At 43.2% G+C, this 72089-nt stretch overlaps 1 protein-coding gene across 4 annotated transcripts; it reads left to right on the forward strand.

The window, feature by feature from the left end:
• Positions 1 to 5917: 5917 nt before the first annotated feature.
• On the forward strand, positions 5918 to 28458 carry trappc3 (trafficking protein particle complex subunit 3). Of its 4 annotated transcripts, XM_070899072.1 has the most exons (6): positions 5918 to 6032; positions 9185 to 9265; positions 16482 to 16579; positions 20871 to 20970; positions 24080 to 24262; positions 25743 to 28458. In XM_070899072.1, the coding sequence occupies exons 2-6, from the start codon at positions 9224 to 9226 to the stop codon at positions 25860 to 25862; spliced, it is 543 nt and encodes a 180-aa protein (XP_070755173.1). In that variant the 5' UTR covers positions 5918 to 6032; positions 9185 to 9223; the 3' UTR covers positions 25863 to 28458. The 4 variants fall into 4 exon arrangements, with proteins under 4 accessions (XP_070755173.1, XP_070755175.1, XP_070755176.1 ...); XM_070899074.1 differs by lacking the exon at positions 9185 to 9265; XM_070899075.1 differs by lacking the exon at positions 5918 to 6032 and having other exon boundaries at positions 9189 to 9245.
• Positions 28459 to 72089: the final 43631 nt, after the last annotated feature.

A 72089-nucleotide genomic window follows, 5' to 3' on the forward strand; every position in this document is an offset into this window, starting at 1 on the left:
TCTCAGACTTTAGCGGCCAAAGAGAAGTGGTTAGCGCTTGAGTTAGCGTTCCACTTCCCTCTTGGAGCGCTAAAACTGAATATCGCTGGAGGAGAGAATGATTAGTGCCTTGCACTACTTTTTCAACTTTTCAAAGTTTAACACTCCAATTGGGGCGCTACCAAATTTCGAGCCTTTGCTGCTGGACTTCACGGAGGTAAAATTCGCCTTGGGCTATAGTACAAAACCCGTGGTAGTGAATCAGCAGTCCGCTTTCACTTCCGCACCATTTTCTTTTGATCAATGGAAAAGAAAATAGAGTGTAAAATGCCATGCCGATTTGCAATCGCCCATTTTGTGCTATCGTCAAGACGAATTTCACACCCCAACTTTCTAATCATTACCCGTGAGATATCAACTGCATTGTAAGCAAATCTCTCTGGCTCTCTTGGATATCAGAGGCCGTGCAAGTATTAAAACTGATTTAGTTAAAAACAAATTTTACAAGATTAATATTGGTTATCTTTCTTTCTTTCTCTCTCTCTCATGTATACAAATACAGATATATGTAATACAATCTCAGTTAAAAAATTAGACACTCTGGGCTCTTTTCCCAGACCAATATGAAGATCATCAAATAGTTTTTCATGATAACCTCGTTGACACGATGATAGCCAAGCAAGTAATCCTCAGACACTGGTGAGGTGCTCTGGGAGATTTCCCTGCTAACCACAGGAATGTTTCCTCCTTATAGAATATCTACATGAATAGATAATATTGCAATTCTTCATATTTCATAGGACTTCAATAATGGATTGATTATTTGTATTAGGTGTCACAGATATATTCTGTATTTAATGAGTAAATAGTATATTCACTTCTGATCATTTCCTATCTCATCTTTTGCATGTATTATATATGCATGTTCTTTCTTTTGCAGTGACACATCATAATAAAAATACAAATGAGAAACAGAAAACAGGGTGCTGTCTAAAAGGATGCTTGTAGAGTAACAACAGATAAAAATCAGGGGGCAGAATTTGCAGTCGGTATCCCGAACTCAAGTTCTGACTTGACACATCATCCGCTCCGACTCTGAAATTCTTATTGCTGGTGCAGAGTTGGGCTACGCAGTAACATTTTGATGAAAACAGGCGCAGGAGCCTGTTTGCATAGCGTAAGGAGAGGAGGATGAGGAATTTGCCACAAAATAAAATTAAACACATAAAAGAACCTAGCGGGCAGCTGTAAATGCTCAGCTTGAGGGATGATTTCGTATTTTTTTTAAATTGTGCAGAGTCTTCCGTTAAATAACTGTACTTAATCCAAAGTAGTCGCTGTGCTTTTTCAAATAAATATTCACATTGTTTAATTTAAAATTTGATTGGTGTTGGGCATCAGAGATTTCTGTTTCCTGATTGGTTGAGTGAAGGGAGCACCGCCCCACGTGATACCAGGTATACTTACGCACAACGGTGCACCCCTGTCATCCGTGGGCCACTAGGCTGCGCACAACTCTGCAGCGTTTCAAAGCAAGTTTTCGTTTTGGGCCTCGCACGTGCTCCTTCCTTACGATGCCAACCGCAATTTCTGGACCCATGGGCTCAATTTTCACCAGTATTTGCTCCGTTTTTTTTGGAGTAGGCTGCTTTTTCTAGCCTAACTTAAAAATCCCCAGTTTCCCCAATCAAGTTACACCAGCGTAACTGACTTAGTTACATTTTTTTTAGGTAAGTTTTTTTTTCTCAAAAGGGGGCATTACCAGCCACCTACGCCAGTTCTGGCCATTTAGGCAACTTTGGCAGCTAATAGTTACTCCATTTCTACTTAGGCCAGCGTATGTGGTCACTTGAGAAAACTCTTGCAGAGAGTTAAAGAAGGCGGCGCAGGTAAGTACATCGGAGGCCATTCAGCCTGGGATAGGGACGGGAAGCGGAAAGGACCTGGACCTGAACCAACCAAGCCTTAGCAATGTTAAATAAATCAATGCGGAGTGCATTTGCAAACAAAAACTACTAACGAGATGTTGAAAAATAAAATCCATTCAATAAAAACACCACTTCTCAAGAGGGAACAGACTTGTAAAACCATCCTTCCTTCGCACAATTAAAATAATCAAGAACTAATCATTACCGCAATTCTATAAGAAATAAAATTACTCATTGCATACAGTACTCAGTTTCATCCTTTATTATGAGCATAATAATTGGCGATGAAGTAACAAACAACTGCACGAAAATGCAAAGAACTGTTGGTATCCTGGAGAAGTTCTCAGAAGGGGACGATTGTGAAGCCTTAATGGAGAGACTCGACCATTGAGACTTCATGGTCAACGAGCTGGAAGAGGACGAGAACTCTGCCAAACGAAGGGCGATCCTCCTTACCGTCTGTGGGGCAACAATCTATGGCCTCATGAAGAATCTTCTAGCTCCAGTAAAACCAACAACCAAATCCTATGAAGAATTGTGTACGCTGGTCCGGGAGCGCCTAAATCCGAAGGAAAGCGTTTTGATGGCGAGGTATTGGTTCTACACGTGTCAATGGTCTGAGGGCCAGGAAGTGGTGAGCTACGTCGCTGAACTAAGGCGCCTTGCAGGATATTGTGAATTTGATAGATTCCTTGAACAAATGCTTAAGACTCTTTTTTGTGCTTGACATTGGCCATGAGGTAATCCTTCGAAAACTATTGACTGTTGAAACACCGAATCTGAGCAAAGCCATAACAATAGCCCAGGCATTTAAGTCCACCAGCGATAACACCAAACAAATTTTACAGCATAAAGAGGTTTCGGCTAGTACTGTGCACAAAGTAACGTCGTTTTTGAGCAGGAATAGACATGCAGAACGTACACGCCGGCTGCTGCACGACCTCAGATGACCCAGAGTCCGCCATCAATCGTTAATGCAAGGCAGTTAACACCTTGTTGGCATTGTGGAGGTGATCATCGGACTGAGTATAGGGGATTTCACAAGAGGCTGCCTTTGAGAAAGCCAGAAATCTGTTATATTCAAACAAACTGCTTGTTCTGTATAATCCATGTAAACGATTAGTGCTAGTTTGCGATGCGTCATCATACGGGGCCGGGTGTGTGTTACAACAGGCTAACGAATCGGGGATTTTGCAACCGGTCGCATATGCGTCCAGGAGTCTGTCCAAGGCCGAAAGGGCCTACAGCATGATTGAAAAAGAAGCTCTGGTGTGCGTTTACAGGCTGAAAAAAAATGTACCAGTATTTATTTGGTCTCAAGTTTGAGCTAGAAACTGACCATAAGCTGCTCATATCGCTATTCTCAGAGAGCAAAGGGATTAACACCAATGCCTCTGCCTGCATCCAAAGATGGTCGGCATACAACTATGTAATCCGCCACAGATCGGGAACAGAGAACTGTGCTAATGCTCTCAGTCGGCTACCATTGCCCACCACCGGGGAGGAAATGGCACAGCCTGCGGACTTGCTCATGGTGATGAATGCATTCGAAAACGAAAAGTCACCCGTTATGGCACGCCAGATCAGGACCTGGATCAGCCAGGATCCATTACTGTCCCCGGTAAAAAAACTGTGTCCTCCATGGGAGCTGGTCCAGCATCTCAGCGGAGATGCAGGAAGAGATTAAGCCGTTCCACAGGTGCAAAGACGAAATGTCCTTACATGCGGACTGTCTTTTGTGAGGTAATCGCGTGGTCTTGCCCAAGAAAGGCAGAGAAACATTCATACGCGGCACCCACCCAGGCATTGTAATGCCATAGCCAGAACCCATGTGTGGTGGCCCTGCATCGACCCAGATTTAGAGTCATGCGTGCACCAGTGCAATATTTGCTCTCAACTGAGCAATGCACCCAGAGGGGCACCGCTAAGTTTGTGGTCGTGGCCCTCCAAACCGTGGTCTAGGATCCACGTTGACTATGCGGGCCCATTTCTAGGCAAAATGTTCTTTGTTGTTTTGGATGCTTACTCTAAATGGATTGAGTGTGTAATAATGTCTGTAAGCACGTCCACCACCACCATCGAAAGCCTACGAGCCATGTTTGCCACACATGGCCTGCCTGATGTCCTTGTCAGCGACAATGGACCGTGTTTCACCAGTGCTAAGTTCAAGGAATTCATGACCCGCAATGGGATCAAGCACGTCACATCTGCCCCGTTCAAGCCCGCATCCAACGGTCAAGCAGAACGGGCAGTTCAGACCATCAAGCAAAGCTTGAAACACATGCCATAAGGCTCCCTGCAGACCCGACTGTCCCGAGTCCTGCTCAGCTACTGCACCAGACCCCACTCGCTCACTGGGGTTCCCCCAGCTGAAGTGCTTATGAAAAGAGCGCTCAAAACAAGGCTCTCTCTTGTCCACCCTGACCACCATGATCATGTCGAGGGCAGGCGGCATCAACAAAGCATGTACCAGGATCGCGCAAACGTGTCACGCGATATTGAGGTCAATGACCCTGTGTTTGTACTCAATTATGGACATGGTCCCAAATGGCTTGCTGGCACGGTCATAGCCAAAGATGGGAGTAGGGTGTTTCAGGTCAAATTGGCCAATGGACTAACGTGCAGAAAGCATTTGGACCAAACCAAATTGCGGTTCAAGCAACCCGAAGAGGACACCACCAACTTCGACCCTCCAACACACACACAAGTGGCAACCGATAACACGCTTGACCATGAAGCCGAACTCACCATCCTCAGCAGCCCGGCAAGGCCAGCTGCCCAGTGAAGAACCAACCAACTCACCCACACCTGCATTTGTACCGAGACGATCGACAAGGGAGCGAAAAGCCCCAGATCGTCTCACCCCCTGTAAATAAATGTACTATTGACTTTACGAGGGAGTGATGTTATGTATGTAACCCTTGGCAACTGGGATCACACCATCCACCAGAGGGCCTACCTGTTGGAGTCCCAAGGGATCCTAGCATCCCTTGGGAGCACTGTATATAAGCAGGCCTCCCATGCTGTAACTGCACTCTGGAGTCTAATTAAAGGAGCTAAAGTCACACTTACTCATTGCATACAGTACTCAATTTCATCCTTTATTATGAGCATAATACCCAGGAAGGCAGCGGGCCATGCGGGAGGCCATTCGGCTTGGGTTAGGGGTGGGAGAACGCACCGGGAGCCCTCTCGGCCTGGGCTAGGGGCGGGAGGGAGCGAACTGGCCAGCATCGGGGGCCACAGAGCGGCTGCAATTCAACAGAGAGGCTGCAGTTCAAAGGAGAGGCTGGTTTGGGAGAAGAGGAACTCTGTGGTCTGCAGCCTGTGTGTGGCGATCACACGTTCCCTGCATACTCAGCTCCAGTATAGGCAGCAGAGCTATCAGGACAGGCAGCAATAGACTGATCACAATTAAAAGCAACAGCACCAATTTGGATCTCCAGAAGATCAGAATCGGCATTCTTCGATACAGCGCGGCCATATTCTTAAAAACTCCGATTAAGAATCTTCAGAATAAAATACTGTTAGCTGCTTTTGAAGTCTGGTTTCCTTGCACGTCTGCAGCAGTGTCGTGCCCAGCTCAGAGGCAGGCTGGATAAGACTCGGGTGCATGTCTCAGGTTTGTTCAGTACAGCTCTGGTCAGTATGAATGACCTGGTTTATCGCACTGCAAACAGAGGCCAGCCCAAGTTCAAAGGTGACGTGGAAGCGGCCCTGAAGACTACACTTCATGCGAGGGCTCCGCATATCTGCAGCGAAGGACACAGCCAGCATCAGGCTGACTGCTTCAAGCCCCGGAACTTGGATATTTGTAATCAGACAGGGCCTTAGAATCACGGACATTACAACACGGAAGGCACGCAGACACAAGTAGCTGTTTAAAAATGGCCAATTGCCAACTCGGGAGCGCATGCGCGGCCATTTCAGAGACGTCAGGAACGTCACTTTTTTCCACCGTGTATGCGCAGACGTCCCGGCACATTTTCCAGCGCAGAATGCAGGCTCCACCCCCCGAGGCGACTGGCCACGCTGCGCGGCTGCAGAGAAGAGGCCAAATAGCGGCGAAAGTAGGAAGATTTTTTTCTGGAGCATCTCCTGACGTACTGAAGCGGTGCAACTTGGGTAAGTACCCTAAAAAACGGGCTTGGGGAAAATTGAGCACCATATTTCCACTAATGTCATCAAAAACCAGTTTTAACCATTTCCTAGAGCTACGTAAATCATAAAGAGCTAGAAAATGGTCTCGGGCAGTGGCACAAAGCGGGCAGTAGCGGATCGGCCATACGTTATACACAGCAGCAGGTATAGAAACATAGAAAATAGGTGCAGGAGTAGGCCATTCGGCCCTTCGAGCCTGCACCGCCATTCAACGAGATCATGGCTGATCACCCACCTCAGCAGCCCCCCCCCCCACGCCCCCTCCACACCCCCCGACCCCCGCAGCAGCAAGGATCACATCCAACTCCCTTCCGAACACATCCAATGAACTGGCATCAACAACTCTCCGTGGTCAGTTCCATTGACTGCAGTGGGACTGAATATCAGGCACAAAGTATAACGGGCAGCTGATCCGAAACCGCCTAATTTGCGCCATCGCGCAAAACCAATTTCTAGGCCAAAATATTAATTTAATATTTATTTTTCTGATAAAAATATAAATATTAGAAATTGGATGCCCGGCAATGTGATAAGAAAAATGCCTCCACTTATCATGAAACGCATCACATCCCACTCATGACTTCATCACTTGTGCATTATCCACTCGCCTGGATGAGTGCAGCTCCAACACCACTCAAGAAGCTCAACACCGTCCAGGACAAAGCAGCCTGCTTGATTGGTACCCCATCCACCACCTTCCACATTCACTCCCTCCATCACCGGTACACCGTGGCTGCAGTGTGTACCATCTATAAGATGCATTGCAGCAACTCGCCACTGCTTTTTCACCTTCCAAACTTACGACCTCTACCACCTAGAAGGACAAGAGCAGCAGGCGCATGGGAACACCATCACCTGCAAGTTCCCTTCCAAGTTTCACACCATCCTGACTTGGAAATATATCGCCGTTCCTTCATTGTCGCTGGGCCAAAATCCTGGAATTCCCTCCCTAACAGCACTGTGGGAGTACCTTCACCACAAGGACTGCAGTGGTTCAAGAAGGCAGCTCACCACCACCTTCTCAAGGGCAATTAGAGATGGTCCTGCAAATCCACTGGGAGGATGGACACACCAACGTCAGTGTTCTCGCTCAGGCCAACATTCGCAGCATTGAAGCACTGACCACACTCAACCAGCTCCGTTAGGTGGGTCACATCGTCCGCATACCCGACACGAGACTCCCTAAGCAAGCGCTCTACTCGGAGCACCGACACGGCAAGCGAGCCCCAGATGGGCAGAGGAAACGTTTTAAGGACACCCTCAAAACCTCCTTGATAAAGTGCAGCATCCCCACCGGCACCTGGGAATCCCTGGCTCAAGATCGCCCAAAGTGGAGGAAGAGCATTCTGGAGGGTGTTGAGCACCTCGAGTCTCTTCGCCAAGAGCATGTGGAAATCAAGCGCAGGCAGTGGAAGGAGCGTGCAGCAAACCAGACTCCCCATCCACCCTTTCCTTCAACCACTGTCTGTCCCACCTGTGACAGAGACTGTAATTCCCGCATTGGACTGTACAGCCATCTGAGAACTCACTTTTAGAGTGGAAGCAAGTCTTCCTCAATTTCGAGTGACTGCCTATGATGATCTAGGCCCTTATAATTTTATACACCTCAACATCGAGTTTAAAAATTTCAGAGTGTAACCGCTGCCAATCTTTGGCTCCCCCCCCTCCTCCTCAGAGTCTGTTTCTTTTTTTTTTCCTTGTCTCTAATGGCAGTTGGACATAAACCCATCATTCATCATCATAGGCGGTCCCTCGAATGAGGATGACTTGCTTCCACACTAAAAGAGTTGAGTTCAAGGATGTTTCAATGAATGACCCGATATTCCAGTCTTGAACTCCTCCAATTGAGGGGATGGAAGATGCCTGTGGATGGATTTTTTTAACGTGTGGTGACTGTTGCACATCAGCCACCACACGGGCTTGACAGAGCTCGGCCTTTATCCAGTGGCAAGGGTAAACCAGGACGACTGGAGACCTGCTCTGCTGCAGACCTAGTGCGCACGCATATCGCAGTGTGGGCTGGCCCGTGCTGCCCCGTGCCCTCGGCTCTTCTGGGCCCCGCACCCTCATTTGTCGCATGTCCATCACGATCTCTCGCCGCTCAACTCTTGTCACATCTCAGCCACAATCTCTCACTGCTCTGCCTCAATCATTCACCGTACCTCCGCCACGATCTCTTGCCGCTCATCCGCCACGACCTTCCCGCTCCTCTGCCATACCTGGGCACCGCCGATGCTCCTGCCCACGCTCTAACCGCCGACCTGGGCCCCGGTGACGCCACCCATCCCGAAGCCGCCGCACACCCGGGACGACTGGCGCCACCATTCACACCCTATCTCGACTAATGTTTTTCTAGCTCCTGCCATTAGCATTTGAATTCGGCCCATCATCTCTTTTGTCTCTCCTATCTCTCGTCTTCCAACCTATCACAGACTTTCCCTTTTGTTCTTTCTTCCCTCCCCCCTTTCAGTGCTTATTAAGAATCTGTTCTTTTCGAACACTCCCCAGTTCTCTGGGCCTGTCTCTGTTTTTCTCCACAGATGCTGCCTGACCTGCTGAGATTTCCCGCATTTTCTGTTTTATTCAGTAAGGTCTCCCCTCATCCTCCTCTATCCCAAAGAAAACAACCCCAGCCTATGCAATCTTTCCTCATAGCTAAAATTCTCCAGCCCAGGCACCATCTATGATTCATGTCTTTCCTGGAGATATCTACATCAACTATTCACACGCGCTTTGGTTCTCCTGTGTCTTTAACTTATCTCCTGTGTTTCTCACCGGCTGAGAGTTTCCATCATTTCCTATTTTTGTTTCCCTGAAGCCTGTTTGGTGTTCAGGAGCCAACCCTCTGTCATCCAACCAACAGGCAGCAATCCAGGCGTCCAGGCGCCAACGTTCGGCCAGTGCTGTGAATTCTGGGTGTTGTAGTCCTCCAGTGAACTGTCGGCATGATGATGCCGCGGTGGATTCTGGGCGTTGTAGTCCCGCGCTGCGGTCCATTCTCCGAGAGCGGGCTGTCGGGTTCGCGAGGAGGGACTCCGATTCCCAGCAGGTGCCGGGAGGCTGCGCGCATGCGCGCTTCTTCGCTTCTCGCTGGTCAGATTTTTTTTCCGATTTAGAGGCGAAGAGGCGGTTGGAAGCTGTGAAGCTGCAGGAAAATGTCTCGCCAGGCGAACCGAGGTACCGAGAGCAAGAAAATGGTAATTCATGGCTTCGAAATTCTGCAGTTACTGAGGCGGGAAGGGAAACGGATAGCCTCAGTGGTTAAAGTATCAGCGCTGGGTCTGGGCCCAGGCTTAGGCCCACTTTATGTGCGAGCTGCTGACCTGAACTCAGTGGGTTTCCCAATGGCTGGGGTAGGACCCTCACACTCTGGTACTTGCAGACACGCCCATTCTCTTAACCCTGTTTTGACGCACTCCTAAAAGTATACACGAGTGCAGTGAGTTTGTAGTCTCTCATCCAGATTAACTCTCTCCCAATTGACAGATCTGCACTCTTCTGAATGCGATGCTTAATTTTTGTTGCTCTTAAAGCACGGTACAATTTGAAGTGATTAAATACAAGATACTGTGTTGGTGTCGCGCTGTATGATTGCAATTTTACAACGGCACCAATTTACATTTATTTACAAGTTTAAAAGACAACTTGTGAGCTGCGTAGGTTGGAGTGAGTATAATCATCTTCCAGTGCTAATAATCCAGGGCCCAAATCTTTACTAAGAATTGGAACACTGATATGACGTGTAAACTTGGGATAATACTCTGAAAATTGGTCTAAAACATTTCATTGGCTATTTTTTAACAACCTGATCTGGCTTGTGAATACATTTTTTGTTGTTACCTGGGGCTATCGTCTGGATTTGTGGCAAAATAACAAGCTATGATGATTTGGGCTATTAGACAGAAAAGCCTCGTTTGGATATTAACGCCAATGATATCTATAGTGTGAAATAGTAATCAAGTTTGTTTACACATGTTCCATTAATTAAAGCAATTCAAATAACTGTATAATGCATCTTTATTTGACTATAGGTCCCAATGCATTATAACTGGAGAAAACATAATTAGCTGTGCTGTGGTAACTTACTGATGCAAACTCCTAATGTGATCCAATTTGTGCTTGACTTTTCCACCAAAGTATTTGTCCATTCCAATCTTGTTCCTCCACTCCTACTTAGCCAACATCTCTATTTTCCCTTTAACACTTTTATGTTCCATAAATTCTTTTCATTTTACATGTTTATTTGTAAAGACAGTGTTGCATTTTAAGCTTCTCAAATCTAATATATCTCAAATTTGAGTTGTGTTTGTAAATATTGCTGATCATCAGCATCCATATTTGGGATTTAGAGTTAAGATAGAAATATACAAAGAAAGCATTGGAAACCAAAGACAATTTGTAATGGTTTAATTTGGATTTTTAACAAAATGTAATAGGGAAACAAACTGCTTTTGAATTTTATAATGTACTAAATCCAATCTAAAATTCCTGAAAAATTCTACCTTAATACAATATTACATTTTTTCACAAGGGTAACTGAAGGTTTTTCTATCCGATTTGGAAAGTAACGTACAGAGGAGGTGTTGGATGACAACTTGCTGCAGTAATTAAGGTTATCCAAATTCAAATTCCCTTATTCACATAGTACAGGCAGTGGAGAACATTCCAATGCTACTGTCTCTGTCATTGATTTGAACAGTGATGGCAGCAGTACAAGAAGAAACCAGTCCACTTTGTACATAGTAAAAGCCTGATGGCTATACTTTTAGATAAAAGTGCTTAAACTGAGACATATAACAATGTGGAATTAATTTTATCCAGATTTATCATTGAGACTAACGGGAGATTAGATTGCCAGTAATTTTATTCAGTAGGGAATTAATCAAACTGTAACTTGTATTACATCACATGTTAACAGACTGATGCTTCCTTTTAAAAAAAAGTTCATTTTAATCTTGAACATTATGGACTGTGCCCTTCTATTTTCAAGCAGTAAATTCATAATGTAGCAAAAATTGTAACTTTAAGAAATGTGAAATTTGCTAGTATCAGAATTTCTAATTATATTGACTCTGTGGAACAGTTCCCCTTGCAGCATGTTTCCATGCTTGGTTGCATTGTGATGATGAGCATTGTGCAGAACCCAACGGGCTTCTAACATACATAGAAGGTCAATTGGTGAGAAGATTAAGAGAATTGGAAGAGGCCTGGTGCCAGTAAGCAGTTTGCCAGCCCCACCTGGCTGGCTGTTTGTGGCATACAGAAAATGAAATAGTAATATGGCAGCTTCACTGCTAAATTCATATTTCTGACAATACATGGTGAAAACTAAGGATTTATCAGATTGTTACATGCAGCCTGACTATGTGACAGACAGCCAATCAGATCAGATTATGATCAACATTTTTGATGCATTTTTTTTCACATATGTGATTCCATGGCACATACTGATCTGTGACTGTGTGGGCAAGAAAATATGCCAGTGGTAGTTTTTAAACCAGATAGCATAAGCAACACAAGTAACTCCCTTTTTTGTGTTTTTTTGTTGTTGAGAGCGTTTTCCAGCTTCGTATTTCTTCAAACAATGAATTGCTTATTTGGAATCTCCAGTTCGCATCCTGGTGTACTAATGTATTGGTTATGGGTGCCATTTAATAACTTGGACAATTGTCCTCTTTATTTCTTGCACAATCCCAATGTATGCAGCCATTTTCATAATGGTTTCAGAGTTTGACATCTTGATTTTTCAGCATTGCTTTCACTTTTGAGTCTTTTCAGCACACACTAATCTATGGCAGAAATGAATCAAAGCAAAATATTCAAGTCCTATACGAGTTACTACTGCTTGTGTTTATCCAATATCTGTTGCCCTATGCGCACAGCATCTAAATTACCGCTATCAAAAGCTGTAAGTGCCTGTCAGTTTTCTCTTGTTGAGGATATGGTGCAGATTGGGGAAAAAAGTACCAGCATAATGAATAATGTTTGTATCAGCATTTTAAGGTTCATGTTAATTTCTACCAGCTTTGTCCATTCGAGAAGGATTTAAAAAATTAAATCCAGGGTATGTTTTATTAAAATCTTCATCTAGGCAAAATTTCTGAACTTCTCCTAATATCCATAATTAATAGTGGATTCAGTACCGAATTCCCAATGTTTTGGGATTAAAATTGGTGGTACCTTGCTGTATGTGCAGGACTGCAAGATCTTGGGTTGTGTTCTGTTATATTTGATCTAGGTAATACTTAATTGTGTACAAGTTTTGCTTTATGTGTGATGTCACTAAATCTCGATTCTGTCTTTTTCCTGTCTCCTTTGCCTAACGCACTCATTCTGTAGTACTGGTATTTGCCATTCATTTCACCTTCTGCATCTCTGCATCTCATGGTAGGTGTTGGGAATACTAATCTCTTTGAAAATTGGTTTGCCACAATGCATGTTTTCATTTTGCTTCATGCTATTCCTGTGAAATTTAGGGATTTCCCCCCCCCCCCTTAGATTATAAAATGTAAAGTGAATTCAAAACCTGATTCTGTTTTCATTATTTGCTAAACTATGTGAGACTATTTTAGGAGATTGCAACTGTTATTTGAAGTGTTGCTGTACGACATAAGGAAATGAGTTTGGTTAATTGAAATTGTTGCTTTAAACCTCGAGTATGAGGAACATATCTGTAGCATTAAGGAAATTACATTTCTGGTTTTAAAAAAAAAAAGAAAAATCATTAGCATGCGCATTGCCAATCTGTCCTGCTGGAATGGATGTGTGTTTATTTCTAGACAGTTTAGGAAAGGATAGGATCAGATTTAGCTGGGAGTGCCTATTCCTCCTCTTCCCTCTTCCCCCAGTTAAATAGCCTGCCAACATTTACGCACATGAAGAATTGCCACAGAGAAGAGGTGCAGGAGGACAGCAAGCACCAGTGGAACTGAGAGCTTGCACCTACAAAAGAGGCCTGATAATTGGAGATTATTATTTTCTACTCTGAAATCCTAGAATCCTAAAGTCATTGGAACAGGCGAGTGAGGTTTAAGAAGGCAGAGGAATGAGCATGATAAACTATGATTTTCTGGAGCTTGTTTGATTGTTTTGGGGAGTCAGGGAGAAATTTCTGAGAGTTTGTCTAAAATTGACTACATTTTTCATTTTCTGTTCTATTACAGATTTCCCACAGAAGTTAGAATTACTCGTAGTTGGGGAGGATGCTTTACCAGGTTGTAAAATCTAATGGGTAGGGAGAGAATTGATGGGCTTGAATTTTTTCTCTCCTTTTTTTATGTATGTGGGGGTGGGGTGGGGGAAATGAAGATCAAAGGGAATGCAAACCTGGCGCTCAGGCTCCACAAAAGCTCACTGTCTTTAGCTAGTTCAACCAGGAAGGTCCTGTGCTTGATTCCTGATTTGTGCAGAGTTAGTTAATGTCAGCAGTTGGGCATTACAATTGGCTTGAAGGTCCTCTGGTTGGAGAAGAAAATAGTAGGCAGGTTTCCCACTCCTGATTGCTATTCAACTCCTGTTGGAAGTGCAGTGTGCGTGAATGTTTGGTGAGGATTGAATTGGGATCCCCTGTAAGGTTAAATAGCCTGCCAATACTTATGGCCGAAACTCACTTATAAATAATGGCCATTTGGGTGAAGGACTGGAGGGCAACCAGCACTGGGAAACTACTTCTGGTAGATGGGGCAGAAGATTGGTGGGGAAAAATGAAATACTAGCCACAATGCTGCACCTAGCTTCTGCTTGCTGGAAGGTACTGATCCATATGCTCAGCAGTTTGTGGTGATCATTTAAGACACAGTGACATGAGTTCATTAATTAATGCAGCAACAAGGAAGCATTTCTAACAGTAGCACACTCTGATCTCATTGGTTTGGCAATATTCGATCAGATTAATCAAATTCCTCAGCAAGGGGATATTTCTGAACAAAGCCTGGATTAAAATGGTGATGGCATTGATATTTGGGCGATCCTGTTGCTGATCTGTGCTAATTGTTTCATTTGGCTTTTCAATTTTGTGCTCATCAGTGTTTTAGATGGGAAGTAAATGGGTTTAAAAATTAACCTATAAAGTTACAGATTTCCAACTATGGGAACATTTTTCACCATTGACTGTTTAGACAAATGGGGAAAAAAGTAACAAACATTAACTCAAATTTGCCAGTTTGGTCTTTTACTGACTAATGCAGGGATATGAATTTCCCTCTGACCCTCTTACAATTACTTTGCTCTCTTTAATGTGTGTGTTTTATATCTTCTTTCCCTGTCACACTTTGTTGCTAACACCATGATCTTCTGACCTGCGATCCACATTCATTCCCATAAAATATATATAAAATTAAGTTCAAGTGGTAGCAATTATTCTCAGATACACCAGAGCAATGTAGCAATTAGGAATACAATATTAATGTATCCCTATTTGGCTGAAAAGCAACTTGAGCATTACATTTCAAAGTAGCCTTTACTATGGGTAACTCCTTTTTGGAAAAAACAAATGGGGTCATTCTGTCTCCAGTCTTCTATACAAGTGTATTAATTAACTTCTTCAGTTCTTTTTTATGAATGTTTCACTGATCAAAAACAACTGCCCCTTCTATGTGTATACTTCACAAATATCTATAACAAGGTTGTTCAGAATGTTTATACTGATGTTTCCAAGAAATATGAGTAACTCTATGATCATGTAAAACCGGGAGAATTGTACCTTCAGGAATCGTGACGCTAAAATACTTCTTTTGAAATTCTTTTTCTGTTGGTTGAAGATGGTAGGTAAATAAAATGAATATTTTATGCCTTGGGTCTCAAAAGTCAATTACATTACATTTCCTAAGCTGCTCCAATCACTTGCACTTAACTGCATTGGCGATGCTGTGGTAATACACTGGCTCTCTGCCCCAGTCAAATTGCTTGACCTGAACATTTTGCCCGTTGCAGAAATTCATTAAAATGCATAGTTTTGGCCAATTATTGGCAACAATGACTTGAGTTGGACCAGTACAATCAGATATTTTAATTGCTGGTCATCCTATTTTTCCCCCTTGACCCTGAGCTGTGTTTGATAGCCCACAGCCTATCCATCACCAAGATTGTGTACTTCCACCTCCACAGCATTACCCACCTTTGCCCCAACCTCCGACCGTCAGCTGCTGAAACCCTTCTCTAATCTTTTGTCCCCATACTCCAATGCTCTCCTTGCTGGCCTTCCATAATCCACTCCCCATAAACCCAAACTTGCAGTTGCCCGCATCCTGTCTCACTTGCTCAGCACCCTTGTCCTCGCTGACCTACACTGGCTCTCTGTCCCCCAGTGCATCCAATTTGCGATTTTTGTCCCCTTCTTTCATGTTCCTCTTGTTATTTGTCTAAAGTGCATTGTGATGCCTTGTATGTTAAATGTTATATTAATGCAAATTGTTAACAAAGGTTGCGGAGCCTGAAAACAAATATGTTGGGTGGGGACGGGGGCGGCGGAAGTCAAGCTTAATACAAAAACTGACGTTTGGTACATTTGGCTAATATTGCACGTATAATAATGAATATACAGTCTAATGTGTAGGGTTCAGAGTTGGTGTGTATAAAGGTACACATAGAAGAGGACTGTTGAATTTAGAAATGTAGTGACTAAGCAGACAGCATGGAAATAGGAGGTTCCGTGGGCAGTGACTAATGAAAAATATGATGAATTAATCAAAAGATGAAAAACTCCAGGTACATTTTAGTGCACACGCTAACAGCAGAACGTGGACATTGTGAATGTGTTTTTTTGTACTTAATTACTTGGCAATTCACTTGAACACACGCAACAACTTATAATATAGATAGGGGTTTATGTGGCAGTCTTCTGATGCATGCAAGTTGTTACCAAGGATCAGTTGTGATGCTCATTTAGGAAGTAATAGTATAACTGATCTGTTGACTGTACATGTCAATTTAATTAACTTGTTTGACCTGACCTAGTGCATTGAATAAGATTGCAGTGCATTAACTAATGATAACAAGGCAATGATCAATGCAATTGAAGGGGTGATGTCTTGTATCAGTAGAATAATCCAAAAAGGAAACTAGAAATTCAAATTATGTGTTTGTGCAAGTATTTTATATTTAGTGAGGGCTATTTTCTTCCCACTTTCTGTCCATTTATTTTGTTGGCTAGAGGTGACATGATGGACAGCTGTGCTCCGTGTTCTCCTTGCAGTTGATGTATGATGTAGTAATTGGTTCAGTTGGTTAAGGAATAATCTGCAACTGTCTGTTGAGAAAAAATGTAGTCAATATTGTTCCATGTTAGACAATTGCCTGACGGTCACATTTGTCAACAAACCAATTTAGATTTTTTTGGGGTATAATTTATAGAGGTTGTTGATCCAGTTCTTGGAGTTTCTGAATGTTTTGTTAAACTTCTCACTTCCTCAACAGAACTCGGAGTTATTCACTCTGACCTATGGAGCTCTGGTTACGCAACTGTGTAAAGATTATGAAAATGATGAAGATGTCAACAAGCAGTTGGATAAAATGCAAGTACATTTGAAGACTTTAGTCACTATACCCTGGGCAATAGTTCCTTTTGTACTTATCAGGTTTACGTTAATCTTCCCTTTCTTTATCTTGTACGTGAAACTTTCTCCATCATTGGTGATAACACAAGCAAGCACGGATTGTTAGAATTGGATTAACATGGAATTTCCAATCCAGTGAAAACCTTGCTGTGCATGAAAGCAGTATTTGACTTTATTACTTTTTAGAATTTGTGTTCTGTGGACCATACTTGCAACCTTACAGAGAACAGTAATAATTAAGCATTGAATTTCTTAATGATTAACAAATTATGGCGAATAATGGGCTCAAGTTTCCACATGATTCGCGCCTGATTTTTAGGAGCAACTGGTGGAGAACGGACTATTTTAGAAATCGCAATTCTCCACATTTTTTTTTCTGCAGTTCTAGTCAGGTAGAACAGTTCTAGTTTAGAACAGAATTTTTTCTTCAAAAGGGGGCGTGTCCGGCCACTGACGCCTGATTTGAAAGTTTCCACAGTGAAAATGTACTCCAAACTAAAGTAGAATGGAGCCAGTGAAGATTTTTGTAGAACTGAAAAAACCTGTGCTACACATTAAAAAATCAGGCGCAGGTTACAAATTAGGCGTCCAGAACGAGGTGGGGGGGAGGGGGAGGGAAGTCATTAAATTCGACAATAAATCCTTATTTATACTTCTACAAATATTATACAAATAAATCCAACCTGAATAAACATTTATAAGCCAAGAAAAGATTAAATAAACCATCTTCCTACCTGTGTGAAAGTGCTTCAGCCAGGGAGAATTCTGCAGCCGTTCGTGCCGCTGAGAGGGAGGGAGGGGGGGAGAAAAGCCGTTCGTGTGGGAGAGAGGGAGAGAGGGAGAGTCGGGTCGGGGGAAGCGGCGGGTCTGGTCGGCGGGGGGGTGGGGGGGGAAGCGGGTGTCGGGTCGGGTCTGGTCGGTGGGGGGGGGGGGGGGGGAGCGGGTGTCGGGTCTTGTCGGGGGCGGGGAGCAGGAGCTGGCCGTGGGAGGAGCCTTATTCACGCAGCCCCAGTGAGGCCATTCAGCCAGGGCTAGGGGCTGCGTGCTTCGGGCCCCTCCCACACAGTTCGGCGCCTGGAGCTACTGCACTTGCGTGCCGACTGTAACGCGCATGTGCAGAGGTCCCGGCACTGTTTTCAGCGCCGGGACCTGGCTCCGCCGCCCCCCCCCACAGCTCGTGCTGTCTGCGCCGAGGGCCAGGGGACCTGTAAGTAGGTGGAAAATACCGAGGATTTTTTTAGGCGCCGTTTTATGGACGCCCGTTTTTTTTCTTGTGGAAACTTGGGCCCAATGTTCCAGTCATTCCATAATGTCACAAGATATTTCAGCAGTTATTTAAGTAGGATGCACCATGGCCAGCAGTGTAGCAGTGTGTTAAGACTATACTGGCAACTCACAGACCTGAGCTGCATAACTTCTCTGCCCTTATAATATGCAGTCAGTCATTTGGATAAATGTTATATCCCATATCCCAGAAGTAAATGTCGGATGTCCTTTCTGTAGCACTTCAGTCTGTTGAAAAGGAAGAAAGACTTGGATTTATATAGCGCCTTTCGCGACCACCGGATGTCTCAAAGTGCTTTACAGCCATTGAAATACTTGAGTATAGTCACTGTTGTAATGTAGGAACTGTTAATAGCGTCAGACTAAACTAATCCCTGTTTACTCACAATGTTGATGTAATTTAGTACAAAAAAGGACATTCTAAATCATGTAGACGTACACCATACAGGCAGCATACACCAGTGAATTTTGTCAGTGCAGCTTTTTGAATCTGATACCTTAAAACTGTATCTGGGATGCATTTGGAGGTACAGTACATCTCTCAATGGATAATAGAAATTGGCAGGAAATCACGAGTGTCTACATTTTGAACTTGCATGTATGTTACAGCATTCACCTAAACATGGAAATGGAAACCAATACAATACAAATGACGTAAACTGATTTGAACCTTTTTTGGGCTGAGAGGTTACTTTGTCAGAATGAAATTAGTATTGGGAGACTGCGATGGGGTGATCTCTCAAAGTTTTACCCTATGAAAATTCTGGTAGAGTTGGGAAAGTGGCTAAATGGAGTGTGGCTAAGGAGGTTCTGCTGTATAAAACACTATTGGTGAATAAAGGTCTATTTTGTTACAAAAAAGAAAGATTTGCATTTGTTTAGTGCCTTTCATGACCACAGGACGTTCCAAATCACTTGACAGCCAATTAAGTACTTTTTGAAGTGTAGTCACTGTTGTAATGTAGGAAACAGCAGGTAGTTTAATCAATCAGGAAAAATTGTCACCACATATTGAAAAGCATGACCCCCAATCTCCTCCCTGACCACCTCCTGCTCCCCTTGCATGTTCCACTTAAGTGGTTTTAACTTACCTGGACACTGGTCTTCATACGACTTTAAAATTCATTTGAAGTGGAAGAGGAAATTCTATTTTTTTTTAAAGTTTGTGTATGCAACAAGTTGGCACTTGTACAGTTTTATAAAAGTAGAATTTTACTCTCTTTCCCTGACTCAACTTTAACATAAAAAGTGAAGGCAGCTGACTCTGGGTGCGAGCATTTGAAATTGCCGCGGGGTTTAGGGATAATGGCAGGGATTTTACATTACCAAAAATTCAATATTTGGATCCCAACAGCACAGTTTTGTGTTTTGACATTCTGAATCACCTGCCATCTACATAGGAACATAAGAAATATGAGCAGGAGTGAGCCATACCGCCCCTTGAGCCTGCTCCGCCATTTAATATGATCATGGCTGATCTGATCATGGCCTCAGGTCGACTTTCCTGCCCTCTCCCCATAACCCCTTATTCCCTTATCGGTTAAGAAACTGTCCATCTCTGTCTTAAATTTATTCAATGACCCAGCTTCCACAGCTCTCTGAGGCAGTGAATTCCACAGATTTCCAACCCTCAGAGAAGAAATTCTTCCTCGTCTGTTTTAAATGGGCGATCCCTTTTTCTAAGATTATGGTCCCCTGGTTCTAATCTGACCCATCAGTGGAAACATCGTCTCTGCATCCACCTTGTCAAGCCCCCTCATAATCTTATACATTTCAATAAGATCACCTCTCATTCTTCTGAATTCCAATGAGTAGAGGCCCAACCTACTCAACCTATCTTCATAATTCAACCCCCTCATCTCCGGAATCAACCTAGTGAACCTTCTCTGAACTGCATCCAAAGCAAGTATATCCTTAAATATGGAAATGAAAACTGTACACAATATTCCAGGTGTGGCCTCACCAATATCCTGTATAACTGTAGCAAGACTTCCCTGCTTTTATACTCCATCTCCTTTGCAATAAAGGCCAAGGTTCCATTGGCCTTCCTGATCACTTGCTGTACCTGCATACTAACCTTTTGTGTTTCATGCACCAGGACCCCCAGGTCCTGCTGTACTTTACACTTTTATCTATTTGCAATTTTATCCACTTTGCAATTTTATCCATTTAAATAATAACTTGCTTTTTGTTTTTGTTTTTTTTTCTGCCAATGTGCATAACCTTACACTTTCCAACATTATACTGTATCTGCCAAATTTTTGCCTACTCACTTAGTCTGTCTATGTCCTTTTGCTGATTTTTTTTTTGTGTCCTCCTCACACATTGCTTTTCCTCCCATCTTTGTGTCATCAGCAAACTTGGCTATGTTACACTCGGTCCCTTCCTCCAAGTCATTAATATAGATTGTAAATAGTTGGGGTCCCAGCACTGATCCCTGCGGCACCCCACTTGTTACTGATTGCCAACCCGAGAATGACCCATTTATCCCGACTCTCTGTTTTCTGTTAGTTAGCCAATCCTCTATCCATGCTAATATATTACCCCCAACCCGGTGAACTTTTATCTTGTGCAGTAACCTTTTATGTGGCACCTTGTCAAATGCCTTCTGGAAGTCCAAATACACCACATCCACTGGTTCCCCTTTATTCACCCTGTTTGTTACATCCTCAAAGAACTCCAGCAAAATCCATGCTGACTCTGCCTGTTGATAAAAGTGTCCATTATGCTTATGGTGTGTATTTCTCTCTGTCGATTAGTGTTGCTGATAGCAAGTGCATCTTTTGGCAATGGAGGAAATAGTTTTTCCTTGTATCTAACTAGTAATTGTAATAAATCAAAGGTTACCTGATTTGAGTATTTACAAGGGATGTATACACTGCAAGTTTGAAGAGAGTACATCATTTTTTTAAGCACTTATTTTTTGTTAACTGAATGTGTTGATTTCCCTTGTGTTTCAACATAGGGGGTACAACATCGGTGTCAGACTGATAGAAGATTTTTTGGCTCGTTCTAATGTTGGACGATGTCATGATTTCCGTGAAACTGCAGATGTTATCGCAAAGGTAAACTAAAATTCAGCATGGATGAATGCAAATTAAATGTACTTTCAATTCCTATAGCAACTGTCGTTACCTAAGCTGTGCGGGCTATATATTTTGTGGCACTTTTTAAAACATTTTTAAAAGTTGGTCAGGGATGTATTATTGGATGCAATGTGATGAATTATATTACTAGCCTTCCAATCAAACAAGTGACAGCAAATGTAGGTGGCATAGTAACATGGCTTCATTCCGATGTAGTTTGTTGGGAGGTGATGCTATGATGCTGAATAGTTTTGCAAAACACTTAAAATAAAACGCATCCCATTTAACTGTGACTGGTAACATTTTATAGAAGAATTTATTACATCCCTTATTGAGAGGAAGGCATTTCATTCATTCCCTTTAATTCATTGTCTTCCATGGAGCCAACTGCTCATACTCTGATTCTCCCAAAGTACTTTCCACATGGGTCAGATTGAAGGCCGTGTTTTCCAATTTTGGGTCTATTCGTGACTGCTGTGTAGTATTGATTATCCTTCAGTTAAAAAATTCATTTGAAAGGTTTATTTTCTCGGCTGCCCCTTCGTTTTTATTTCCGTGCAAGATTTAAAGTATTTCTCAAAGCGATTTTGAGAAAGCTTCAGTGTTTTCTTGCTTATACTTCTCAAACCCTCTTGCTTTTATATGCTCTGAACTATTTCCTGTGTTGCTGCTTATAGCAGCTCAATGAAAAGATTCCGTGCTCCAACAGTTGGATGTTAAGACAGACCCTGAGGTGGTGAAATGAGCAAAACTGTTCAAAAAGTTGGGCTGTAGTTAATGGGGTACGGTAGGTAGCACAGTGGTTATGTTACTGGACTAGTAATCCAGAGGCCTGGACTAATAAACCAGATACATTTTGATAAAATCACCTCTCATTCTTCTGAATTCCAATGAGTAAAGGTCCAACCTACTCCACCTTTCCTCATAAGTCAACTCCCTCATCCCCGGAATCAACCTAGTGAACCTTCTCTAAACTGCCTCCAAAGCAAGTATATCCTTTCGTAAATATGGAAACCAAAACTGCACGCAGTATTCCAGGTGTGTCCTCACCCATACCCTGTATAACTGTAGCAAGACTTCCCTGCTTTTTATACTCCATCCCCTTTGCAATAAAGGCCAAGATTCCATTGGCCGCCTTGATTATTTGTTGTACCTGCATACTATCCTTTTATGTTTCATGCACAAGTATCTCCAGGTCCCTCTGTACTGCAGCACTTTGCAATCATTCTCCATTTAAATAATAACTTGCTCCTTGATTTTTTTCTTCCAAAGAGCATGACCTTACACTTTCCAACATTATACTCCATCTATCAAATTTTTGCCCACTCACTTAGCCTATCTATGTCCTTTTGCTGATTTATTTTTTGTGTCCTCCTCACTCATTGCTTTTCCTCCCATCTTTGTATCGTCAGCAAACTTGGCTATGTTACACTCGGTCCCTTCTTCCAAGTCGTTAATGTAGATTGTAAATAGTTGGGGTCCCAGCACTGATCCCTGTGGCACCCCAATGGTTACGGATTGCCAACCCGGGAATGAACCATTAATCCCAATTCTCTGTTTTCTGTCAGTTAGCAAATCCTCTATCCATGCTAATACATTACCCTAACCCTATGAACTTTTATCTTTTATTTTATCTTAAATACTTACCTTGCCAGCGACACCCACATTCCGTGAATGAATAACAAAAGTACTGACATTGAAATTTTGGCTTAAACTTTACCAATCCTCATAGCATTGAAACAAAACATGAAACACTGAACGGGTCAGGCACAATTTATGAATACCGCAGATAGTTTTTGTGTGTGGCCCCTGCTTCAAAATTCCATAGTGTTGATCTGCTTATGATCATGTAGAAGGCTGGAGAGGGAGGGGACAGTATTATAGGCAAATCACTGTCCTCTGAAATGACCTAGCAAGCCACTCAGTTGTATCAAAAACTGTTACGAAAATCTATAATTCACACGGACTGCAGCTTTCCAAGGAGGCGGCTCACCACCTGCTTCTTGAGGGCAATAAATGCTGGCTTTGCCAGGAATGTCTGCAACCTGTGAATGAATTTTTTAAAACTTGGAAAAATAAAACTGCTCCCCAATCATGTTACAGACAGCCATATAGTTTAAATGCTAGCATATGATTATAGTCCAGTGGTTAATGGCACTTTCCACATTATAACTTCACAATTCGATGCCTTGGCTGGAATTTGCCTTTTCCCAATAGCAAACACATTAACCATAGGTTAAGATTATTTTGCTTACTATAAAAAGAAAGATTTATATAGTGCCTTTCACGACCACTGGACGTCTCAAAGCACTTTACAACCAATGGAAGTACTTTCGGAGTGTAGTCACTGTTGTAATGTGGGAAACGGGCAGCCAATTTGCGCACAAGCATCATCTTCATCACAAACAGCAATGCGATAATGATCGGTTAATCAGTGATGTTGCTTGAAGGATAAAAATTGGCCAGCGCACCAGGGATAACTCCCTGCTCTTCGAAATAGTGCCATGGAATCTTTTATGTCCACCTGAGAGAGAAAATAGGGCCTCAGTTTAACATCTCATCCAAAAGACAGCACCTCCGACAGTGCAGTATCAGCCTAGATTTCTGTGCTCAGGTCCCTGGAGTGTGCTACCCACTGAGCCACAGCTGACACTATAATAATTGGATTATCAAAGTGGTAATTTTCAGGTTGGATTTCTATCTTGCAAGTTTTGTAATGTAAGTTTTATTCAAGTTGCTAGATTAATGCTTCAAGCCTTGTGATTTTATTAACTAGGCATCTATCTGAAACAATCTGTTCCTTGGTCATTGACATGGATAAAGACATTTTAAAATTGATTCACAGAGGGTGAGTGGTTGGAGAGCTCTTTCAGCTTCCAGTATTCCAGCATGTGACAAATGTGTTCAGGTTCCAGGTTTATTTTCATGGCAACAACTGTGAAGGCAATGATTAAATTTCTCCCTTCTCTAGAGTTCTGTTAACTGCTCTTGGAGGTGGGGGTAGGTGGGGGGGAATTAAAGTTGTCATAGTTAAATGGAAGCTGTTCCTTTGCAATGTTTTTTTTTTACAATTTTTTTTTATAAACAGGTTGCATTTAAAATGTACTTGGGTATAACTCCCAGTGTAACCAACTGGAGCCCAGCAGGAGATGAATTTTCATTGATTCTGGAAAATAATCCACTCGTAGACTTTGTGGAATTGCCTGACAACCACTCCAGTTTGATCTACTCTAATCTCCTCTGTGGTGTGCTGAGAGGAGCATTGGAAATGGTGAGGATTGAGATATATTTGTGCATTGGCAATTTAACACTTTAATGCTCATCTAGCTAAATCTGCATTGGGGTTTCAATTTCACGTTGTAATGTAGGGAAGAGCAGCGGGCAATTTGCACACACAAAGACCTTAAAAAGTCAATAGATAAGTGACAAGATAATCTTTTTAGTGATGTTGGTTGATGAAATATTGGCCAGGACATGGAGTGAACTCCCCTGGTGTTCTTCAAATAGTGCCATAGGATTTTTTGCGCCCACTTAAGGGGGGGAAATGGGGCCTCGTTTTAACATCTCATTCAAAAGACAGCACTTCCTCCGTACTGCACTGACGTGTTAAATTAGATTATGTGCTCAAGTCCTTGGAGTGGGGCTTAAAGCTGCAACCTTGTGACTCGGATGAGAGTACGATCACTGAGGCAAGATTGAAAGCTTAACATTTTTAGAATTGACAGTGCATTATGCTTGATCCTTAAAATTCTCATTCTTCTGTTTAACCCCCTTCATGGACTTGTACCTCCCTATCTATGTAACCTCCTACAGCCCTAAAACCTGCTCTGACTCTGACCTTTAATGCATTTGCTCCACCATTGGCAGCTGTGCCTACATTTGACTTGGCCCGGTGCTCTTTCCAATCCTCTCCACTTCCCCCTCTCCTTTTTAAGACCATCTTTAAAACCCACATCTTTGATCAAGTTTTTGGTCAGCCCTCTTTTGGTTTGGTATCCATTTTTGTCTGATTACTCCTCTGTGAAGTACCTTGGGACATTTTTCTGTGTTAAAGGTTCTATATGAATACAAGTTGTTAATACTTTCATTTAAAGTAGACTTGGCATGTGGCTATCTGGTTTAGCCCAGGAGAGAGCATGTGTGTTATTTGAATGCCCTTTACAGGTCCATTTTCTAAATACCTCAGCTTGGGCAATGCTTGACTGGAGTGTTTATTTGCAAGTGGTTACATTTTCCTCCTAATTGCTTCCTGTGATATCAAATAACCTTGAATCATAATCTTCTTTAAATTTCTCACTGTTTATTACAAATCACCTGTCTAGTTAAAAATAGATATTGTAAGTAAATAGCTATGTTTGGTAACTTCCTTCATGAAAGCAACTTATCTGGTTTATAGTTCGCCTATGTGTGATCTGCGACATAAATTGAAAAACCATAAAACATGCATATAGCAGTTTGAGAACAGTGAACTATATATATTTTCGGTAGCAAAAAACTGTACCATAATGTTTAATCCTAAATTAAAGGCAATTTTATAGCCTTTTAAAGACTATGTATTGTTCACATATATACAATTCAGCTAATGCAGGTGGAGTCATGACCCAGTAAATGTAATGTTCAAAATATGAGGTGACCTGGGGTTAACTGACCCTGGGTTAAAAAGGAAAAAATAGTTCTGACCTCTGTGCCAACAGAACTAGTAGAATCAACAGTACAGTGCCTCCTCTCTCTAACTGTTTCTGTATTGTCAGGTTCAAATGGCGATCGATGTGAAATTTGTCCAGGACACACTCAAGGGTGACAATGTAACAGAAATCAGAATGAAATTCATTAAAAGGATTGAAGAAAATCTCCCAGCAGGAGAAGAATAGCATTTCATAGTGCAGTATTTTACCGGACAGTAAGAGTAAGAGATTCTGTTAATACTATAGGTTGTTGTATTGTGAAGTTGTTTTATTTTATTGGCAAAAATTTGACTTCTAAAGAGCAGGAATGGAAAACAATTTATTAGCCATGGAATTGACCTAGAGAGACTTCTTAAACTGAACACAGCAGTGAAGTTCCTGTGCTCGTGCTCTTCCACTTCTTTGAGGTCATATTCAAGAGTTTGTGTTTTTCTTTACTGTTTTGTAATTATCTGTATTTCTGTGGATTACAACTATCTGTTTGGGGTCTTCAAAAAAAATCTATTTGGTTCATCATCTGTTTTCCTGTCAGAAACCTCACGGGTTACTGTTTAAGAACGCAATGTTAATGTGAACAAAGTTTCTCCCCCGCCCCCCCCCCCCACACACATCCCCCAATACTTTCTGGTTACTAACATCATGAATTTGTGAGATTTTGTTACATTGATAGTGATATGGAGCTTACAGTATCTTTATGGTAAACCTGAAGGCTACATTAAAATGTTAAGCAGAAAAAGCTGGAAATACATTACAGATGCTGACAACAGGTTAGCGAACACTTTGGGTAAAGCCTTTTTCGTATTTTTCAGCAGTTTCATTTATTTAAATTTCCCGCATTTGCAGATTTTTTTTCTTCTTTATTAGAATGGCTGTTGAGCTTGTTGAGGACCCTATACACCCCGCATCATGATAATCTGATTCTACTTTTACACTGAGGTTTATTGGGAATTGCTGTTTGTATGGCCTCTACTCCAGTGTAAATCTTGTCCTCCAACACCTTTTACATTCCAGAGTTGGTCCAATTGAAACAGAAACCATGCTATGAATTGCTTCCGCAGTAATCCTTCAGAGTAAGAGCAGTGGAAATGGCTCCCCCAAATCCTTCCAAATAACAGACAATGTAGCTGCCTGACAATTAATTCTAGCAGGTTGGTATTGGGGACACATGCTATCATCTTGTGGGGAGTGTGATGATGGCATGAAGATGCACTTTGTAGAAAGAGCTGCAGCACTGGGGGCGGGGGGCTCCAGTGAAATTGTGGGCAAATGCTGCGATCTATAGTCTGACTCTGGAAAGCCTATTTTGCGCTTGCCATTGGAGAGGCTATGGTAGATACATAAGATGTTTCAACAGATGGCTAAATATGCATTGTGTTCAGCTTTTAACATTTCACCAATCTCCAGGACTAGAATTGCACAGGATTTTTAATTTTATTTTGCACTATACGCATCCTAAAAATGCTGAAATATGTTGCTGAGGCTTTAGTTGGGTCCATTTTGTAATGACCTTTTTTGTTGTTGCTTTAACTGTTCCTGGTCTGGTACCTACTTTTACAGGTGTCATTTTCAGTTAGAAAACAGCCTAATACGTCTGTTGTTTCTACTCAGAATCTCATTGTCCGACACCTCTGTAGACATGTGATAGTGTTAGATTCTGATATTTCATGATGTGGAAAATGCGCCTATTTATTGATCCACGTGATAATAGTAAGCCATGACGCTAGTGACAATGAAAGGTAAATGGAACACTGGATAAAAACACTCATTCAAGCTTCTCAAGAGGAAGAGGAGAAATTTGGTTCTAATTCCAAGAAATAAATCTCGGTTGATCTTTTTCACTCTACACATGTCATTCTTTTCAATAGCACTTGGCTATCCAGTTCTTTCTTGGAAGAACAGAGGTCTTTTTTGAAATTATTACTTTAAAAAACGGTGTACAAATGTATCACTTTCACTTAATATTATGCTGCTGTGCTGTTGAGGGGGTTCTGGATCTGTGGAGGAAATATGTGAGAGAGTTGGTAACACAAACTGATACAAGTATGGTACTTGTGCTGCTTAGTTGCAGCTTGCAGAATTTTCTTAACTTTATACACCTGCAAAGATTCTAGAAACAATATTTTGAAATTTACTCTTAATTACAAATTCATAGAACAGTTAGTCTGGCTGTCACTGTCTTGAGCCTAATGAGCACAGATTTTCAGCACTGGTTTTAGTTATGGATCTACTTTTAGCCATCTTGTTTGTTTGTTATAGATTCTGTGAGTTGATCAGAAGCCAAGCCAGTTCACTTTTGAAGGGTGAAAATGAAGCTAGTGGTTATAATTCTGCACATGTTGTGATGTGAATTACCCCCTCCCCCTCCCCCTACCCCAGACTGGCACCAAAGCTGGAACCCTGAGTCAAAACCAGAGCAGTGTAAGTGCAGCATTGCACTGTCCAGGAGATGTAACATTTAAAATGTGTAATTTAATATCTAATAAATATGTAAAACTGTATGGCTTGTACTATTTTAAGATGTAGACTTTATTAGAAATATTCGTTTCATGTTGGAAATTCTGCCTTTTATTAAAACTTTCTTAAAGGGACACAAAGTGAAATGCAACACAGACCAGCAAGAAGACATGTGGTTGATCAACTATTAATGATTTCATTTTTAATCCAAGATCTTGGAAATATTTACAAACCAAAATTTACATTAAAAATGCATAAAAACACAAGGCATGAACTAAGTTTTTAAGTCATCAAAACTATACATTTCAATAAAAATGAAATTGCTTTATCATTGAATAAGGATATATTTTTATTACCTTGAGATTTAAAACAAAATCTTAAATAGTTTACCATGAATATGAAGTCTGAAATGAAAAAAAAAGCTCCATTCCATCAAATTCCTTTTCAGTGGGTTACGTACAATTTGCTTTGGAGTTTATTTCACCTTCTTAAGGAGAAGAGGAACATGATTACCTTTCTAAGATGAGGCGGTTTCTAATTCTGCCTTCTTGAGCATCCCTGATTATAATCGTTCAACCATTGGTGGCCGTGCCTTCTGTTGTCTAGGTCCTAAGATCTGGAACTCCCTGCCTAGACCTCTCCGCCTCTCTACCTCTTTCCTCCTTCAAGATGCTCCTTAAAACCTACCTCATTGACCAAGCTAATTTCTACTTATGTGGCTCGGTGTCAAATTGCTTTATCTCAAAATTCTACTGTGAAGCGCTTTGGGACGTTTCACTGTTAAATGCGCTATATAAATACAAGTTGTTGTTGAGGGTGAAATTTCAAGAGAGATGTGGATGCCAGTCGACCTCATGGGCCCATTTATTTAGGAGCAACAATCAACAATAAACTGTAGGTCAACTGAGTAGAGTAACTGTCGGAGAGTGTTATGCTAAAATTCCATAGTGCTCTGGTCAAATCGTAGCAGTGTCTCCTGATGGTACAGACAGGACTGATTCAATCGTTGGAGGTGATGTCTTTAATTCTGCACTCATAGAAGAGTGTTCCAACATCTTTATACAGTTGTTACCAAACTAGTGGTGGGTACCTGATGGAAGAGCGAAACTATTCAATTTAAATACAAATATCTTGCGTGATTTGTTCAAATATTTTTGATAGCTCTTTTTGAATTAAATTGTTTTTAATTTACTGGGTCCTAGTCATTTTTGTGAAGGTATTTTTCAGCCTGTCTTTTTCAAATCAAAGAGCATGTTTTGAGGCTTCAAACAGAGAGAGTTAGGCCAGATAGCTTCAATAGACGAGGAGGAAAGGAAAACAAATTGCTATTTAATTTTTTTTAATAGCTCTAACACAACAGTTACAAACTACTATTTTCTACTAATCATGGAGATAGCTAAACTGAACTACTGTTAAAAATGATGGCCTAGAAATTCATCTCGTGCGGTGACACAAAACGGGCGGTATCTAATCGGCCACCCGTTATACACACCGCCTGATATTCAGTTCCATTGCAGTCAGTGCCGCCTGTTTTACGCCTCCGCCCAAGACACATTTCTAGATCTATGTCTTGTTACTGCTACAATTTACTTGTTCCTTACTGTTTAGGGAGTCGAGGGTTATGGAGAGCGGGCAGGGAAGTGGAGTTGAGGCCAAGATCAGATCAGCCATGATCTTATTGAATGGCGGAGCAGGCTCAAGGAGCCAAATGGCCTACTCCTGCTCCTATTTCATATGTTATGTAATACATTTGGCATTTAAAACTTGTCAAAGTCTAGTGCAGTGCTATTCTGCGCCTCCCAAAGACAAGGATTATATGAAAGCCCAGTATAAAACTTAATAGATTGAAGCAGGTTTTCTGTTCATTCCCCTCCATGCTACAAATTTACCTAGATATCTGGCCAAATGGAAATGCTTTCTTTGGGAGGTAGGGAGTGTACTCGCTTACGAGAGTAGGTTGGAATATGGAAGCCCAAAATATCTAAGGTTTTTAAAAAAACAGCTCTAATAATGTAACAGTGGATCAAGTTATAAGTTCTTCCCTTTAAATTCATAAAATCACTTTTAAGTTTTACTGTAGATTTTTTCTGGGTTTGGGATAAAATTTGCCTGGATCTTGATGTCATAACAAGGAACAACTCGGGGACATATTTTCATATGTGAAGACATTTTAATTGTAAAGCAGGTAGAAACCATGCAACACAGACTGCTTGTTTTATCCTGAAAAAAATTAAAGATAAAAAGGTCTTGGTAATGTGTGAAATTTGATTCTTGTCTAGAATTTACTGTGTAACTCAGGCCAGGTACATTTTGTCTGCATAATGTGGATTGGCAGGCCAGCTGCCTGAGAACACCCGGAGTTGCAATGTTTCTTGCAACAGATGGTGCAGAAGATGTCCCTCTGTGGGAGGTGTTGATCGACGGTTGTCTGCCTAATCAGAGATATTTTGGCAGCCTGCTACAGTTCGTCTCGATGGGTTCTGAAGAGCTAGAGAATGGAAACTGGTGGTTAAACAAAACCATACGTATAAGTTCTGTGATTATGGGGCCCAAAATTCGCCACTATTTATCTCCTAGCTTTTGGAGGTATCTGTTTTTTGGAGCTAACTTAACTTTGCAAGTTTCACCAAGGCTATAATGCCATCCTTAACAGGTAACGACCAAATTTTTTTTTTTTTAGTTAAGGTTGTTATGATGTCACTCGGGGTCAAACCCACTCATGACGCCATTGTTGCCCCTTGTTGCGAGTTTCGCCAATAAGGATTTTTTCAAAAACAGCACTGGGGACCGTCTTGGAAAACCTTACTGTACTAAATCGGAGTCGGATAGAATTCGGCGTTACAGACGCCGTCTTGTTTATCTCCCTTGGGCGGACACAGGAGCTCGGCGCTCTGCTGCCAGTGACCCTAATTCAGTCAGACTCAAGATAGTTATGGATAAGGACAGGGCTAGACCAGGAATAAAATGGCCCAAATTGGGGAAAGGCTAACTTTGCTAAGTTGAGAAGTGATTTGGCCAAAATGGACTGGAAGCAGCTACTTGAAGGTAAATTGGTGTCGGAACAGTGGGAGGCATTCAAGGAGGAGATCAGGCCAAACATGTGCCCTTAAAGAAATAAAGTGGGAATAACAATTCTAGAGCCCCCTGGATGTCTAGGGACCTACAGGGAAGAATAAAGGAAAAAAAGGGAAGCCGATGTCATATACCGATGGCTAAATACTGTAGAATCTCTGGAGGAATATAAAAAGTTCAGAGGTGAAATTAAAAAGAATATTAGGAATGCTAAGAGAAAGCATGAAAAATTCTTGGCAATTAAAATCAAGGAACCCAAAGATGTTCTATAAATATATTAAGAGCAAGAGGATAACTAAAGAAAGGGTAGGGCGTATTAGAGACCATGAGGGTAATCTGTGTATGGAAGCGGAAGATGTGGGTATGGTTCTTAATGAATACTTTGCGTCTGTTTTCACAAAGGAAAGGGGCAATGCAGATACTGCTACTGAGGAGGAGTGTGAAATACTGGATGAAATAAAACATAGTGAGAGAGGAGGTATTAAGGGGTTCAGCAGCGTTGAAAGTCGATAAGCCCCTAGGCCCGAATGAAATGCATCCCAGGCTGTTGAGCGAAGCAAAAGAGGAAATAGCAGAGGCCTTGACCATTATTTTCCAGTCCTCTTTGGATTCAGGCAGGGTGCTGGAGGATTGCTAATGTGATACCTTTGTTTAAGAAGGGAGAAAATGATAGGCTGAGTAATTACAGACCTGTCAGCCAAACCTCAGGGGTGGGAAAATTATTGGAAAAAATCCTGAAGGACAGGATAAATCTACATTTAGAAAGGTGAGGATTATTCGGGGACAGTCAGCACGGATTTGTTAAGGGACGATTGTGTTTGACTAAACTGATTGATCCTCCTGGTTACCTCCTCGAAAAATTCAATGAGGGTAGTGCGTACGATGTAGTGTCTATGGACTTTAGCAAAGCTTTTGATAAGGTCGTACATGGCAGACTGGTCACAAACGTAAAAGCCCATGGTATCCAGGGCAAAGTGGCAAGTTGGATCCAAAATCAGCTCAGAGGCAGGAAGCAAAGGGTAATGGTTGATGGGTGTTTTTATGACTGGAAGGATGTTTCCAGTGGGGTTCCGCAGGGCTCAGTGCTAGGTCCCTTGCTTTTTGTGGTATACATCAATGATCCAAACTTGAATATAGGGTGTATGATTAAGAAGTTTGCAGATGATACAAAAATAGGCTGTTTGGTTGTGGACTGCAGAAGGATATCCATGTGGGCAGAACAGTGGCAAATGGAATTTAATCCAGAGAAGTGTGAGGTAATTGGGGAGGGCTAATAAGGAAAGGGTATACACATTAAACGGTAGGCCACTTAGAAATGTAGATGAACAAAGGGACCTTGGAGTGCTTTCTACAGATCCCTGAAAGTAGGCCAGGTGGATAAGGTGGTTAAGAAGGCATACGGAATGCTTGCCTTTAATGGCCGAGGCATAGAATACAAGAGCAGGGAGGTTATGCTTAAATTGAACAATACACTGGTTAGACCACAGCTGGAATACTGTGTACAATTCTAGTCATCGTATTATAGGAAGGACGTGATTGCACTGGAGAGGGTGCAGAGGAGATTTACGAGGATGCTGCCTGGAATGGAGAATCTTAGCTATGAGGACAAATTGGATAGGCTTGGTTTGTTCTCCTTGGAACAGAGGGGGCTGAGGGGAGACCTCATTGAGGTGTATAAAATTTTGAGGGGCCTGGACATAGTGGATAGCAAGGGTCTATTTCCCTTGGTGGAGGGGTCAATTATGAGGGGGCATAGGTTTAGAGGGGATTTGAGGGGAAGCTTCTTCATGCAGAGGGTTGTGGGGGTCTGGAACTCACTGCCTGGAAGGGTGGTAGAGTGAGAAACTCAAACATTTAAACGGTGCTTGGATGGGCACTTGAAGTGCCGTAACCTGCAGGGTTACGGACCTAGAGCTGGTAAGTGGGATTAGACAGGATAACCTCTTGTTGGCTAGCGCAGACACGATGGTAAGTACTTCAAGGAATCTAATGGCCAGAGTGATCTGGAGTCGTTTTGAGAGGAATTTTTCCAGATTTTTTTCCCCAATTGGCCTGGGTTTTTTTTGCCTCTCCCAGGAGATCGCATGGCTCCGTGTGGGGTAAGAACATAAAAAATAGGAGCAAGTGTAGCCCATACAGCCTCTCGAGCCTGCTCTGCCATTCAATAAGATCATGGCTGATCTGATCATGGCTCCACTTCCCTGCCCGCTCCCCATAACCCCCTATTCCCTTATCGGTAACGAAACTGTCAATCTTCCACAGCGCTCTGAGGCAGCGAATTCCACAGATTTACAATCCTCTGAGAAGAAATTGCTCCTCATCTCAGTTTTGAAAGGGTGGCCCCTTATTCTAAGGGGAGATTAGAACTAGGGGGCATGATCTATCAGTGGAAACATCCTCTCTGCATCCACCTTGTCAAGCCCCTTCATAATCTTATACATTTCGATAAGATCACCTCTCATTCTTCTGAACTCCAATGAGCAGAGGCTCAATCTACTCAACCTTTCCTCATAAGTCAACCCCCTCAACTCCCGAATCAACCGAGTGAACTTTCTCTGAACTGCCTCCAAAGCAAGCATATCCTTTCTTAAATATCGGTTGGGGGGGAGGGGGGGAAAGATAGTGTAACATGTTGCGATGCATGGGGTGTCGCGGTTATGTGGGTTCGGACTGTTGAGCCGAATGCTCTTTACCTGTCCGCCATTGTACATTGTAACCTTCAGGGCTGCTGACCGAGAGCTGTGTGGCTCTTTGTCGGCGGGCGAGGACACGATGGGCCGAAATGGCCTCTTTCTGCGCTGTAAATTTCTGTTTCTAAGCCCGGGGAGGAGGCGGAAGTCAAGCCAGAGATAGGGGCGGTAACGGGGTGGCAATGGGGGCAGAAAAAGCTGGAAATTGCAGCGGGTTGCCACAGAAAAATCAGCACGGGTTAGCTACAGAGTAAAGCTGTACAATTACACTTTACTGGAAACCTAACTGCTTGGGCATGCGCAGAACGGGGCCTGTTTTTCGACGTTATCAATTAGCTCCACGCACAGAAGCTAAAGTCTTTCTGTGCGGCGCCAAATTCAGAGAGAAAATGGCGAAACTTCGGATTTTTTTTTGGTGCTACTTGGCCTTAAAAAACCAGCAATAGGTTTAGAGGGGATTTGAGGGGAAGCTTCTTCATGCAGAGGGTTGTGGGGGTCTGGAACTCACTGCCTGGAAGGGTGGTAGAGTGAGAAACTCAAACATTTAAACGGTGCTTGGATGGGCACTTGAAGTGCCGTAACCTGCAGGGTTACGGACTAGAGCTGGTAAGTGGGATTAGACAGGGTAACCTTTTGTTGGCTAGCGCAGACACGATGGTAAGTACTTCAAGGAATCTAATGTGGAATTTTGGGGCCCATGAACGCTAGTTCACATTTAGTATTACTAAGAAAATTGAAAAGCATATTATTTTGCACAAGAGGTGGAAATTAAAGATTCTGTAATCAAATCAAATCTGTTGATTTTCTGCTACTATTTACCTTCACTTTTTTAATAAACCTAATTTGTAGTTCATAGATGAAGTATCAGACTACAAGTGTTTATTCTTCCACAAGCTGAAGATTAGAGAAAAATCATTTTAGTTCAATGACCAAGGTTTCTAATTATTTCTGAGCAACTCTGCATAGGTATAAAATCACATTCCGTTTCATAGGGAGCAAAAGCACAATAACTGGAGTGATCTTGCGTGCTGAGCACAAGAGAATATTTGATGAAGCCCTAACAATGTAGCAATGGAAGATGGTTCTATGTCTGATTTGATTTCCCAGTACAATATTCAGAATCATCCATTATTGGACAAAAGGGAGAGACTGTTTAAAGGCTATTTCCATAAACAATTATTCTTTATTCCCGGCCTCCCCTGTAACATTACTATGAGGATTTAGTTATGGGCTGTTGAGCCCTTGTTGCTCTCTGAACATAACATAAGAAATAGGAGCAAGAGTAGGCCATACGGACCCTCGAGCCTGCTCCACCAGTCAATAAGATCATGGTTGATCATTGGCCTCAACTTCACTTTCCCGCCCGATCTCCATTTCCCTTGATTCCCCTAGACTCCAAAAGTCTATCTATCTCAGCCTTGAATATATTCAGAGACTCAGCATCCACAGCCCTCTGGGGCAGAGAATTCCAAAGATTCACAACCTTCTGAGTGAAGCAATTCCTTCTCATCTCTGTCTTAATGGCCTACACCTTATTCTGAGACTGTGCCCCCTAGTTCTAAACATTCCAGCCAGGGGAAAATAACCTCTCAGCATCTACCCTGTCAATCCCCTTTAGAATCTTGTATGTTTCAATGAGATCACCTCTCATTCTTCTAAACTCCAGAGAGTAGAGGCCAAAGTATATGTGGCAATGGGAAATTTCACAAAATGGATCATTTGCTTAAAAGGCAAACTTTACTTCTACCACCAGATGGTAGCATTGTACTGAATGATGAACCTTACTGACAATTTCTTTTATGTTTTCTCAGAATTATTTCTAAAGTTGTGTGTGATAGAAAAATAGCATTGGTTCAAAGTGATAGGTACTTGGATATGTGGAATAAATGACTCGACGTTGACCCAACAAGAAATATTATTTGTAAAATAAAAAGATTACATGGATTAAGAGGAGATTTACTAGAATGATACCAGGGATGAGGGACTTCAGTTATGTGGAGAGACTGGAGAAGCTGGGATTGCTCTCGAGCAGAGAACGAGATTTTAATAGAGATGTTCAAAATTATGAAGGGTTTTGATAGAGTAGATAGGGAGAAAGTGTTTTCACTGGCAGGAGGGTCGATAATTAGAGAACAGATTTATGATAATTGCCAATAGAACCAGGGGAGATGAGAATTTTTTTGTACACTGTGTTGTGATCTGGAATGCACTGACAGTGTGGCGGAAGCAGTATTAACGTTATGTCTTGTGTTACTTCTATTTGCTTGTTCCTTATCCTTTAATACATTTGGCATTTAAAACCTAAATCAAAGTGAAGTGCTATTCTACACCTCCCAAAGGATTATATGAAAACATGGTATAAAATAGTTTAACTGTTGTATAAACTATATTTTGTAAAAACAGCAATGGAATTGGGTATATACCTGAAAAGGAAAAACATTGCAGGATTATGGGAAAGCAGGGAAGTGAGATGAATTGGACAGCTCTTTCAAAGAGCTGGCACAGGCACAATGGACCAACTGGCAGCCTCCCGTGCTGCACGATTCTATGATTAATGATTCAAGGTTGTATGAACCATTTCCCAATTTATCATTCATTTTAAAAGCTGACCCTCCATCATGCAGAAGGCAGTGTTTCGGGTGTTAACACTGCTAGAAAAATTCCAGCACAAGTTTAAAAGGCAACAATTGTTTGACACATGTATTGTAAAAACAGAAATTCCGCTAATGTTTTTTTGGGGTGGGGAAGGAGAATTGATCGTATGGAACCAATTAACTCAACCCATACTGCAAATTCTGAAGTTAGGTGGTCAGCCAGAACTTAATTGCTCGCCACTTATCTTAAAAAGAAGACTCTGGATAGTAGCGAACTGAAATGTTATTTGTGTATATATAACCATCATCCAGGGAGGAGGAATGCCTCAACATAAAAAGGGAGATACGGACACAAAAAAAGGCTCTGAATCTAATATTCAGGAGTGCTGTTTGCTGCAGTTCAGTGAGGCTTTGACTGAGGTATATGAAATATTGGAAGATGATCCAAAAGGATCCTAAATTACGAACAAATTTATACCATTGCCATCTTCCTTGGAGTTTGGAGTGTACACAAGTGGAGATGGGGATGCCAATAGCCAATGTTAGGATAAAATAACTGGTGCTTGTGCAAGTGGTTTTTAATGTCCAAGGTCAATATCTTTAGCCTGTCGCGTGTGGCTGTTTGTTTTGGGACCATCAACTGCAAGATTGACACTTTAGGGTCTTTTAATGGAGAGCGGGATCGGTGTATGCGGGCGGCAAGATAATTGGAAAGTCGTATTTGCCCTCTGTAGTGTCTCTGCACCTTGTTACAAACTCACACGAGGCATGGATGTATCAGACACGGTCACTCTGTGACCTTCACTTTATTTCCAGGACTGAAGAGTGCTGATCCTGGGTGGAACCTCCCCTTTTATACCTGGCAGCCCAGGTGAGGAGCTCACTCCCTGTGGTCAGGGTGTGCATTACAAGGGTACAGGTACAGTATGCATGAGTTAGTTACATACTTATAGTCATTGCAAGATGGTGAAATACATGACATCCTCTGCAACATAGGGCCTGGGAAATTTTAACTCCCAGGCCTCATCTATATGCTCAGTATCAGTACCCCATTCGAACCTTGCGGCAAGAGTTACCTGGCCAGCAGGTGGGAGCAGGATTTCAGGAGCCTGCAGGCGCCCTCGGGAATTTATTGGAACGGCCCCCAGCACTAAGGTAAATGTGCAGGAGGGTGGTCGGGAGTGCATAGGGGGAGGGGCAGGGGAGGCCTACGGTTTCTTTGTGGAGCCCAGAGGAGCGCTCCTGCTCCTTGTCCACGAGCAAACAGAAAGAAATTAAAATAGAGCCTGCTCCGCCATTCACTATCATGGCTGATCTAATCTTGGCCTCAACTCCACTTTCCCCATAACCCTTGACTCCCCTATAGTTCAAGAATCTGTCTATTTCAGCCTTCAATATATTCAATGACTCGGCTTCCACAGCTCTCTGGGGCAGAGAATTCCAAAGATTCACGACCCTCTGAGAGAATTTGTTCCTCCTCATTTCCGTCTTAAATGGGCAACCCCTTATTCTGAAACTATGCCCCCTAGTTCTAGCTTCCCTGACGAGGGAAAACATCATCTCAGCATCTACCCTGTCAAGAATCTTATGTTTTAATATGATCACACCTCATTCTTCTAAACTCCAATGAGTGCAGGCCCAATCTGCTCAACCTTTCCTCAAAAGACAACCCCTTCATCCCAGGAATCAACCTAGTGAACCTTCTCTGAACTGTCTCCAATGCAAGTATATCCCTCCTTAAATAAGGAGACCAAAACTGTACGCAGTACTCTAGATGTGGTCTCACCAACACAGTTGTAGCAAAACTTTACTACTTTTACACTCCATCCCTTCTTCTGGCCCTGGCTCCTCTTCCGAACAGGTTTGGTCTGGTAGCGAAGCCCCGGCAGTTTGGCTGCACAGGCCTCGGGTGAAGATTGCAGTAGGGCCCCGTTGATATTGGAGTCGATCTGCATATTTAAAACAGAATTCCGCTGATTCTGGCGAGTGTCTTTCTTGCATGCTGTGAAGAACAGGCTAATGTTGGGACCCGTGTGAAGGCAGTGAGATTGGAGTGGGATTTCCTCTGGGTGGGAATGGTTAAAATTCACCCCTTGATGTCAGATTCTAGATCATTCTTCGACTCTATTACAAAATGTTTAAGTGCCAGCAAAACACAATTTTAATAAAACTATCTGTAATTTTTTTTTAAATTCTTCACTCCTCCCGCTTCTGAAGGTATTAATTTCTTGCTGGGTTCTGATCCTATGCTCTTGTACTGGTTGTTTTCTGGTGCCTTGCCCATTGTTCATATAACAATAAGCCTTGGTGAGCAGTCAATGTTATTAATAATAACTTATTTATATAGCGCCTTTAACGAAGTAAAACATCCCAAGGCGCTTCGCAACAATTTTACAACACATTAGATATTGACCATTGAAGGACAGAGAGAAAAAGCGTGAGAAGGAAGTGTAAAAAGAGGCTAAAGGCTCGGGTCCGAAGTGGCAGCCAAAATGCGCATGCGGATAGACATAGGCGAAAAAAAAAATCAAATTACATTGTAAATAATACAATAAGGAATATACAACAGTAAAGTTAGTATAATAGAGATTAATTATAAGTAAACAACATTAAATAATATATACCATAATTATAAATTAAGTTAAAATTAGAAAATCAGCAATTGAAGCAAATTAAATCAGCTATTAGCTGTCTTTAAAATTCTTCTCTGTCCAGTGATTCAATTAATCTGGAAGAACCAATCACTGTCCTTCCTTGTCATGTCCTAATTTTAATACATTTTATTTCTCATTTTGTCCTCTTGATAGGACCTGTCATAGTTCCAGGCTCCAGCTGCCTCCGTTGTCAGGGAGATGTTGATGTTTAAATTTCCCTCCAGCTGCTCCTGGCTCGAGCTGCCTGTGGATGTTGGATGCTTCTGACTTGTACTCTGAAACTTGAAATCATTTTCAAATTTACAAAATTCCCTGATCGAATAACAGTGACTATCTGACCTACATTAGCAACTGGTTAAGCAATGCCTCGATTTCAGAATTCTCATTCTTGTTTTCAAATCCCTCCGTGGCCTCGTCCCTCCCTATCTCTGTAATCTCCTTCAGCCCCACAACCCCCTGAGGTATCTGCGCTCCTCTCGTTCTACTCTCCTGAGCATCTCTGATTATAACCGCTCAAGCATTGGTGGCCGTGCTTTCTGTTGCCTAGATCCTGAGCTCTAGAATTCTCAGCCTAAACCTCTCCGACTCTCTATCTCTCATTTCTCCTTTTAAGATGCTCCTTAAAATCTACCTATTTCACCTGCCCTAATTTCTCCTTATGTGGCTCGGTGTCAACATTTTTGTCCTGTGAAGTGCCTTGGGACATTTCACTACATTAAAAGACGCTATATAAATACATGTTGTTGTGAGTTATATGGCTGTGAGGCATCATAACTTGGCCCAGTCCTGTTCTCACCCAAAATCCACCTTGTGCACTTCCAGCAAGTGTCACTGATTAGCAAATTGGGGTAGGACCCCTGGACATTCCCTCCCTCTTCATAATCCAGTGATGTTGGGGCCAATTGTAATTCCCCTTGTGTAACCAGGTCTGAGATTAGCTAACACAGCATTAGATTGAATTCAGAATTTCTGTGGCCTCTCAGTGTAGTGTTTTCAAATATGTTATGATAAAAGACATTCTCAGAATCCAATTCAGTATTTTACGATATTTTAGTCCAATTTTCACCCATGTTACCATTTAATGAAGGCATTGAGGTTTAATGCTGTTCAACCTGAAATTCAATTTTTGATGAGGCTGATGCAGTTAGCAGATTATCTGAGATTTAGTCGATTTTAAGCTTGATGTAATTGGATATTTTTTTTTAAATGGAATGGAGAATTTTTTTAGCTCTTCATTTCTCACAAGATACCAGAACATTCTGTTGTATAATGAATTCATTCAGAGTTGTTCTTTAGCTGGGGCCTGTTCTCTATATAGGGTAAGCACGCTGAGAGGTCACTTGAGTTGAATATGAGGCTTTTTCATGAGTGTTTCAAGCTATTATTTAAAAAACGCACATGCGATAGACCTTTTAAAAAGAACTCCTAGTTAGTCAATAGTTAGGGTGCAATTAATGTACAATGGTAAGGAATTAAAAGATTGCAGCAACTAATCCAAACAATTTATTTTAGCAGCAGATAACATAAATGATTACATTTTAACATAAATACCTAGCCAGAGTTTGGGTTTTGATGTCTCTCGGAGCTGCAGCTCAGCAGGAAGTCATAGTTAAGTATTGAGCGTGTGATTGGCATGGTACTGATAAGTAATGGACTGTGTAATGTGAGCCATGGGAAGCAAATTATCATTAAAGTTCATATTTTTTCACTTGAAAGAGTGATTTTTCTCTCAATAAATTCCAATATCTCAGAACTGGCAAGAACCATGTTATTTATACAAATTACTCTGAAAATTGAACAAAATGTTTCCATGACCATAGTTTTAAGGTCATCATCAACATCCTGTTGCCCAGTAGATTTAATTCATGGCTTTTGCTTTTTTTATTTTTTGGTTGGGTTTTACCTCTCGCTGCTGCTGCAAATGGCTGATAGTTAGTCCATTGTGGTCAGAAGTGGACTTTAGTGACTTACTCTCTCTAGCTCCAAGCCTTTCTTCCCTCACTCTGAGCTCATTCCCTATTTTTCTCTCTGATCTTTTGATTTTAACACTTCATCATTCATCGCTTCACTAGACTTGATTTGATTTCTTCACTTCTGCCTTGGTTGCTTTACTGCTCTGCATTTTTTGTTTTCTTCAGTAACACACTTCAAAAAATAATAAAGTTGGGAATTTAGCAACTTGCTCCCAACGTCATGTTATCCTTTTCCTTCAGCAAACTCTCTACTTAATGTAATTACCCTCCTTCAGTGACTAACCTAAATAAAAAATGACAAGTATTCTGACTAATAAACTGGCATATTATTATGTATAGAAAAATTGGATCATCAATGAGAAAACATTGTCTTAATTTTATCATTGTACAGAAGAGTGGTTATAAAAGCCAACTAATAGCTGCCATATGTTTCTGAGGACGAAGTGAAATCTCAGGGTTTGTGTATTTTTTTTTTCCATTGCTATGGTTTCCCATAATATTTCTGTAGCTGAATATCTGGAGTTTTTTTTTCAGTTTTTAGAAATGTGTTCCCTAGCTGTGGCCAATGGAATATTAATCAGATGTAGGACGGTTGATGAACAGTGGTGTACATTTAAGAAGATATTTCACAACTCAAGAAAAATATATTCCAGTGTGGAGGAAAGGGTGTAAGAGAAAAGATAGCCATCCGTGATTAACTAAAGAAATAAGGACGGTATCCAATTAAAAACAAGGGCATACAAAGTGGCCAAAACTAGTGGGAGGACTGAAGATTGGGAAGCTTTTAAAAACCAGCAAAGAATTACTAAAAAATAATGATTAAGAAAGGGAAGATAGACTATGAAAGTAAACTAGCACAAAATATAAAAAACAGATAGCAAGAGTTTCTATAGGTATATAAAAAGGAAAAGAGTGGCTAAAGTAAATGTTGGTCCCTTAGAGGATGAGACCGGGGAATTAGTAATGGGGAACATGGAGATGGCAGAAACTCTGAACAAATATTTTGTATCAGTCTTTATGGTAGAGGACACCAACAATATTCCAACAGCGGATAGTCAAGGGGCTATGGCGGGGGGGGGGGAGGAACTTAACACAATCACAATCACTAAGGAGGTGGTATTCAGTAAGATAATGGGACTAAAAGCAGATAAATTCCCTGGGCCTGATGGCTTGCAGCCTAGGGTCTTAAGAGAAATCGCAGCAGGGATTATGGATGCATTGGTTGTAATTTACCAAAATTACCTGGATTCTGGAGAGGTCCCAGCAGATTGGAAAACTGCAAATTTAATGCCCCTATTTAAAAAAGGAGGCAGACAAAAAGCAGGAAACTTTATACCAGTTAGTCTAACATCTATGGTTGGGAAAATGTTGCAGTCCATTATTAAAGAAGCAGTAGCAGGACATTTGGAAATGCAAAATTCGGTCAGGCAGAGTCAGCATGGATTTATGAAGGGGAAGACATGTTTGATAAATTTGCTAGAATTCTTTGAGGATGTAACAAACAGGGTGGATAAAGAGGAACCAGTGGATGTGGTGTATTTGGACTTCCAGAAGGCATTTGACAAGGTGCCACATAAAAGGTTACAGCACAAGATAGAAGTTCACGGGGTTGGGGGTAATATATTAGCATAGATAGAGGATTGGCTAACTAAGAAAAGAGAGTCGGGATAAATGGTTCATTCTCAGGTTGGCAATCAGTAACTAGTAGGGTGCCGCAGGGATCAGTGCTGGGACTCCAACTATTTACAATCCATATTAACGACTTGGAAGAAGGGACCGAGTGTAATGTAACCAAGTTTGCTGACGATAGAAAGATGGGAGGAAAAGCAATTTCTGAGGAGGACACAAAAAATCAGCAAAAGGACATAGACAGGCTATGTGATTGGGCAAAAATTTGACAGATGGAGTATAATGTTGGGAAGTGTGAGGTCATGCACTTTGGCAGAAAAAATATCAAAGAGCAAGTTATTATTTAAATGAAGAAAGATTGCAAAGTGCTGCAGTCCAGCGGGACCTGGGGGTACTTGTGCATGAAACACAAAAGGATAGTATGCAGATACAACAAGTGATCAGGAAGGCCAATGGAATCTTGGCCTTTATTGCAAAGGGGATGGAGTATAAAAGCACGGAAGTCTTGCTACAGTTATACATGGTATTGGTGAGGCCACACCTGGAATACTGTGTGCAGTTTTAGTTTCCATATTTACGAAAGGCTATACTTGCTTTTGAGGCAGTTCAGAGAAGGTTCACTAGGTTGATTTCGGAGATGAGGGGGTTGACTTATGAGGAAAGGTTGAGTAGGTTGGGCCACTACTCACTGGAATTCAGAAGAATGAGAGGTAATCTTATCGAAACGTATAAGATTATGAGGGGGCTTGACAAGGTGGATGCAGAGAGGATGTTTCCACTGATAGGGAAGACTAGAACTAGAGAGCATGATCTTAGAATAAGGGGCCACCTATTTTAAAACTGAGATAAGGAGAAATTTCTTCTCTCAGAGGGTTGTAAATCTGTGGAATTCATTGCCTCGGAGAGTTGAGGAAGCTGGAACATTGAATAAATTTACGACAGAAATAGACAGTTTCTTAAATGATAAGGGAATAAGGGATTATGGGGAGCGGGCAGGGAATCCATGATCGGATCAGCCATGGTCGTATTAAATGGTGGAGCAGGCTCGAGGGGCCGTATTGCCTACTCCTGCTCCTATTTCTTATGTTCTTATATTTAACCCAGCCTGCCATTTTTCATATGCAACTCCCCATATACAATAATTTGAATTTAACTAATTTGACTTACAATATATATCATTATAATATGTTTAACCTCTCCAAAGTTTTTCTACAGAATATATGGTGATGAAAACCACCCTCTATGGCCTCTATTCCAGCATGTTGCAGATATACTTGGGTAAAGGTGATGCAATCTAGATGGTGTGTAATTTGTTTTAAAAGCATTCTACAAATAGATGTGCTAGGAGCTGAGGCCAGTACCATCCCCACAACATTCATCACATACACGGCCCGAAATTCATCGACACACCACCACTACTGCCCGCGTACCATCCAAAAATGCAAGTTTGGTCAAAAAACAGGTACATACCGCCGACCTACCTCCAGAGCTGCACACAGTCCTGGAAAAGGTGGTTTTAATCGATCTTAAGTGGGCGGGAATGGGAGGCAGTGCTCGGTGCTGCCATTTTGAAATCGGGACTAATCAGCAAAAGCAGCACCTCAGTATTTCTGAGGTGAACAGTGACTTTGCAGTGCGATTTACAGCGGGAAAGGTACTTTTATTGTTACTGAGTACATTATTAAGTTAGAAGGCATTTGAGTTAATAAATGATTTTTCAATTAAAAAATTGAGTTTATCTCCGGATATTTGAGGAGATTCTGGAGATTTAGAAAGAATGGGGCCTGTACTATCTCAGCCTGTATTGCTGACTACCTGTCTAATGCAGGATCCAGATGGGAAAAGGTTTATTGAACAGAGATATCAGGGTAATGGAGGAGGTCGCAGACTGATGAGTAGGAGGAGGCCTTACCCCCAAAGGATTTTCATACTTGGACCTGACTGATCGACAGTGTGTTCAAAGGATGTGCTTCTAAAAAGAGGTGATCGATGAGATTTGCCAGCTCATTAAGGCAGACCTGCAGCCCAGTACCACCAACGTTACTGCACTCTCTGTCGAGATGAAGATGACTGCAGCACTTTCCTTTTATGCATGCGGCCCTTTTCAGGCATCAGCTGGGGACATATGCTGTATTTCTCAGCATGCTATTCATCGCTGTATTCGACAGGTAACTGAAGCACTATATGCATGCCGGATGGAATTTATAAACTTCACAATGACCAGGGAGGCACAGAGTGAGAGGGCTTTGGGATTTGCACACATTCCCGGCTTCCCCAAGGTGCAGGGTGCATTTGACTGTACCCATTTGCCTTGCGAGCACCATTATAGGAGGCGGAGGTGTACCGAAACTGTAAGGTAAAACTCCCTCAACGTGCAGCTCGTCTGCGGCCATACACCGCGCATAATGGCAGTGAATGCCTACTTTCCAGGGAGCATCCATGATGCGCACATCTTGCGTGAGAGCACTGTGTCTGACCTGTTGAAGTCTGAGCCACAAGGTAAATGCTGGATGATAAAGGGTACGGCCTCGCCACCTGGCTCTTGACCCCCACCCCCCCCCGGCGGATCCCTCAGACAGAAGCCGAGCAACGATATAATAAGAGCCATAAAGCCACACGTAATATTATCGAACAGACAATTGGAGTTCTGAAGCAGCGCTTTCGATGTTTGGACCACTCTGGAGGCAGGCTGCTCAGTTCACAGTGGTGTGCTGCATGTTGCATAGTTTAGCAATCATGTGGGGACAGGAATTGCCACAGGGGACTGCGGGACCACCTGAGGAGAGAGTGCAGGAGACAGAGGAGGAAGAAGAGGTAAATGAGAGGGGTGGGGGGAAGGATGAGAAGGAGCTTCCAGATGAACCATGGCGGCCCCCCCGCCAACACCACAGCGGAGGGCACGCGGAGCATATGCCACTGCAAAATTGTTACGTCAGCAGCTCATAAATAATTGCTCGAATGTGAAGAGCTACATTTTGGGACCTTGATGACTGTTACCTCAAAATTTTGACACTCAACAAGAGTGCTTAAATTCAATTCAAACGTTTATGTAAAAATGTAAATAATGTTAAAAATATACAACAATTTTAAAACTTTGTAAAACTTATAACTATAACTTTGAACAACTGTAACAACTTTAATAAAACTTTAACAACTTGAAATAAACGTTTAAAAATCAAACTTCAATTATTTAAATGAACAATGAACACTTGACTACAACAAAACACCCTTTACTGTCCTCGACCTTGACTGCGTGCTCCATCACCCTTGGGACTCACCCGCTCTTTCTTCCTCCCGCCCTTCCCTTTCCCACTGCCCCTGAGCCCGGACCGCCCCATGGTCGTCCCAAGTTGGCGTGCAGCACTGCACCCTGAGTGCTGTTGCTGTCGTTGGGGGTGAGACATTGCAGGCGCAATGAATGGGGCCTCAGGAGAAGCTCGTGATCTGGAAGGCACGGCTTCAGGGTTGGAAGCTGCTGGCAGCTCCCCACCCTCAGATGCTGTCGACCTGACTACTATGACATGGGGGGATTTATGCCATGTCCCGATCCCGTCGATTGCCGCATGGCGTTGGCAGTTCGCTCCACCGCGGTGATCGGACGCGACATATCCTTCGACTGTTGTTCTGATAGCGGTGTGATGTTTCTGGCTATCGTAGCCATGGCCTTGAGCAGCTCTCGGCCTATGTCGATGCTGGCCTGTGACTGAGGCACCATGATCTGATACGCGCCTATCTGTCTTGCAGCAGCGGACATTTTCTGCATCAACCTCCATCACTGCGGCAAAGGCGCTGCAATGCTGGGGGTGCCTTGCTGCGCCCGCTTAGTCCCGCAGAATCAGAGGAGGCATGAGGGGACCCCATGAATATAGAGTCGGTGGTGGAGGATGTTCCAGCTGGTCCACATGGAACTGGTGTATCCTTCTCCATCTCCATCCCCACCTCCACCTCCACTGGCTCCAGGATCAGCTGCTCTTCCTCTTCCTCATCTTTGGAAGGGGTGAATTTGGGAGAGGGTTGGGTGATGCCAGAGATGGGGGCAATGGATTTGTCGTCTGGTCTCTCTGCGGAGGTCTGGTCTGAATCCTCCGAGTCTGGAAGTACAAAACAACATTTAAAAATGCTTGGCACCAGGGGAGGGGTCAGGGTTACATGAGTACAGTGATGTAGCACTTAAATGTCCACCACTGCTGCATTACATATCACAGACAGACAATACATATATACATATACATTATGTTACATGCCCTCAACATTGGAGTACATCACATGAGCTCAACATTACAGTGCAATCAACTTACATTATATTAGGCCAAGATGACACTTACATTACAGGACCGCAACACAGACTGGGGATTGTATTGAACTGACCATCCTGTGTGGGTGGGTCAGCTCCAACGCTGGTCAATGCACGCACACTATTATTTGATTCTGGAATCTCTGATGAATACAACTGACCCTCGAAGACTTTGCTGCTCCTTATCACTCGCTCCCTCGACTTCAACTCTCTATGCATGCACAGGTGACCCCTGACCCCCAAAACCGCGGGGAAAAAGCATCTGTTTAAAAAAAAAGCAAAAAAAAATATTTGCGCATGCACAGTCCCACACCATCCATCGACATGAAAGTCGATCTTGATCGACTATAATACTGCATACCGCCCGTTGTACACCACTCGCATACCGCCGAAAAGAATTTTGGTCTCGGTGGTATTCCGGCGGTTTTAACGATGTACCACCGGAATACCGCCGAGAAATGGGCGGACCTTACATCCTGATGAATTTCGGACCCATAGTGATCTTGCAATCCTGCTTTCAGGCAGTTTGGGTCTTTACCACAGTTCCAATGTCACTTCCTGTATAAATAAAAAAAGTCAACTTGTGGCATTGGATTTGCTGAATTAAATTATGGATTTCTATGCGCCATTAAATTTCAGAACTGCTTTTATACAAAACTTCATATGCTGGTTTGAAGCAGTATACACTCTGCCCATTGCTTCACGCTTTGAGCGGTCTAACTAGCGGTTCTTAAAGGGACCGTTGCACGCTGCTCAAACACAGGCATGATTTTTGTGAGGTCCGCTCTCACAGGATTGGCTTACACATCTGGCCAGGCTCCGTGCTGGGACCATCAGACTTTCAGCCCTCTCTTATTAGCGAGCTGATCGCTGACAGATATGGAAATGAGGCCTGACCATGAAAAATTGTTTGGGCCTCGGACCAATTCCATCAGTCAGGCAGTGTGTTTGCACCATCCGTGTTCCACCTGATGGAACTGGAAACATGAAAATCTACCTCAGATTTAGATAAGCAATGTGATTCAAGATTACACATGGATGTGGAAAATGAAACTCCCAGCAGCTGAGAGATTCAAACCCAAACTGAAGATCTTTGACTGCAGCATAATTCTAGTCTTCATTAGTTTGAATTCCAAACTCCTCTTCCCTGATCGTGGGTAGTCTTGCGATGCCATGACAGGGAAATTCCGCCTTAGCCAGAGGAAGTGAGAATCTGCTCTTTAAACCTGCAGTGAACCTGAGAACAATTTGCTCTCCGTTTGCTGTGCCCAGTATGAATGCACACTTACCCCATTCTTTTTCCACAATCAGGATGAGCTAGGATTCGTGCAACCACATAAGGTGGGAGAGGCCTGTATAGATACTGAAATTGTTCTCCAATTCGCTGCAAGTTTCAAAAGCTCGTGATGTTTTGAACTAAAATATAGGGCCTTTAACACAGAGCTGAGTAGTTCCACGACAGTTTAGTCCTGATAATTGAGTAATTTTTTTTACCAAAAATTGAATTATCCAACAATTTGAATGAAGCGAAATGGGAATTTAGTACCAAAAAAATGTTAAGTATCTGATGATTTGAATTTAGCAATTTTGGATTGAATAGACCATATAAATTTATGTTACTTACTGTTAGCCTTTCTTTGTTGTTGCTGTCTTTGCTTCTGTTTCTTTTTGATACTATTTAAAAGTCTTTTTATAGCTAACTGGCTGCCATTTATTCCTTCTCCACTGGCAGATTGCGAATTACGGGTGTTGGACCTGTGATTTGTGCCTTCCTGCTGGCCTGCGACCAACTGAATCACTTGATGCAGTAGCCACAAATCTAAAAATAAAGAGAACGGCTTCCTGCCTGCTCTGTGCTATCTTGTCTTATCCACTGTCTACTCCTCTGTAGCCATTAGTGTAGCTTGTTCCTCTCTAAAATGTGGTCATTATCTCTTTGCTGTTTGTGGGAGCTTGTCGTGCACAAATTGACTGCCACTTTTCCTACATTACAACAGTGACCGCACTTCAAAAAGTTAGTCATTGGCTGTAAAGCCCTTTGAGACGTCCGGAGGTCATGAAAGGCGCCATGTAAATGCATGTCTTTTTTTCTCTCGTTTTCTCTCCTCCCCCATTTTGTTCCAATGATTTTCTCTGCTGCTTCTCGGTTTCTCTTTTTTCCCATCTCTCTGTCCTTCTGTTTTCTTTCCTGCACGCTCTTTTGGTTCTAGTGTCAGCTGTGGCTCAGTGGGTAGCACACTAGCCTCTGAGTTAGAAGGTTGTGGGTTCAAATCCCACTCCAGGGACTTGAGCACATAACAAAATATAGGCTGACACTCCAGGGCAATGCTGAGGGAGCACTGCACTGTCGGAGATTCCGTCTTTCGGATGAGATGATAAACCGAGACCCTGACTGCCCTCTCAGATGGACATAAAAGATCCTATGGCACTATTTCGAAGAAGAGCAGGGGAGTTATGCCCATTGTCCTGGCCAATATTTATCCCTCAATCACAATAACAAATAAAAACAGATTATTTGGTCATTATCACATTGCTGTTTGTGGGAGTTTGCTGTGTGCAAATTGGCTGCCGCTTTTCCCACATTACAACAGTGACTACACTCCAAAAGTACTTCATCGGCTGTAAAGCGCTTTGAGACATCCGATGGTTGTGAAAAGTGCTATATAAATGCAAGTTTTTCTTTGTTCTTTCTTTCCATTCTTGTTTTCTCTTTTCCCTTTCTGCAAATACTGTATTATAACAGATTATCTGGTCATTATCACATTGCTGTTTGGGGGAGCTTGCTGTGCGCAAATTGGCTGCTGCATTTCCCACATTACAACAGTGTCTACACTCCAAAAGTACTTCATTGGCTGTAAAGCGCTTTGAGACATCCGGTGGTCATGAAAGGCGCTATATAAATGCAAGTCTTTGTTTTTATAGCTAAACTGGCTGCCATTTATTCCTTCTCCACTGGCAGACTGTGAATTATGAGTATTGGACCTGTGATTTGTGCCTTCCTGCTGGCCTGTGGCCAACTGAATCACCTGAAGCAGTAGCCACAAATCTAAAAAAAATGAAGCGTGCTTTTCCTGCCTGCTCTGTGCTGTCTTATCAAAGCATGTTTTCACCACCCAGTTACAGGTTGATTAAACAGTCATTGGCATTACTTTGATATGTTCAATTCTGGCGGCATCATATAGTGGATTTTAACAATTCTTTCATGAAGTGTAAACCTGATTTCACATCTTCAGTTGCCACTTTCCCCCCAAAATCTCAGTGCATTTTGAGTACTGGTGAAGGGTACAATAATGGTTGTAATGGCATGTTCCCGAATACAGCTACAAAACCACAGAATACGTGAAACCATCACAATGTAACATCCACAAAAAAAATGTTTTGACATAAATTGTGAAAAGTGACTAAAATGGAAAGAAAAACATTTTTAAAGATTGCTGGATTCTGTAAATAGCTTAACAGCATAACCTTAGTGCACAAAAGGTTAATTCAAGCCTAAATCATTTAAAAAGTCTGTGGGAAAACTAGAGCAAATGATTATAAGACAGAAATGAAAACACTAAGTAAATACCAATGCTTTGAGAGAAAACACTCAAGAGGCTTTGTGCACATTAAGATAATTTTATGTACTTAAGACATTTTTATTGGTCATCAGGAGTGAGTTCCATGAAGAATCGTCCTTCATTTTGATTTTATTCCCTGTAGAATACCCAACACATTTTTCCCAACACATATTCACAAATGGTCACAGCACTAGGCCTTTGCTGTTCTGGTTAATCCTTGCCACTGGACCAAGACCTAGCTCTGTCAAGCCCGTGTGGTGGCTGGTGTGCAACGGCCACCACACGTTAAAAAAATCCACGCACAGGCATCTTCCCCCTTCAGGATGTAGTTCGGGACCGGGAATATTCAGTCCTTCATTGAGACACCTGTGAACTCGCCCTTTTTTGGCGTGGAAGCAAGTCATCCTCGTTTTGAGAGACTGCCTATAATGATGATAATGATTTACTGTACATTCTATGTCATTGTGAAATGCCACACTACCTTGGAAGGCAGGGAAGATGAAAAACAGCAGTCAAGTTTTTTGATGGTAAGATAATTGTCTTAGTATCATTTAGTCACGTAGAAAGCAAAGCACTCAATAAACTCTCCCGGCATTGTACAACTTCAGAAGGGCTAGTTCCAATTCCCATGCTCCAAATGAGGGTTGCCAAATTAGTACCATTAGCTGTGAAGTTTGAGGGTAGTTTTGCTTCTGCCGTCTGGGAACTGGGATGTGGCTCTCTGAGCTCATTGCCATTTGGGCTTTACAGAGCTGTCAAAATTAAGATTTTTTTTTCCACCTCAAAATTCCATCTGTTTAGTTTGGATTAGACCTAGCTTAAAAAGTGAAATGACACGATTCTCACGTAGTGTGTCTCTTCGTCTCCAGTTTCATCTTTAAGTGCAATGGCTTACAAGACAGTTGTGGACTTGTATTAACAGCCTGATTCAACTGATGTTGCTGCCCATCTGAAAACCTCGACCAGTGTTAGTTTGTTGTTTCCCAGTGTGAACATTTTGCATGCACTTGGTGCGTCAGCTAGAAATTTTACTAAGAACTGAGGAAAATGGAATTGCAATGGTAGAAAAATAATTTGAACCAACAAATTGGACCTTCAGTCAGTTTTTCCCAGGAATACAAATTCCAGTAAATAATGCTTCTCTCTGGCCAGCAAGCACCGTAACTGGTAATGTGCTAAGATAGACCATTGAACTTTCACATCATCATCATCATAGGCAGTCCATCGAAGTCGAGGATGACTTGCTTCCACTCTAAATGTGGGTCCTCAGGTGACTGAGGAGTCCAATGCGGGACCTACAGTCTCTGTCACAGATAGGGCAGACAGCGATTGAAGGAAAGGGTGGGTGGGGAGTCTGGGCTGACACACGCTCCTTCCACTGTCTACGCTTAGTGTCTGCTTGTTCTTGGCAATGGGACTCGAGGTGCTCAGCACCCTCCCGGATGCTCTTCCTCCACTTTGAAGGGTCATAGGACAGGGATTCCCAGGAGTCGGTGGGGATGTTGCACTTTGTCAAGGAGGCTTTGAGGGTGTCCTGGAAGCATTTCCTCTGCCCACCTGGGGCTCGCTTGCTGTGTTGAAGCTCAGTGTAGAGCACTTGCTTTGAGAATCTCATGTTGGGCGTGCAGACAATGTGGCCCGCCCAACGGAGCTGATCAAGCGTGGTCAATGCTTCGATGTTGGGGATGTTGGTCTGAGCGTGAACACTTGACGTTGGTGCGTCTGTCTTGCCAATGGATTTGTAGGATCTTGTGGCGGCAGCGCTGGTGGTAGATCTCCAGTGTTTTGAGGTGTCTGCTGTATATTGACCACCGCCTAATCCGCTCCGTCATTAAAATCAATGTAGCCCCAAGACAGCAACGGCAACAAAAACAACGCCACAGGAAAATCAATGCAAAGGCACTCAAAGACCCTGTTAAGAAAGCCCTATTCAGCCAGCTCCTCACTGCCAACCTGGTGACCCTCGATAACCCAGAGACGCAGAGTGTCCACAGTGCCTGGTTTGCCCCCAAGGCCTCCATAATCAGCACCTGAGAAGAGACGCTCGGTCACTCGACCAGGAAACACCAAGACTAGTTCGACGAAAGCGACCAGGAGATCCATGAGCTAATTAGCCGCAAGTGCAAGGTATTTCTGAAGTTAAAGCAGCAACACAACATGAGAGCAAGAAAGCAGCGCTACAGCAGCTGAAGGCCGAGATCCAGCAAAAAACCCGCGACCTAAAAAACAGATGGTGGGTGGAGAAAGCACAGGAGATTCAGCAGTTAGCCGACAACCATGACGTGCGTGGATTCTTCAGCGCAGTCAAGACCACCTACGGTCTAAGCACCCAAGTCCCCACCCCACTGCTGGCCAAAAACGGTGAACTTTCACAGATTCCTTATGACAGACAAGTTTGCATTACTGGTCCTACTTTTCGCTATTCAAGATAAACTATCCCTTCAAGATTATCCTTCCAAGTTTCAAAATCTCTTTAAATTGCAAAACGGCTTTAATTTAAGAGCAATCACAGAGTCAACTTCCCCTCAGAATTTTTATTGAGGAATGTCTCAGGACAGTTAAATAATTGAAATAAGATATAAAACAGCTATTTATTTTAGTAAGATCTTGATGTTATTTTAATTATGTCATAAATCAGGCACAATTTAGCTACAATTTAATGAATCTAAAGGTCACAGTACTATGTTTGCAATTGTGGTTATACATTTAGCAGCAATCAGATTGGTGATCTGTTTGTGGGAAGGTTTATTTCACTGAAAATCTAGTTTTCATTATTATAGAGTTTGACACAGGCAAGTAAACTTACATGAATTCAGTTTCTGCAATTTAAATCGCCTTTAACAATTATTCTGAAATATCAAGCAAAAGTGCAGCTTGTTCGCAATGAGGTGAAAACTCCATGCAAGGAAATAGGGGAGAAAGCAAGACAACATTTACAGAAACATTAATTCTAGTCACGTTGGGAGCAGTAGAATATAGCAGGAAACAGCTCTCACACTGGGAAAGGGAGAACCATATTCACAAAGGAAAATAAGGAAACCACGTTCAAACAACACAGAACAGGATCACAGCGAATGCCGGGCAAACCTTTCATACAGAGAAGAGAAAACGGAATGGTAAAACAGTATCCACATATGGGAGTTCAGGAAACAGCATTTATAAATTGAAAAGGGCAGTCACAAAAGCCAAGAGATAACAATTTATTCAAAGCACACAGGACAGTTTTCACACAAAGAAATACTAGGATAGTATTCATAAAGGGATAAGAAAACTACATTCAAACTAGGGAAAGCAATACAACATTCACAGAGCATAACGTTATGCCCCACTAAATGTAGACATTTTCCAAGATATTAGAATCCTGCTGAAGTCTTTCTCAGTAAAAAATTGTACTAGCTTTGAGATAATTTATTGTTCAAGAACCACTTGAAGAGAAAAAATCCATCATTCCAAAGGATCAGATGCAGCTACTCAACCTGTGCAGGAATCAACAGTCACAAAGGCAATCTTGTTGATGGCTTTACTTCCTCGACCATTATAAGTGTGCTTGTTAAGTTATGCTTTCAGTATGTAGTCATCATCATAGGCAGTCCCTCGGAATCGAGGAAGACTTGCTTCCACTCTTAGAATGAGTCCTTAGGTGGCTGAATAGTCCAATACGAGAGCCACAGTCCCTGCCACAGGTGGGACAGACAATCGTTGAGGGTAAGGGTGGGTGGGACAGGTTTGCCGCACGCTCTTTCCGCTGCCTGCGCTTGATTTCTGCATGCTCTCGGCGATGAGATTCGAGGTGCTCAGCGCCCTCCCAGATGCACTTCCTCCACTTAGGGCGATCTTTGGCCAGGGACTCCCAGGTGTCCGTGGGGATGTTGCACTTTTTCTGGGAGGCCTTGAGGGTGTCCTTGTAACATTTCCTCTGCCCACCTTTGGCTCGTTTGCCATGAAGGAGTTCCGAGTAGAGCGCTTGCTTTGGGAGTCTCATGTCTGGCATGCGGACAGTGTGGCCTGCCCAGCGGAGCTTGGTGATTATGTCTGTAAGACACAAAGACACAATCACCAAGGCCAGTCCAGTTGATGGTTTTATACAAAAACACTATTTTTAAGGCCAGATTTGTTAATGGCCTTACAGAGTCGACTATTGTAATTGTGTTCAATGCTTTCTGTCTGAGAGACACGGTCACAAAGGCCAGAGGAGATGGGACCAGGTCATGAGATTGGAATACGATAATTCAATCATCAACTGAATAAGGTGAAGCTCCAGACAGCTATCAATGAGGAATGTGACGATTGTATGTTGAAGGAAGGTATACGAAAGTTAACTTTCAGACCCCTTGCCACACGGAGGAGATGAATTCAAGGAAGATAGAAGAGAGGGTGACCAGCGAAGGATCCCACGTCAGCGCGTTCCGTCGTCCATGGTTGTATGGGACGTAAAGCTTGTGTTATAACCAAGTCATTACTGTCCACGTTTGTGTAATGCATGCTGTGTGTGTGTTTAATAAATTGTTCTGGTTTACTAAAGCGAGTAACCTTGTCATCACCATTTATGCCAGTCGAATCCAAGTAAATAAGGGCATTGAAAACTGCCAACACCAGGGTGCTTGGAGAAGGAAGGATTCTTAGGATTGGTCATATTTGTCACAAGTGAACGAAAACCTGCACTGGAATGTCTCACTAAAATCTTCCTGACAGGCAAAGCTCGAGCGAAGTAGCCTGCTAAAGTATCAGAAGATCACCTCTCCTGTTTCCATCCCTCGACTTCAATAATCATTTAACAGCACAAATTTTATCCCATCCTTGCAGGTTTACACTGAAAATTTACATTTGAAACCAGATCCAACAATGGCATGGCTCAGCGGCACCAGGTGTCCTTCCAGAGCAGCAGAGTGAGATAATCCCGTTTAACAATTTGTTTTCTGTCTTGGCTATCTTCACTAAGATAAATAAGCAGAGCATTCTGGTTACCCTCTTCTGCATGACTGGTGTAAGCCAATGAGAAAGGTTTAAATGTGCTAGGGAGCCATTTACATCTCTGCCATCCCGTTGTGGTAGCCAGTGGAAATTGAAACCGCTGTGTGTCTCAGCCACTTGTCGCTGCTTTTACAGATGGTCAGATTTTCTGGGGAGCATTAATCCTGGCATCCAGAGCTCCCATCTGAAACCGATGGATCCTCATCAATAAATTCAAATCTGGGTCAAGTGGGACATTCGTGATAGCGAAGCAATTTTCCGACTACACTACTTCTTGCTCCCGCCCACCAACCATGGATGATACAGGCCATTCGGCGGCCATTTCAAATGCTATTTAAGATGATTCTTAGCTGCTCTCAGGTAAAGCAGTATAGTGCTGTTAGAGACATTTGTACTCCAGTGGCTTGTGGGTTTTTTTTGGACATAAAAGGATTTGAAGGTACGGTACTTTGAAAGTTGCTGCTCTAAGTTCTGGACTGTTCAGAGCCTCTGCCATTACAATTGTTGTTGATGGAGGTCCTCTTGGGAGTCCCGATCTGGGAGCAGGATGAAGGACCAAAGAGAGCTGCAGCTGGAGGGAGAGCAAATAGAAGGAGGCGACATGTAGGAATCCCTACCCTTCCAATATAGCTTATAGGTCCAGAACAACATTCCAGCAGTTCCTTGGACACTTCCACTTCCTCATCTATATGCTACCACTTGGCAACATCATCCACTGACATGTCTCAACTTCCATAATCGACACTCAGCTCTACCTTTCTCAACTCCTTCACTGCCTCTGCACTGTTGCACTGCGTTCCCAACATCCTGTTCTGGATGAGTTGCAATTTCTTCCAGCGATATATCGGGAAAACTGAAGCCACCATCTTCGGCCTACCGCAAACACCTTATCCTTGCCACCAATCCACCCCCCTCACTGGTCACTGATTCAGGCTGCGCCAGACTGTTCCCGACCTCAGAATTCAATTTGACTCGGCGCTGAGCTTTTGATCGCATATAGGTGTTGATAACCTTGTGGTTATGGCACTAGACTAGCAACACAGATGTCAGCCTTACCTCAGTGGTAGCATTCTTACCTCTGAGTCAGAAGTCATGGGCTTAAAGCCCCACTTGAGTCTTGAGTATCATAGAAATTAACAGCACGGAAGGAGGCCATTTTGGCCCATCATGTCCATGCCGACCAACAAAAGGCTATCCAGCCTAATCCCACTTTCCAGTTCTAGGTCTGGAACCCTGCAGGTTACAGCACTTCAGGTGCACATCCAAGTACTTTTAAAATGTGGCGAGGTTTTCTGCCACTACCATCCTTTCAGGCAGTGAGTTCCAGACCCCCACAACCCTTTACGTGAAGAAATTTCCCCTCAAATCCCTTCTATACCTTCTACCAATTACTTTAAATTTATTCCCCCTGGTTGTTGACCCCTCTGTTAAGGGAAATAGGCCCTTTCTATCCACTATATCTAGGACCATCATAATTTTATTCACCTCAATGCCTCCTCTGTTCCAAAGAAAACAAATCCAGACTATCTAATGTGTCCTCATAGCTTAGGTTCTCTACTCCCGGCAACATCCTCATAAATCTCCTCTGTACCATCCCCAGTGCAATCACGTCCTTCCTGTAAAGCAGTGACCAGAACTGCACACAGTACTCCAGCTGTGGCCTAACCAGTGTTTTATCTCGGCTGGCACTCCGCTACAGTACTGAGGGAGTGCTGCAGTGTTGGAGTCACTGTCTTTCGGATGAGACGTTAAACTGAGGTCTCATCTCCCTTCTCAGAAGTACGTAAAAGATCACTATTCGAAGAACAGCAGAGGTTCTCCAGGTAAATTGGCCAACATTTATCACTAAACCAACTAACATCACTATAACAGATTATCTGGTTATTTATGTCATTGCGGTTTATAAAACCTTGTTGTGTGCCAAATTGGCTGCCATGTTTTGCTACATTACAACAGCTATTACACTTCAAAAGTACTTCATTGGCTGTGAAGCACTTTGGGATGCCCTGAGGTTGTGAAAGGCGCTATCTAAATGCAATTTCTTTCTTTCATGATTTGAAATTCCACCATGGCAAGTTGTTAAATTGAATTCAATAAATCTTGTAATGTGTGGACTTGCACCAGAAAAACTGACCATACAAGGTGTTGGATTTGTTGTAAAACCCAATTTGTTTACTGATGTCCTCCAGGGAAGGGAGCCTGCTGTCCCTACTCAGTCTGACTATATGTGAGTGCAGTCTCACACTGCGTGGTTGACTCTTCATACCCAACGAGCATCCAGGGATGGGCATAAAATGTTATATCCCAAAAACAAATTACGAAAGAATCCAAACCATCACAAAAACTGCTTACTTCCACCTCTATAACATCACTTGCTTGCACAGCTTCCTCAGCCTATCTGTTGCTCAAATCATTATCTCTGCCGTTGCCATCTACAGATTCAACTACTCCAATGGTCTCTTGGCAGGCCTCCCAATTTTCACTGTCCATAAACTTCAGATCATCCAAACTGCTGCCTGTATCCTATCCTTCACCAAGTCTTGCTCACCCATCATCCCTGTCCTCGGTGACCCACGTTGGCTCAGGATCTCCTAATGCTTCAAATTTCAAATTCTCACTCTAGTGTTTATGTAATTCCATGGCCTCGCCACTTGCTATCTCTGTAACCAACACCAGCCCTACAACCCCCTTGAGCTCTCAATTTCTCAGGCTCCATATTCTTGTACATCCCCCTCCCTCCACTGTACCATTGGTGGCCACGCCTTCAAGAACCTAAGCCAGAGCTCGAGACTTCCCTTCCTAAACTCCTCCACCAACCCTCTCCTTTAGGACCCTACTTAAAACCTAACACTGCGATCAAGTCACCAATCCAGTTCAGCTAGTGATTTCCTTCTTTAGCTTAATGTTTTTTTTTCCTTACTCTCTGAAGCCTTTTGGGGCATTGTTCTGCGTTAAAGGCACGATAAAAATGCAAGTTGTTGTTGGTGAAGTCATCAAGACTCACTGTTTGACTAATAACATTCAAAATAATGGACAGAACCCAATCAAATAGATTTCCATGTTAATCTTCATTTCTTTGCAAACATTCTCAGCGAGAAATTTGGGGCGTCTGTGCCTTCCGACGTCGCTACCGACTCCCGCGGAATTCGGCGGGAATTTAGCGCCAGTGATAACCAGTAGCACCTGCTCCAACTGGCGATGTCATCATCGTGTGCAGTGACCTCAGTGTGAAAATTCGCTAGCGCCCCCTGAAGCCGCTCGTGGGGCGATAATTAAAGGGGAGGTGGGGGGATTTTTTTTGAAATGGCTGAGCTCCTTGATTGCGGGGTCCGTGCCGTGATCTTGTAGCCGGGCACTCCGCTTGTGTGCAGGCTGCTGCCACGGCACCCTGCTCCTTGGTAGTCCAAGGATGGACCCATTTTCCACCCACAGAGTCGTCAGCTTGGCCCTCCCGTTTAATGAAGGGGAGGGCCCTGTGTATACGTGGTAGCAACACGTAGCGCTGTGCCCTTCAAGAGGCGGTATCCAATTTCGGTCCGAGATCTTTAAAGGGACTTTCTGATGGTGAGACTGCTTTAACTTCTAACAAAACATAGTTTTTACATTTCTGAAGAACTTTAACAATGAGAAATTCCCAAACCTGGCTAACATGGTTTCTGTTGTTCATGTCATTACCTGCTTCAATGTAGAAAATCTTCTCTGGGACAGGCTTAAGTTCATATTAATAAAGCTTTCAGAATCATGACTGTTTGTAATCTAGTTTGACTCTACCTGTTGCCATATGACATTGGAGGCTCACGTTCAGGAAATGATGCCAGCATTCAACAATAAATTTCTACCACAGTGAACCGTTCTGTGCCAATCTTCCTCTCAAACCCAACTGAAAAAATACATATGTTTGAAAGGTTAGTATTCCTGGAATGTAAGTTAAACAAAGGGAAAATACGCAAAGTAAATTAGAAAGTGGTCAAATTCTTTTAGGCAAAGAACTTTGATTCCCAAGATAGTTTGCCTTCACTGTTTCTTTCGAAAGGAATGGATTTGGCAGTACATGAAAGTCAACATTTTTATACAGTTTAATGTTTTCAGCCCAAGTTTTACCATTTATAGGTTTGTCTTTCAATGGCATGCAGTCCTACATTTGTTTTTCATAAACACCACATGTGAGTATTTAACGGTTTATGGGAGATTCATATATATTTTCTTACACTTATAGAAAAGGGTTACTGTTGGGCATTGATTGACCTTTTATCTATTAAAAAGGCTTTCAGATAATTCAATACCCTCAAGCTTAATACAGTTTTAAATTGAATGTGATTAAACTAAATAAACATTACCTCTGGTTCATTTTATAGTTTATTTCAGCATATTGCAGTCCAGTTTTCTCCCGTACGGTATGTGGGTCATTTATGCTTCAGCTCAGTGCAGTCTTGGCCAGTTTTCTCCCAGTCTACCTCACATTTATCATTTGTGTGTAGTTTGCTCTATTTCGGTTGACTTTAGTTTTCAGATCAACCTGATGTCTCATTTACTGCACCAAACAGGATGCCAAATTCATAAGCAAACTCTGATGTCTGCCCAGTCTGGTAAACAAGCTGACCTCAGAAGCACTCCAGTCTCAGACCTGGACTAAATTCAGCGACATGTGAATGAGCTGGCCATTCAGAAACCACATGCTGAAAAATCTGACGGCTAGACTTCGCCAACCAACCCTACTCTTCCACAGACACTTGTAACATTACATCATGGAATATGACATGAAAGATAATATAGAGTTTCGTAAAGCACTGAAGATATGAAAAATTGAACACGTAAAGAAGTCTCACGGTTTCGAATCCCACAGCCTGGTCCTTGGGGAGGAAGATGTAAAATACGTAAAGAAGACTTTAATGCGAGAGTGACGACTACAGCATCTAAAGCTTTCTGTCTTTAATTACAATACTCCTTAAGGCAGGTTTTCTGCAATTCCATACTTGCCAATTTCAAGCTGAGTCAATCTCCTGGGATTTCCTAGGGATGATCTAATGAATTACTCATCATAAACTGGCACTAGAAGTCTCCAAAAGAAAGGGGGACAATTGTACGGCACAGCTGCCCTTAAAGGGTTGCTGGGAAACATTAAGAGAGATGTGGCCAGTAAAAACTAACGTTTACATATGGGCAAACCTGTGCAATGGCTGCTCAGATCAAAACCCAATGGCTAGTAAAAGAAATATGGAGACAGAAAATGAAGACTAGAAGCAACCGATGGGTTGGTGGAGCACCCACATCCCATTTCCCTCCTTTGCCATTCTTAAATACCGGAGTGACAAGCATAATTTTCCAATCTAAAGGAACAGTTCCTGAATCGAGAGAACTTTAGAAACTTATAGTTGGGGCATCTGCAATATACTCACCTACTTCCTTTAAAACCCTGGGTTCAACACCATCTGTTCCTTGTGATTTGTCACTCTTTACTGCCATTATTGTCTTCATTACTGTTAATTTGCTTACGTTAATTTTGGTGAGTCCCTGCCCCTGATTCAATATTAGTTTCCTTGGGATTTCCGGCATTCTTCCTCCACTGTAAAGTAATTATTCAACATGTCCGCTATTTCATTATTGTCCTTGACAATATCACCAACATTAGTTTGCTAGGGGCCAACCTTGTTCCTGACCATCCTGTTTTCCATAATATCATTGCAAAAAAGATTTGTGTTGATTTTGATATCCTTTGCAAGTTTATTTCATACTCCCTTTTTTTTTAGCTCTTACTATCTGTTTTGTCACCCTTTGCTGTTCTTTGTAACTTTCCCATTTGGCAGGATCTGTGCTATTTTTTGCATTTTTGTATGCTTTTTTTTTAGTTTTATGTTGCCTCTTTACTTTTGTTGAGGCCATTTCACTAAATATATTCAAAAAGGAGTTAGATGTAGTCCTTACTACTAGGGGGATCAAGGGGTCTGGTGAGAAAGCAGGAATGGGGTACTGAAGTTGCATGTTCAGCCATGAACTCATTGAATGGCGGTGCAGGCTCGAAGGGCCGAATAGCCTACTCCTGCACCTATTTTCTATGTTTCTATGTTTCTATGTTTCATTTGGTGGCCGGTGGAGTTCAGGTGCTGCTGGATGATGTGGGTACAAGGGGGATTTCTGTGTTTGGCATTCCTCGGAGAATAGCAGTGGAGTGTGGCCTGCAGGAGGTGGCAAAAAGTTCAATTTCATTGACTTTGGTACACACGTTGGCCACAGATGTCCTTGTAACAAATGCCACAGATTGGCAACTGATTCTGTACCGAGCTAGTGCCTTAGTCAGGCAGGGACTGCAGATATGGTTGACATAATGTCTGGCTGTGGTGCCTGTTATCTCCCGACGTGATTTCTTTCATCTTGTATCACTTCGTGAAATACTAGGACTGAAGCACTTCAAAACCAGCCCCATCACTAATTTTAACTTGACTTGGTATCTGCCAGGGACTCTTTCCTTAACTGCTCCCATGAAAGTTTGTATTGTAAGACCTCCTTTTACAAGTCCCCTATTTTGCCAGCTTGTCTTGTTCTGCTGAACTCCAATCACGGCTGGCTTTCCAGTGAACGAGCGGACAATATGTCCCTACTTTAGGCCCCACATGAACATTACGTACCATTAAGAGAAATAAAGAAAAAAATTGGTGAAAGTATTTTTCATAAATATGCAAACATGAATAACAAGCTTATACCGAAATGTGCTGTGGAACGAAAAAATCCGACTGAAGCCTCAATTTTAACTCAGGATGAGAAGTCAGAGTGGGATCAGCAGGAGGTTCGCCGCGACTCGCCAATGTGAGGCCTGGGCCATTTTAACTCCCAAGTCTCACCAACATAGTCTGGACCCAACGCCTGTCCAAAGCCGGTGGGAATGACGAGGAGCCTGCATGTGGGAGCGGGGCAAGTGCGGCAGTAGTTCGGTGGTCCCCAGCAATCAGGTAAGTGGATTGGAAGGGCTCTGGACACGATCATATTCAAGCGAAGGGAAGCCCAGCCATGGAAGATCCAAGGATTCCTGGTGGGGTCTAGAGGGACACTCCTCCTCATCCTCCTCCTGGCCCACAAATAAACCTATAACAAATCAAAAAAAATACTTACCCGGGCCTTTTATGGCCCTGGAGCCTTTTCGCCTCAGCTTCCCCAGACAAGATTGGCACTGTATACAGGTTGCACAGCTCGGGGTTAAAGTAATGTTGGAGTCTGAATGAATTCATCAGATTCCAACTTTTCTATTTCAATGAAGCTCTCGCCTGCTTGCGATGAGGGTCTCTGACAAAGCCCACATAGCGCCAGTTAAAATGGCACAAGCTGCTAGTGTGGCGTAGACTAGGTGAGTTACCACGGGGGAGACACTTTAACTCCCCACATGCCCAGCTTCCATTAGATATGGGGTTTAATATTGGGTCATAAAATGCCCCAGAAGCTTTAAGAGCTGCTTTACCTGTGGAGCTTCCTCATGGCATTCCTGAAGGCTTAAGGGAGCGCCCAGCTTAATGCATTTAAGTGAACTGATTATCACACTAGGCTTGATTTGAATGCATTATAATATTTTGCACGATGTGATGACACACATTTTTGTTCAAAAATACCAAGTGGATAATCCTACTTTGCCGCTTCCGAGGATCTCGCCATCATAGACAATTTGGTTCACACTATGTTACATTAAAAAGTGACTGAAGGCTATGGACCCTGACAGTAGTGCTGAAAATCTGTACTCGAACTAGCTGCGCCCCGATCTATTACAGCTATGACACTTGCATCTACCCAACAATGTGGATGATTGCCCAAGTATGTTTGAGCCACAAAAAAACAGGAATCATAGAATAGTTACAGCACAGAAGGGGGCCATTCGGCCCATCGAGCCCGTGCCGGCTCTCTGCAAGTACTTCAGCTAATCCCACTCCCCCGCCCTTTTCCCATAGCCCTGCAAGTTTTTTTCCCTCAGGTACACATCCAATTCCCTTTTGAAAGCCGTGATTGAGTCTGCCTCCACCATCCTTTCAGGCACCGCATTCCAGATCCTAACCACTTGCTGCATAAAAAGATTTTATCTCATATTGCCTTTGGTTCTTTTGCCAATCACCTTGAATCTGTGACCTCTGATTCTCGGCCCTTCCGCCAATGGAAATGGTCGAGAAAAAACTAATCTGGCAAACTACTACCCTGTCAGCCTACACCCAATCATCAGTAACGTGCTGAAATGAGTTGTCAATAGTGCCATCAAGTAAAACCTACTCGCCAATAACCTGCTTACTGACGAGTTGTTTGGGTTCTACCCGAAGCACTCAGCTTCAGACCTCATCCCAGCCTTGATCCAGGCATGGAAGCAAGAACTGTATTTCCAGGGGAGAAGTGAGAGCAGCTGCCCTCAGTATCAAGGCAGGATTCAACAACGTATGGCATTAAGGAGCCCTAGTAAGACAGAGGTAAATGGGGCTCAAGGAGTAAGCCCTCCATGACTCATCATGCATCACACAAAGGAAGACGACTGTAGTTGTTTGAGGCCAATCATCGTAGCCTAGAACATTGTTGCAGGAGTTCCTCAGGGAAATATCAATGGTTCAACCATTTGCAGCTGCTTCATTAATTACATGAAAGGTGTATATTGCTCTGTTGTCACAAACAATCCATAATAAGATCACTTTCTCAATGATCTTTTTATATTGATGTTTCAATAGATTGAGATATTGAAATGGTTACAGAAAGTACAAAAACTTGGAAAGATCCAGTGAGATACTAACAGTGAAGTTAGATATATCCCATTAAATATTGCTGGTGCAGTTCAGCCAGTGAGGGATTGACGTACTGCATTGAAGGGATAGGTTCCAGCTGACAAGATTGGGAGAATGCCTCAGACAGGTGAAGTAGTGTGTGAAGCTCCATGTAGTCTGCGTCATCGCCCCAACCCTCTTCTCAATCTTCCTCGCTGCCATACTCCACCTCACTGTCAACAAGCTCCCCGCTGGAGTGGAACTAAACTACAGAACCAGTGGGAAGCTGTTCAACCTTCGTTGTCTCCAGGCCAGGTCCAAGACCACCCCAACCTCTGTCGTCGAGCTACAGTACGCGGATGACGCCTGCGTCTGCGCACATTCAGAGGTTGAACTCCAGGACGTAGTCGACGTATTTACTGAGGCATACGAAAGCATAGGCCTTACGCTAAACATCTGTAACCCACCAGCCTGTCCTCGCTGCACAGTACTGCCCCCCATGGCGCGGCACTCGACAACGTGGACCATTTCTCATTCCTCAGGAGCCTCTTATCAACAAAAGCAGACATTGATGAGAAGATTCAACACAGTGCACAAGCGCAGCCTTTAGCCGCCTGCCGAAAAGAATGTTCGAAGACCAGGCCCTCAAATCTACCACCAAGCTTATGGTCTACAGAGCTGTAGTAATACCCGCCCTCCTGTATGGCTCAGATATATGGACCATGTACAGGAGACACCTCAAGTCGCTGGAGAAATACCACCAACGATGCCTCCGCAAAATCCTACAAATTCCCTGGGAGGACAGACGCACCAACATTAGCGTCCTCGACCAGGCCAACATGCCCAGCAATGAAGCACTGACCACACTTGATCAGCTTTGCTGGGCAGGCCACATTGTCCGCATGCCAGACACCAGACTTCCAGAGCAAGCGCTTTACTCGGAACTCCTTCATGGCAAACGAGCCAAGGGTGGACAGAGGAAACGTTACAAGGACACCCTCAAAGCCTCCCTGATAAAGTGCAACATTCCCACTGACATCTCGCAGTCCCTGGCCAAAGACCGCCCTAAGTGGAGGAAGTGCATCCGGCAAGGCGATGAGAGCCTCGAGTCTCATCGCCGAGTGCATGCAGAAAACAAGCGCAGGCTGCGGAAGGAACGTGCAGCAAACCTGTCCCACCCTCCCTTACCCTTAATGACTGTCTGTCCCACCTGTGGCAGGGACTGTGGCTCTCGTATTGGACTGTTCAACCACCTAAGGACTCATTCGAAGAGTGGAAACAAGTCTTTCTCGATTCCGAGGGACTGCCTATGATGATGATTGTTGTGTATGGAGAAAGAGTCAGACTGAACACTGTGAGCTCAAAGTAAAGTGTGACCGTAGTCTTTTATTGCAGATCTCCAGAGTGCCTCTCCAACCTGTGAAGCCTTCTAAAATACCTGTGCTCCCAGGGGATTATGGGATCCCTTGGGACTCCAGGGAATGAGCCCTCTGGTGGCTGTACAGAGTAAATACAAGTCCACATATATAACAACATTCATCCCCAAAGTCAATAGTGTAACTATTTACAATGTGAGTCGATCTGGGGCCCTTCTTGCCCTGGTTGATCGTCTCGGTGTGAAAGCTGATGTTGTTGAATCATTTGTTGGGCCCTCGCTGGGCTGCTGTACAGCTGGCCTTGCTGGGCTGCTTGGTGTGTTAGGCCCTGCAGGGCTGCTGTGGATGATGGGTTCTGCTTTGTGGTCAACCGTGGTGTTGGTTGCCACTGGTGTGTGTGTTGGGGGATCAAAAAAGGTAGGGTCCAAGGTGGGTTGCTCAGGATAGTCCGTGAATCTGAGTTTGATTTGGTCCAAGTGTTTCCGGTGAATGAGTCCATTTGAAAGTTTGACCCGAAACACCCTGCTCCCCTCTTTGGCCACGACAGTACCGGGAAGCCACTTGAGACCTTGTCCATAATTTAGTACAAATACTGGATCATTGACTTCAATCTCACGTGACACATTTGCGCTATCATGGTATGCACTTTGTTGAAGCCGCCTGCTCTACCTGTTCATGTAGATCAGGGTGAACTAACGAGAGCCTTTTCATGAGCAGTTCAGCAGGTGGGATCCCAGTGAGTGAGAGGAGTCTCCTGCTTTAGCTAAGCAGGACTCAGGATAGGCGAGTCTGCAGTAAGCCTTCAGTTGCCCTCTTCAAGCCTTGCTTGATGGTTTGCACTGCTCTCTCTGCCTGACCATTGGACGCTGGACAGATGTGACATGTTTGATCTCAGCACTGGTAAAACATGGCCTGTTGTCGCTTACCAGGACATCGGGCAAGCCGTGTGTGGCAAACATGGCCCGCAGGCTTTCAGTAGTGGCAGCGGACATACTAGCCGACATTATCTCACATTCAATTCATTTGGAGTACGCGTTTACAACCACAAGGAACACTTTACCCAAGAACGGGCCTGCATAGTCGACGTGTACCCTAGACCATGGTTTGGAGGGCCAAGACCATAAACTTAGCGGCACCTCCCTGGGTACATTGCTTAACTGTGAGCATGTATTACATCTGTGAACGCAGGACTCTTAAGTCCGCATCGATACCGGGCCACCACACGTGGGATCTGGCTATCGCTTTCATCATTATGATGCCTGGGTGGGTATTGTGGAGGTCATTGATGAAGGTGTCTCTGCCCTTCTTGGGGACCACTACTCGATTGCCCCACAGAAGACAATCTGCCTATATAGATATTTCATTTTTGTGCCACTGGAACAGCTTTATCTCTTCCTGCATTTCCACTGGGACACTGGACCAGCTCCCGTGAAGCACACAGCTTTTGACTAGAGATAATAAGGGGTCCTGGCTTGTCCAGGTTTTGATCTGCCGGGCAGTGACGGGTGATTGCTCACTCTGAAATGCTTCCATAACCATGGCTAGTTCTGCGGGCTGCGCCATTTCCACCCCCGTGGTGGGCAATGGCAGCCTACTAAGAGCGTCGGCGTAGTTTTCTGTGCCTGGCCTGTGGTGGATGGCGTAGTTGTATGCGGACAATGTCAGCGCCCATCTCTGGATGCGGGCCGATGCGTTGGTATCTATCCCTTTACTCTCAGAAAACAGGAATATAAGTGGCTTATGGTCAGTTTCCAATTCAAATTTTAGCCTAACCGGTATTGATGCATTTTCTTTACCCCATAGACACACGCTAATGCTTCTTTTTCAATCATGCTGTAGGCTCCCTCAGCCTTGGACAGACTCCTGGATGCATAAGCAACCGGTTGCAGTTTCCCGAAATCATTAGCTTGTTGCAATACACACCCGACGCCATATGACGACGCATCACATGCAAGTACCAAATGCTTGCATGGATCATACAACACAAGCAATTTGTTTGAGCATAACAATTTTCTCCCTTTTACAAAGGTATTTTCTTGGCTTTTGCCCCAAACCCATTCGCCCCCTTTTCATAGTAAGACATGTAGTGATTCTAGCAGGGTGCTGAGACCCAATAAGAAGTTACCAAAGTAGTTCAAGAGTCCCAGAAACGACCGCAGCTCCGTCACGTTCTGTGGCCTCGGTGCGTTCTCGATTGCCTCTGTCTTCGCATTGGTGGGCCTGATGCCGTCCGTCACAATCCTTCTTCCCAGGAACTCCACTTCAGGTGCCAGGAAAATGCACTTTGAGTGTTTTAACCTGAGCCCCATGTGGTTGAGTCGACTAAGAACCTCCTCCAGGTTCTGCAGGTGCTCCGACCTGTAATGAAGATGTCATCCTGGAAGACCACGGCGTGCGGGACCGACTTCAGTAAACTTTCCATATTTCTCTGGAATATCGCCGCCGCTGATCGGATTCCAAATGGGCACCTGTTATAAACAAAAAGACCTTAGTGCATATTGATGCAGGTGAGGGCCTTCGATGATTCCTCCAGTTCCTGCGTCATGTAGGCTGAAGTCAGATCCAGCTTCGTGAACGTCTTTCCTCCCGCCAGCGTTGCAAAGAGATCGTCAGCTTTTGGTAATGGGTATTGGTCCTGCAGGGAGAAACGATTGATAGTTACTTTGTAATCACCACAGATTCTGACGGTGCCGTCTCCCTTGAGGACTGGGACAATAGGACTGGCCCACTCACTGAACTCGATCGGTGAAATGGTGCCCTCTCGTTGCAGCCGGTCCAGCTTGATCACTACCCTTCCTCTCATCATGTACGGTACTGCTCTCGCCTTGTGATGGATGGGTCGCTCCCCCGGAATGAGGTGGATCTGCACTTTGCTCCTTGGAATTTCCCGATGCATGGTTCGAACAGCGAATGAAATTTGTTTAAGACCTGGGCACACGAAGTGTTGTCAGCGGGTGATAGCGCTCGGACGTTGTCCCAGTTCCAGCGTATCTTTCTCAGCCAGCTCCTGCCGAGCAGCGTGGGACCATCGCCCAGTACCACCCAGAGTGGTAGCTTGTGCACCGCTCCATCATAGGAGACCTTTACGGTAGCACTGCCGATGACAGGAATCAGTTCTTTAGTGTAAGTTCTTAGTCTCATGTGAACTGGAGTTAAGACTGGCCTTGAGGCCTTGTTGCACCACAACCTTTCGAAAGTCTTTTTGCCCATGATGGACTGGCTCGCGCCCGTATCCAGCTCCATTGACACCGGGAGTCCATTTAGTTCAACATTCATCATTATCGGGGGACAATTCGTGGTAAATGTGCGCACCCCATGTACCTCTGCCTCCTCTATCTGAAGCTCTGGTTCATAGTGATTCTCCGTGGATCTGTCCTCCTCTGCAACGTGATGGTTTGCAAGTTTAGCAGACTTAGCAGCTCACCTGCATACTTGTTGGAGGTGTCCCATTGTTCCACAGCCCTTGCAAACGTATCCTTTGAATCGGCATGAATGGAAACGATGATCACCCCCGCAGTGCCAACAAGGTGTTAATGGCCTTGCATTCATCACCCTTGATGGTGGACTCTGAGACATCTGCGGATGTGTAGATGCAGGTATGTGTGACCTGCCCTGCACGTTACGATTTGAAAACAACATCACTTTGTTCACAGTATATGTAGCAGCACTTGTGTGTTGAGAGATTTGCTTCGTATTGTCACTGGTGGCAATGAACGCCTGGGCTATCGCTATGGTCTTACTCAAGGTTGGGGTCTCTACCGTCAAAAGCTTGCGAAGTATGGTTTCGTGGCCAATGCCAAGTACGAAAAAGTCTCTGAGCATGTGCTCCAAATGTCCTTCAAATTTGCAATGTCCTGCAAGGCGTCTCAGCCCGGCGACATAACTCACCACTTCCTGGCCTTCAGACCTTTTGTAGGTGTAGAACCGGTACCTCGCCATCAGAACACTTTCCTTCGGGTTCAAATGCTCTCGGATCAGTGTGCACAAATCGTCGTACGATTTCTCTGTGGGGTTCGCTGGAGTGAGCAGATTCTTCATAAGGCCATACGTTGGTGCCCCACAGACGGTGAGGAGGATCGCTCTATGTTTGGCAGCGCTCTCTTCCCCATCTAGCTCGTTGGCCACGAAGTATTGGTCGAGTCGCTCAACAAAAGGTTCCCAATCATCTTCCTCCGAAAATTTCTCCAGGATGCCCACTGTCCTCTGCATCTTTGGGTTTGCTATATGTATCTTGTCACCAGTTGTTGTGTATGGAGAAAGAGACAGACTGAACACTGTGAGCTCAAAGTAAAGTGTGACCGTAGTCTTTTATTGCAGGTCTCCAACCTGTGAAGCCTTCTTAAATACCTGTGCTCCCAAGGGATTATGGGATCCCATGGGACACCGGGGAATGAGCCCTCTGGTGGCTGTACAGAGTAACTACAAGTCCACATATATAATAATGATGATGACCTTTTAGAATGTCACAGGATGTTGAGGTGCAACTGCAGCAGCTTGTGCACTTGGTATTGTGTGGCACTGTAGCATAGTGGTTATGTTACTGGACTAATAATCCTGAGGCTTGGCCTAATGATTTGGAGACGTGAGCTCAAATCCCACCACGGCAGCTGGGGAATTTAAATTCAGTTAATTAAATAAATCCAGACTAAAAAGCTAATGTCAGTAATGGTGATGTAAAATCTCCTCTAGTTCATGAATGTCCTTTAGGGAAGGAAATCTGGCCTATATGTGACTCCAAAACCACAATGATGTCATTGACTCTTAATGGCCTAGCAAGCCACTGAGTTGTACCAAACTACCACCTTTTCAAGAGTAATAAATACTGGCTTTGCCAGTCATACCCACAGTGAATAACAAAATATTGAAATTTTGGTTTAAACTTTACATTGCATTGAAATGAAACATGAAACGCTGTGCAGGTCAGGCAGCATTCATGAAGATAGCAGACAGGTTTTGTGTGTGGCCCCTGCTTCGAAATTCCGTAGCGTTGATCTGCTTATGGTCATGTAGAAGGCTGGAGGGGGAGGACAGAATTATAGGCAAATCACGCCATTCAATCCAATGACTTTGGACTATACTCAATCCAAGAGCAAGAATGGATTTTTGGTCCTGCCACCTGCCAAGCAATTACAATATAGTATCACTGGGGAGGTACAGGGGCCAACAAAGTTTATAAAGAACTTTGGCCCCCTCCCCGCTTCTTTTTCTCCCACAAAGATATTACTAATGAAAATTTAAAGCATATGGAAAAATAGCTAATAAAAATTTAAGAAGGCACTGTAAACATTGGCCAAAAAGCAACCACATGAAACTTGTGACACTTAAGAGTTTGTTTGCTGATGGAACTTCCATTCTAAATGGCTGAGCAAATACCAGACAAATTCCACAGCATTGTGCTATTTTCACATGAAATCTGGACCTTAATGAGACTCAGGCACGCATTCAATGCAGGCTCTCCAGCAGATGCGGCAAACCATCAAATTGCAGCCAATAGGAAATGGGCACAGGGCCTGCTCTCCCAGTTCTAACATTCCATCGCACCCGTGATGCAACTGCTACCCCAGTGCACAGCGGCACAAAATCGTCCCCATCGTCCCTGAAGCTGAAATGCCCTACAGTAATAAATAGGGCTGCACGGTCGACGATGCCCAGCATTTATCAGCATTTTATCCCACTTTCATTTGGTCAGAATAGTTCTGATCTGTTAACAAATACAAGAATTCGAATGCCTGTAACTGAGGAGCACTTGGCGTTCTTACTGAATAGAAATGGGTGCAAAACATCACAGGCAATCTTACTGATCGGCCTGGTGGAGTTGGCCTCCTCAACAGCCCAGATGTTTATCTGCATGCCTTGTCTTTAACACTTCAATAAGCAGTAGCAGAGTAGTAGCTTACATCGTATAATCCCCAATCTTTCTTGGTTTTAGATATTTTGTGGCCTCTCAAATATCACTTTAGTTATTTCCAGATCGTGGGCAGACTTTTCCTGTCTACTGCATGACTTTTACTTGTGTATTTTCCTTTTTACCGGAATAATAAATTGTTTTTCTGTGTTTCTTTCTTCCTCTTTGCTTCTTCTTTTTTGATTTTGATTTTTGGCTGCATTTTCCTCCTTACTGAAGTTTTATGTTGCAGTGTTATTTTAAAAAAAGATGATCGCTAATATTTTTAACGTTTAGCTGCTTTTCTTACCTCGTTACCAACCTTCCGAGGTCTCTCTGTTCTGTTTACACACGTTGTTGTGCTTTCTCTCGTTATGTTTTCCCTCCTTTCCTCTGTTCTCACGTGGCATGGATTTTCCATTATATTTTCTTTTTCACACACTTTTCTTTCCTACCCTCTCTCACTCTTCTGTTCTCAACCTGATTATGTTTTCTGCTCTGTTATATTGTCAAGTTTTGTTTGATAATGCTCCTGTGAAGCGCCT

Source organism: Pristiophorus japonicus, chromosome 14, assembly GCF_044704955.1.
Source record: "Pristiophorus japonicus isolate sPriJap1 chromosome 14, sPriJap1.hap1, whole genome shotgun sequence".
Classification (NCBI taxonomy): Eukaryota; Metazoa; Chordata; class Chondrichthyes; family Pristiophoridae; genus Pristiophorus; species Pristiophorus japonicus.

Bases quoted from the DNA above. Each gene is read 5' to 3' on its own strand.
- trappc3 (XM_070899072.1), top strand. From the start codon at position 9,224: ATGTCTCGCCAGGCGAACCGAGGTACCGAGAGCAAGAAAATG. The intron at 9,266-16,481 runs GTAATTCATGGC...CTTCCTCAACAG, and splicing joins GTACCGAGAGCAAGAAAATG to AACTCGGAGTTATTCACTCT. The intron at 20,971-24,079 runs GTAAACTAAAAT...TTTTATAAACAG, and splicing joins CTGCAGATGTTATCGCAAAG to GTTGCATTTAAAATGTACTT.